The sequence below is a fragment of the Mchenga conophoros genome, linkage group LG7 (assembly GCF_057382185.1).
Source record: "Mchenga conophoros isolate Kocher_MC1m ecotype Shallow Benthic linkage group LG7, M_conophoros_male_GT1.1, whole genome shotgun sequence".
In the NCBI taxonomy this organism is placed as follows: Eukaryota; Metazoa; Chordata; class Actinopteri; order Cichliformes; family Cichlidae; genus Mchenga; species Mchenga conophoros.
Genome location: NC_140532.1, coordinates 26,533,714 through 26,605,802, shown reverse-complemented (window position 1 = coordinate 26,605,802; position 72,089 = coordinate 26,533,714). Strand labels below are relative to the sequence as shown.

At 39.0% G+C, this 72,089-nt stretch overlaps 2 protein-coding genes across 3 annotated transcripts; one reads left to right on the top strand and one right to left on the bottom strand.

Moving 5' to 3' along the window:
• Window positions 1–1,204: 1,204 nt before the first annotated feature.
• On the top strand, window positions 1,205–16,743 carry dnajc24 (DnaJ (Hsp40) homolog, subfamily C, member 24). 2 transcript variants are annotated; one of them, XM_085283154.1, is made up of 5 exons: window positions 1,205–1,823; window positions 4,152–4,287; window positions 8,631–8,699; window positions 10,991–11,197; window positions 11,667–16,743. In XM_085283154.1, exons 1-5 carry the CDS (start codon window positions 1,722–1,724, stop codon window positions 11,777–11,779), a joined length of 627 nt encoding a protein of 208 aa, XP_085139280.1. In that variant the 5' UTR covers window positions 1,205–1,721; the 3' UTR covers window positions 11,780–16,743. The 2 variants fall into 2 exon arrangements, 1 of the variants encoding a protein (XP_085139280.1); XR_014893449.1 differs by having other exon boundaries at window positions 1,210–1,823; window positions 10,991–13,128; window positions 13,228–16,743.
• An 18,001-nt stretch (window positions 16,744–34,744) lies between these two features.
• On the bottom strand, window positions 34,745–64,764 carry LOC146570239 (paired box protein Pax-6-like). Its single transcript, XM_085283153.1, has 11 exons — window positions 64,502–64,764; window positions 60,445–60,498; window positions 54,763–54,893; window positions 54,350–54,565; window positions 51,687–51,849; window positions 48,025–48,177; window positions 41,020–41,102; window positions 40,224–40,374; window positions 39,573–39,682; window positions 37,041–37,179; window positions 34,745–35,759 (listed from the first exon to the last, which is right to left on the bottom strand). Exons 1-11 carry the CDS (start codon window positions 64,512–64,514, stop codon window positions 35,677–35,679), a joined length of 1,296 nt encoding a protein of 431 aa, XP_085139279.1. The 5' UTR covers window positions 64,515–64,764; the 3' UTR covers window positions 34,745–35,676.
• Window positions 64,765–72,089: the final 7,325 nt, after the last annotated feature.

The following is a 72,089-nucleotide window of genomic DNA, read 5'->3' as shown; positions in this document are numbered from 1 at the left end:
GACAGACAGGAAATCAGATCATAAAGGTGTCATCATGTCACCTCATCACTTCTGTTCCCATTTCAATTAACAGATCACTTCTGGTCTGTATTTTCAGGACAGATTTCCCAGCATGTGGTCCTGCGCTGCTCTTTGCTGGATGATTGCTCAGACATTTGGCAATGGAATTCAACACTTTATATTGGTTGTTGCGATACTTTAAAGTAAAATATCTTATCTATTTGCACCACAGTTTGAAACAATCACTAACACTTGTTTCACTTCCATGATATTTTCAGAGTTCAACTATTCAACAACTTTCTCTATTTACATAGCAACCATATTGTCCTTATTTTGCCCCTAATCATGTTCTGCAATAATTACTGTTGTTCTCTGGATAAAGGGAATTAGCTGTTGTTCACACTTGTTTTCCCAAGAAAATTCTCCAAATGCTCCAAGTTAATCAGAATTTGGTTGGTATCCTCATCCTATGGTAGCTGGGATGGTTTCCAGATTATCTATCTACTTCACAATATAATATAATAAAAAAAGTCTTTCTATACACATCAGTATCAAATCATACACTATGGTATTAGTTTTTTTTACCTGAGCCTTTTCCCTTTTGTTGACATATCTGTAGACAAAGACGTGTTTGACACTCTCTCACACTGCCTACAGGATTGTGTTGTACAGGGGACTGACAAATTAAAGAAATAACTAAAACGTTTTTCATCTTGTAAGTTTCAGATGTCATTGAGTAAGGGGCTTTGGCACACGATGTAGGACCCATTATTCTAAGTTTATTCATTTCAAGCTAAATCAGGAGCGAGCGTAAATTTGTTTGTTTATTTTATCTTGTGCTTTTTGTTTTTAAAATGTTCTTCGTCGTTATTGTTCTATTAATGTAAAAATAAAATAAAATGTAAATTTTATTTCCTGATAAAGTTCGTTAACCAAATACGTTGCTACGGAGAAGGATTAGAGCCACTGGGTGGGCACGTTTTTTTTTCATCTGGAAATGAAAAAAAGACGTGCCCACTTTTTTCCCCAGTGGCCCCAATCCTCTTCCGTATGTTTATTACATCTTGTACAAAAGTAGTTTTATTTTAATGGGTGCCACTAGCACTGTTGTGCACTAGTCTGAGTACAAAACGGTACTCGAAGTGTTCTGTATTTCATTTTCCTAGCGGAACTCAAGCAGGCGGACCATAAATACACGGGCTGTTTTTAAGGGGACTCATAACAGCGTAGAACGCTATGTTGTCTCGTGTGTTAGAGGTATGTTCAGTCCTTTAAATGTAGGTCTCTGGGAAATATAGAAAATGTGAAACCATAAGCGCCTTCGTCGACCACATTTCGTCTGTTAAACTTATCTAAGCGTTACTTTGTCGTGAAGCTCGCGTCTTTCTTGACCCCGGCACACCTCTGAGCCCGCAGGTTCACACTGAATAACTGCCTGTCATGTGTGTACCACACTGTGTTTGTGCAAGTTAACCGAGATTACCCACTGTAATTACTAATAATTTCAAACGAAGAGCTCTCGTTTTGTTGCAGTTCGTCCTGCGGCAGTGTGGAATAACTGTAACCCGTTCAAAGGTTGCGGTTTGATTTGACATTTCTAAGTGAGCACATTTTACTGAGCTGACTGCTAAAGGTCCTAAAAACAGTTCACATATTTGCAAAAGACTCTCCTTATGATGGTGAATGCAATTGTCTGATGTCAGCATCGCACTTACGCAAGAATGAACCAAACAATAGAGAAGGATCTGTATGCTGTCCTGGGAGCAAACCCCTCAGACTCGGTTCAGCAGCTCAGACACAGGTACCAGCAGCTGGCCTTACAGGTAAATCCATTCTCTATTTGTTCCATCTGTCTATAGACCCATACTACCTATATGCATGCAAAAGCGGTCTACCCTCATGTATTTCCATTTTGTTGTCCACATTGTGTGCCTTTTCCCTCATTTCAGTCCCTGGAGCTGACCAGATTTTTTTTTTTTTTTTGGCTTAGGCAACTTACCTGTGTATTTTTTAAGCATAAAAAGGCTCTTAACTCAGTGATGAACCAGTGTTATGTCTATACATAAACAATTTGGGAACAAATCCACTTTAGATGTTATCTTTACACACTTTGTTACTAGCAGCCAGTTCCTTTTGTTTGAAAACAGAAAGGTCGTCCTGTTTTGAGCCACCACCTCATACCATTTGGAAAGCATCTGATCATTGCATTGTCATCATGATAAGATTGTATTAAATGTGGCGTTTGTATTCATTCTCACCACTGCATTTACACCTGATAAGTAATGCAGTGGAAGCATATGCAGTTTTTTTCTAATGACATATCTTAAGAGGAGGTGGATAAGGGATCAGCCCCAGCACATGTGGAACTCCATGACTGTCATTTGTGCATGGAAGGATTTTGTTTGCATGAAGAGAAGCTAGCAATAAAATGCTGTCATCAGTTTTGTTAAATGGCGCACAGATATTTAGCTGGAGGATAGCTATTAGCGACAAGTGTGTAAAGCTATTAAAAAATTGTTGGCCAAGACTTTTAAGCCAACTGACCCACATTTGACTGCCTTAGGTGCCAAAAGGTGCCCAGATGAGACTGTGCTGTCTAACTAATTTCTGTGTATTTCTCTGTTACATACATTCTAATGGATGTATCTAGTATCAATAATAAGCTGTAGCTCGGGTGGTAGAGCAGACATCGACCTATCACAAGGTAGTTTGATTCGCAGCCCTGCTCGGGAGCAGGTTTACTTTATGTAAACAGGATTAGATCGCGGCCACTCAGGTATTTCCGCTTCATGTATACGAAAGCAACAGCGATATTTTACCACTGTTTCACCATAAATAAATAACATCAATGCAACTAAAGATAATGCAGCACTTGATCCTTTTATTGATGTCACACAGATACATACAGGTCATTTCCTAAAAAAGGGAAATGTACTATTAACATTCTATTACATGTGATTATTACAGATGTAATTCAGATTTCAGAGTAGCAATTGCAATTTACTTCGTGTAATCAAGATGAGAGACCACGGCTATAAAAGCGAAGGTGGATTTGGGAAGCCTGTTGCAGCCATGTCCTGTCCGTATACGCGAGCCACCCATTGCGGAAGGTGCAAGATTGATAAGGAGAGTCCTCAGAATTCAGCGTATATTGCGGGACAGACAGGATCCTTTAGCTCAGCGCGACAGTGTGCTCATAGAGAGATATCGATTTTCCCGTGAGGGTATTATTCACTTAACCAACTTGTTGACGAGGGGGTGCAGGACCACCACCTGTCTTTTTTTGCGCTGCCCCTTTTCTTGGTTGCTGTTATAAACAAACAAACAGATTATTTCAGGGTCTCTGTCCAAGAGACGACAAGCAATATAAGTGATAAATATTACCATTCTATCGAATATTCTTATATTTCACTTTTACTTGTTCCCATGTTCTAGTGGGTCCTGTTGTGGCTCTAATGTGAAAGGGGATATAATATAACATAATGTAATATAATATAATGTAATATAATATTGGATAATATAGTGTGATATGATAAATCTACCCTACCACCTACTGGTGTTGGCCAGAGGGGCCGATGGCGCGATATGGCAGCCTGGCTTCTGTCCCAGGGCAGCTGTGACAGCTACCAGTGTGTGAATGTGAGAGTGACTGAATAGTGGCATTGTAAAACGCTTTGGGTGCCTTGAAGAGCGCTATATAGATCCACTCCATTATTATTGTTATTATTAAATTACTTACGAGTTTAATTTGTCAGCAACTTTCTGCCAGCCCTCTCTCCTTGCTTTTGCAGCCTTTGCAGTGTTCCCTTGCGTTTTAATTAGACTCTGAAACTCCTGAAATCCCTCACTCAAGAGTTCTTGCTCTGCTGCCGAAGAATACCGAGCGCGCTCCTTCGACATTTTCGCCGACCAATCAAAGGGTTGCCGATCAATGTTTCTACTATCGATGCGTAGCCCCTGTTGGGCCACCCAGTGATCTCACATTACTTCATCCAGCTATACTAATCGTCAACAACAGGTGTGTTCGGGGAACCGGAATAGCGAGCTCAGAGTTAGCGCGATGATTTGATCTTGGATGTAGTAAGCGACGTACGAAGAACGGGCCCCAGGTGTCTGAATATACGTTTGTTTGTGTGTGCACAAATCTGCAGTACCACCCAGACCGTCTTGGAGGGGATTGTTCTTCCGAAGCAGAGTCTGGTGTGAAGAAGTTTCTAGAAGTTGACGCTGCATGGAGGGTCCTTAGTGACCAAACCACTAGGACACAATATGACTTGCAAAGAAGAGGTGGGACTTTAAATTGTGCTTCATTTACTTTATTTACTGATAAGGTTCGTGATGGTTTTCTTTGACGGGAAAAAATGTTTTGTATTACTTATGTTGATGTAGTTTTATTTTTCACTGACCAAGACTGGCACAAAAACGTGAAAATGCATATCTTCTCTTTACATCTCGTGTTGTTGTTTGATGGGAAAACACAGTTTTCCTATGTTTTTTTTGCTTTGTTTTGTTTTTTTTAAAGAAATGTAAAACTTTAATCTTGAAAATTCAGACTTTTTTCCCTGGTTTTCGCCCCAACTTTCCGAACTCAATCATCTTTTTTAAAATTTGAACCTGAATGTTCAGCATGAATGCAGTATATCAGCGAAATGCTACAGCTCACCAGACATTATTAATAACCTGGGTTTATTTACCAGCAGCAGAGTACAGTGAATGCACAGTCCACCAAAATTTGCTCTAACCTCAGTCCTGGAGCAGAAAAGGAATCTCTTTCAGCAGGCTGGATATGTTTGACAAATATTATGGATGGAATAAAGTACCAGTACTTCAAAATATACAATATTTATACACAAGTACCAAATATGAATACTGTCATTTAAATATGCTGGCTCTGAAAGTAATGATGTATGAAGTAGGGCTGCCACGATTAGTCGACTAGTCACGATTACGTCGACTATCAAAATTATCGACACGTCGTTTGAAGCTTTGTAAGATCCCAAAAGATGCAGGAATAAGTAGTAGGATTTCCGAGTGTAATAACGGACTGAAACAGAAGATGGCAGCACTGCATGTACAAGGATGCCAGCTGCCATTAAACTACGAAGAAGAAGAAGCTGTGTCCGGTATCGTAGCTGTGTCCAAATTCAGGGGCCGCATCGTCCTGTGGCCACATTTGTAGGCCGATTACGTTACAGCGACACCATGAAGACTGTCCAAATTCAAAGACTCCGACAAATGCGCCCTTCATTTCCCCAGATTTGAAGGATGGGTCGGGTGCATACTTCATGGCCCAACCTATCCCAGAATTCATAGCGCGGCCCAGCTCAGTTTCCTTTTTTTTTTTTTTTTTTTAATTTATTTTGCGCCTGTCCCGTTTGGCTCTTTTGCCATCAGAATTGTTGTCTAAAGGCAAAGAAAGATGCCCAACGGATTTACTTTACCAAACTGACCATCCCAGCCTTGCCGTAATGGTCCATTTGATTCACCTTTTATTGTTTATTTTATTTTCACTTACTGAATACGGGACAGACTTGACTGGGGGAAAGAAGGGGAGAAAGAAAGAGGGAAAGAGAAACAGCTGAGAAGAGGGACGGGGGAGAAGGGCAAAAAACAAAAACCAACAGAATGGGCAGAAAAAAAAAATGCATATATCGATCACCTGGATCACCTGCTGAGAAAGAAAAAAGAAAACAAGCAGAAGAGAACAAGAGTAATAGAATAAACAACATCACAATGATATATGGGAATATGACAGTAAATACTAAATATTAAACATTATTGTGCAGCACATAAGATCAACAGAACACAGTGTGCTTTGAGGTAGGAGCCAAAAAGGGTGTAGTTTGTGGGTGTGATCACCCGTGTGTACACCTGTGAGCATGGACGCGCTTGTTTTTTTTTTTTTTTTTTTTTTAAAAGGTTCCTTCATGTAATGATCTGCTAGAGGGTGTGGGGGGGCCACAGCCCCGTCCTCCAGGGCATGAAGCAGGTATGGAGGAGATCAAAACTCCAGACATCCAGAGGCCCCCAGAACACAAGAGACCAAGGAAGACCAACAGAGGGGCAGCTGCGCCACTGTCCCGGAAAGAGCTGAGGAGAGTCCCAGATGAGGGCTCACTCAGCAGCCACGGAGCAGAAGCCAGGGGGAGTTGCAGTGACGCGCCCGTGAGCTCCGCCGGCAGCCAGCCGTGCCTGAGTGACCGAGCCCCAGGCCGAGAGGCCGGGGGCACCCCACCTCCGAAGTGGCCCGAGTCTCCTCTGTACCCTGGTGACATACCCCTACTCCAAGGTCCTGCATGTGTGGGTGGTTGTGGTGGAGCGGGAAGAGGGAGGCAGCTGGAGATGGGGAGGGAAGGAAGGGAGGGGCAAGTGACCAGCTCAGTTTCCAACAATGGCAGCAGCTAGCTAGTTTTAATGTTACTCTTATTATTCTTTCTGGGTCACAAAATAAACGTTTAACATATTTTCAGGCAAGAATTTATCTGTGTAAACTTCAAATATCTGCTCAGTTTATCAGGACACCACATATTTTCAAAAGCGCGCCGACGTTTTCTGAGACGTCTGTTACCCACCAGCTCGATAGCTAGCCGGGGGCAAGGCTCACTAGAGCCGTGAGAACACCGGACTCCTGGCAAATCGTTTTCAAACCCACCGCCGTCTTTCGCTACTTAGGTTAAACATGATATATAAGTCACTTAGATAACTTAAAAATGTTATTGTTTGGCTTTTTTCAGTATTTTATTTGTTCCTGAGTAAATCAGTTTGGCTGAGATCAAAGTTATAGTTTTTACACAGCTGAATAAACATCAAGCAGACAGCTGATTATCATAAGTGTGAGATGCTCGAGAATATACTCCGGTGTCCTGTTATATTTTAGATAGCAAGGAGCAGACGGCTGAGTTTATTAAACTCCACCGAAACAATCTGCAGATTTCATTAAAATTTAATAAACTGTCATCTTGTCTTTATTTTTAGTTAGCACATACCTTAAACATACCAGCTGTAAGCTAATGATAGTTATATAAGAGCAGATGCTGCTGGTGCAATAAGCTGTTCGTTTTACGTCCAATGGATGATGATCTGATTAGTCGACTAATCGCAAAAATAATCGGTGACTAGTCGACTATCAAAATAATCGTTTGTGGCAGCCCTAGTTATGAAGTGTCCAGTGACATTGGGATTTATGGGTTGGCTGTAGCTCAGGACGTAGAACAGGTCATCTCCTAATCAGTAGGTTGGTGCTTCTGTGTGTGGCTACTCCAGCCTACAATCCAAATATCCCTGGGAATTAGACAAGTTGCTCTCTGATGCATCCATCAGACTGTTAATGTGTATGTTAGACAGAAAGCACATCATACAAGTGGTAAACTGAATGGGTTTATGACACAAGGACCCAATGCACATAACGTTATGGGATGCCTGAATGTTTATGTATAATAGTTTTTGTCCTTTTGACAAGTTCAATTCAGTTTTATTTATATTGTGCCAAATCACAACAACAGTCACCTCAAGGCACTTTGTATTGTAGGGGGAAAGACTCTACAATAATACAGAAAGTCAGAGAAAACCCCAACAATCATATGAGCAAGCGCTTTGGAGGCAGTGGGAAGGAAAAACTCCCTTTAACAGGAAGAAACCTCCAGCAGAACCAGGCTCAGGGAGGGGCGGCCATCTAACACGACCAATTTGGGGTGAGAGAAGGACGACGGGATAAAGACGCTGTGGATGAAGCTCTGGGCAGCTTTTCACCTGCCACACACAAGCTCACACCACACAGCTCCATCAAGTTCTCCACCTCTGCTTTGGGCCCCGGAAGCTACTCAAATAGGGAACCCATGATTAGACGTAATTTTCACTTAAGTGATTTTATTTTAAAATAAGTCGTATCAGTCTGGCTATAGCTTAGCCAAGGTGTTAACTTACTCACGTGGTGAGTATGGATTCACTGCCATCTGCAGTCACTGTGTGGCAAAGGTTTGTTAAAAATAAAATATCCATAGATGGTTTCAAAACTGTAAGAAATAAGATATTTGTTTACCTCTGGTGTGTTTTATGCGTATGTTCCTGAAAGCACTCGTCTCTCCTTCATTCTTTATCCTATTTTAAATTCGGACTAGTATAGCAGCAATTATTCTTCACACAGTATTACGCTAATTAAAAGCTAATCAAAGTTTAGCACTAATTATGCATGGTTCAGAGTCATTATCACTGTCAAACTGCATAACTTGATAATGACTGTTTTCTCAGTGAATTGTAAAAACAAAGAAAAAGTAAGTGTGAACATCTATCTTTTCACCCGTCTGTCCATCCTTCCATTATCAGTATGTCACTCAGTTCATTTATCCACCCTACAGTCATTTGCACTATTGTAGTGTTTACTATCGTCTATCCCAATGCACTTGACTTGTAAAAACCCTATATAAGATGTTATCTGAATGAATACAACTTTTCTGGGGGTTAAGTAGGAAAAAAGACTGTAAAGTTCAGAATGATTTACATTTTTAGTACATTTTGATTTACATTTTGAGAGCAGACTCTGACACAATAACTTTAACAGCAAATGTTAAATAATATTGCTTGTTTTTTCTATAACTGCAGCTACTAATAATGATGCATTGTCACTTCTGCAGCATGGACACTGAAACAGGATTGGCCAATAGATTCTACAGTCTATGTGGATGACATGACCTGGGATGATGGTAATGACACATTATGTACACTAAACATTCCCCCGGAAACCATATTTAGAGTGGCAGGTGCAAGTAAAGCTCTTTGAGTGCTCATGTAGCGTAGAAATGCTCTATACAAAAATCTGTCCATTTAAAGTAAATTGTGTGTTTACCTTTATGAACCACCATAGTGCAAAAATACTATCTTATGCCTGTGAAACTGTGTCATCTTTGGCCTTTTTTAACTAGATTCTACTAAAGAAACTGGAAAGAAAATAATGTTTTGTTTTCTTTTTTTACAAGCTGCTGGTAACAAAGTGCCTAAAGCTGCAATTTAAAATTAAGTTTTTGCTAAATTGTTTGTTGTCTGTATCGACACAAGGCGTTCTCATCACTTGAGTTGGGTGGGTTTTTTTTTTTTGACTTATTCATAGATTAGTGGTAAATGACAACTGTTACACCCCACTTAAAAACAAAGTATTATCTGGGGTGGGGGTAATTATTAACTGCCACAAAGTCGACGTCGTTAAAACACTGTTTATTTCACAATTCCAAACGAACCAATTAGGCCCAAATAAAACACAGGGAAGCTCTGTGTCAGGTAGGGGTGCAACGATACACAAAATTCACAGTTTGGTTTGGTTCAATACTTTGGTGTCACGGTTTGATATTTTTTCGATACAAAAAAATGTTCATGCCTTTTTAATTTGTCATTTATTAAAATTATAAATATATATTTTAACTCAAAAGTACAGTTTTTAAATGTAATGTTGCTGAAAAAACAAAGTAATAAAAAAATATCTGATCGAGAAATCACTCATCTTTGGAAAAGAGAGAAATGTCTCTTTCCAAAATAAAAGCTATACTATCCGCTTCTTCTGGGCTATATTCTCAGCAGCATATTAAACATATCAGGTCCCCATAAGGAGAATCATGTGCTAACGGCTGTCTAAATGACTCGGATAAAGTTTGTAGCATGCGTGCTTGTTGTTTTTGTCTTTGCACTAGGATGATGTCGGAGTAAATGTGCAGTCATATTCGTTGTGTTCCCACTAGTGCTGTCAGCGTTAATCTTGTTCAAATGACGTTAACGCCATAACGTGGTAAATCTCCGTTAACGAGTTACCGCGGATCGCCCCGTGCGTGGGGCTGGACAGCCAACACGTTAGCGAGCAAACTGCGCTAACGCACTAGTTCCCACCAATGTAATTGAGCATTGCGTGGCACATCCGACATACTTTTTTACTTTAGTCCATGACGCGCTTACCTTCAGGGTCATACGTCACATGAAGACCAAAATAGTTCCAAACGCCAGATCTGAATGAGGGTGGGGGAGGTCCATGTTGCCATGTTGCAATGAGCTTAGCTTCTGTCTTGCTAGCTTGCGCTGCGCTCAGTGGATCTGCACTCGACAGTGCAGCCTAGGCAAAGTAGTCAAATGCAGATCCACTGAGCGCTCAACACAGACAGCATCGTCAGAAGAAAAGTTGATAAAATAAATTAAAAATTTTGTATTGTTCGATACATATGCGTACCGAACCGAAAGCACTGTATCGAACGGTTCAATATCGATACGAGTATTGTTGCACCCCTAGTGTCAGGGTCTCCAAGGCCAAAACGACAAACAGAACAGCCCAGTCTAGCTAAAAAACAAAGTAAGACCACTCTATCTATAAGAAAACAAAATACAATGACTGTGCTCCACGTCTTGCCACAAAACATGAGAAAAATGGTTGAAACAAAATGGCAGAAAACAACTACATGCTTTCACTGTGGTTCACAATTGTCTCTGTAAAGGGACACCTTTACTCACAAATATTAAAAACCAATGTTACACCAAGTTTCATAAATTGACACCGCTACAACCTGCTGCCCAAACCACTGCAGCTCACAGCCCAGAGAAAAGGGAAGGAAAGAAGGCGCGGCATTTTGAGATACGGTGGCTGACGAGCTGCAAAACATCTCAGCTGCTGATTATGAGGCAGACCTGGAGCATAGGAGGAGCAAAAGCTCTCTCACATGGGGAGAGCCCCTAGAGGTCAGCGACTGTAACAACAACAAAGTTCCCTGAAAATAATTAGCTACAATAAGTGGACTAAAAATGTCCAAATGAAAACTTTGAATGACCTACAGAAAGGACTCTTACTTAATACCACTTTAAAAAATTACAAGAACTCAGGCTCAGCACTATTTTTGTTTTCTCAATTTTTATTTACCATTTCATGCTCTGTCTGTATATTTTCACGAGTACTGTCCCAGATGTACTTGGTTACAGCTGGTAAATTTCTTCCATCTCTAATTTTGAAAGTATGTTCTTTCAGATCAGGGTCTATATACACACTCCTGTCGCTGTGGAGGAGTATTCAGTGTCACTGTGGAGGAACTGGAGGAGGAGCCACAGAGGAAACAGCAAGATGAAGGTGAAAAGGAAACTGAGGAAGGACGGCACAAAGGAGCAATTGTCTGCTGTGATACCTGTTCTCTCAGTGTGTATGTGACGTGGTCAACTAATGAAAAAGCTCAAAAATGTCAGTAATATTAATACTTTTTTCTTATAATTTCCAACTCTGACGCTGAGCCTTTCTTATAATCATTAGTATTGACATTTTCCTTTCAAGTGTGCACCAGTCAATTATATGATCAATACTGGCTTAAAGCTGAGACTCTCAGCTCTTAAATGTATTGCATTATCCACAAACCTTTATTTTGGAATCCCCTGTTTTTGGTATCTCAAATGTAATTGGAGAAATCGACACTAAACAATATTATACAATACTACAATATTATAGCAAGGACCACAACAATCCGAGCAGGCAGATCTTGAAGAAAGAACTCCCTTTTAATAGGAAGAGACCTCTGACAAGAGCAGGTTCAGGGTGAGTGATGGAAAGAGACGAGATAATAAAAATCACTGGTTCTTACCTTGTGGAGAAAATATTTTCTCTTAAAGTTTTCTCTTCAGGGTAGACTTTGATAAAACTATGCCTACTCCAACAGCAGGGGTGTCAAACATGCGGCCCGGGATCCAGAATCAACCCAGCAAAGACTTCAATCTGGAGCACTGGATAGCTTTGGAAAATGTGAAAGGGGGCATGGATTTTGAATTTTAACTGTATTTCCATACAGTTGAAAATCTATGGAAAATGTAATTCCATTGTGTTCTTGATAGCCAGCTTTTCCTGGTTATTATGACCTCTCTCACAGCCATTCATGCTACCACAAATTAGTTATGAAACAGATAAACAATTAAAGAAAAAACCCTGGTTTTTGTTTTGTTTGTTTGTTGTGGTGATGTATATATGTATTGCCTTAAACAGTATTTGGATTCCAAAAATGCAAGATGGAAAGATCATCTGAAATATTGTGCAGTATACAGTTGTATTTTACTTAATTGTGCTGTTTCACTGCAACGTTTTCACCCTTCAGCTGTAAAAACCTGATTGTCATCCATCCCTGGTGGCGAGGTGGGCGGTATGGCCAACCAAATTTGTGAATACAGTAACCCGAGAACAAGATTATGTAGGATTTTTTTTTAAAAATTGGTACCATTAGGTGCATACTAAAAATCTTGGATGAGTTTGAAACTTGCGAACTCGAACTCAAGGACAGAGGTTTTCTAACGATTGTGTGAATGCTATAACTCAAGAAGGAAATCACCATAGGTCACAGATGTCAAACTCCAGGCCTCGAGGGCCGGTGTTCTGCAGGTTTTAGATGTGTCTGTGATCCAACACAGCTGATTGAAATGGCTAAATTACCTCCTCAACATGTCTTGAAGTTCTCCAGAGGCCTGGCAATGAACTAATCATTTGATTCAGGTGTTTTGACCTGGGGTGATATCTAAAACCTGCAGGACACCGGCCCTCGCGGCCTGGAGTTTGACACCCCTGGCATGATGGTGCTGAGCATAACCAATTCTTTTCAAGTGCATCAGACAGCACAGAAACTAACAGACCTTTTTTGTGGTCCCATCACAAGATGTTGCTATGGTGCCACTGGTAAACAACATCTTAAATAGACTATTTAAGCAGTATATTTTAGATCAGAAGAATTACGTGCTGCACACAGTCAACAGCAACATGCCTCCTGCTTGAATTTCAGTTTAGAGCTCACCATGTTTTTCAAAACTATATCTTTTGCCACAGTGTAACTTGGTTAAGGATTCGACTGTATTCACAAGAAAGCATACAGTTGAAAAACGTAGTGTATGGCCAATGATCTTGTCCCATGTTTGTTTACGTTTGGCTCCGCCCATTAGAGTGTTATACTTCACTGAATCCCTGCTGCTGTCAACACCCAACCACTGCAATATGCATGTGTCCGTTCTGCTGCCGTTAGTAAACTATTTTTGAATCCTATACAAAATGTATATACATGTACTTACTTACACATATCTAATAATTTTGCACTCTCCCTGCATGGCGGTCTTTATCCTTTAAGCGCAGGCCTTCTACCAGAGGCCTCGGAGCTTGACGGTCCTGTGCACTATCTTTGCTGTTCCTAGGATTGTGGTCTTCTGTACAGTGATTTCACATGTTTTTCCTGAGATCTGCTCGAGTCATTCAGCAGCATCTTTTCACAGCCTGTACTGGGATTTTTCCTGGTGTGTCTCTATGGATCTTGTGCTTAAAACGTTTGCCTGTGCTGCCATGATAAGTCCCTCTGTGCTATCTTTCAGTCCAGCTCTGTCCAGCCACTGGTAGGATTTCTTGGTATCCGCCACTTCTATCCGCCAGCGGGGCATGCCATGCATGAGCCTGTTCATCCATGATGGTTCTTTTTCTTGCTTCTCTTCTTTCTGTGATTTCTGCTGCCTGAGCTGTTCACTATCAGTTGTGGCCATTTTCCCGTTTCTTGATGTACTTGGGGATCTTTGTTGTTTCATCCTGGACAGTGGTTCTTACACTCACTACTCCCCTGCCTCCTTCCTTCCTCTTAGCGTACAGTCTCAGGGTGTTGGATTTGGGGTGAAACCCTCCATGCATGGTAAGGTAAGCTTCCTTGTCTAGATGTCAGTGGTTTGTACCTCCTCCGTTGGGCAGTTGATTATCCCAGCAGGGTGTCTGACGACTGGCAGGGCTTAGGTGTTGATTGCCTGGATCTTGTTCTTCCCATTCAGCACTTGCCTCACTCTCTGCAGCTATTTGGTGGTAGCGGCTTTCCTAGCGGCCTCTTCATGGTTCCCATTTGGCTGTGGGATTCCCATGTAGCTGTCAGTTTCTGCAGTATTGCCTTCTGGAGTACAATCCCACAAGTTCTGACTACCTTCCTTCTCTTTGTTGTGATCCAACTACACTTCTTCAGTCCAAATGGCACTCCGATGTCATATATATACGTTTATGATTTAATAAAATAAGTAAATACGTACACACTCAAACAACCTTGAGTATTGTCAAAACACTGATAATATGGTTATAAAAACTATAAAAGAAAACACAGACACATGTGCACACACACACACAAGCATGCTGTGACTCAGAAAAAAATTATCCTGTGACTACATAGAGGTCCTAACCCTCCAGTTGAACCCAGTACCCTAAATGACAGAGCTATTCTCCCCTCAGCAGGGCTGCGACAGACACACAAAGGGATAACGACTGGTAATGACTCTCATATCTTTGGTCACTCAGCCTGCAAAGGTCACATCTAACAGGAGATCTGAGTGATGATCATCTTTCATCCATCCGTCCATCTTTGCATTTTTCAAAAATAGGAGTTCAAAATGAGGGGTGAGGGGCAAATAGTTGAGATTTGACAGAAAAGAAGATGAGAAGGAGTGACACATATTGTCTAAATTTTTCACTAATTATTTTCCTCTCTAGCAGTAACAGTCAAGAGTGCAGGGGAGATTATGTGGGTGGGGGAAGTGGTGTGTATATGTCTGTGTGTGTTGAGGGAGTGGGCAGGAGGAGGAGTTGACAGCTGATGTGTAATTGAGGGTTGGTAGAATATTGATGTGACAGACACAGAGACATGCTGAGATGTGCTGGGACACAAAATCCATTTCACCTGCTCACCACCTACAATTAGGCTCCTTTAGATCACTTTCTAACCATTTTCTGGACAAAAACTCATTACACCCCACCCTGTTAGGACCCCCTTTTCTCATCACACTGTAAAATCTTAAAATCCATTTAATTAAACCAAATGTAATTCAACTTATCTTTTTTAACATGTATGGAAAAAATAAATAAGGTTAGAATAAAGTTGGACTGTTTTTGGACTGTAGTTCAGAGTGAAATTATATAGACTAGATTTTGGATCTGTTTCATTATTAATTTTACTCCAATCATGTCAGTAATATTTTACAGAAAACTGACCTTAGATCAGTTTATTGATTGAGTCACAACCGATGCAGGGAAGCTAAAAGCGTCAACATGCCTCACTGAAAGTAAAATCGCTGCTACAGTGATATGAGTCTTCTGGATCATGTAAACTGAAAACACACGCAAGCCAATCAACCTGTCAAGAGAGCATGATGATTTCTAATGAAAGACCTTTTTGATGGAAGGAATGATTCACGAACAACGTGGAGCATAATAAGAATAGAACCAAGCAATAATATGATATTTTAAAAAATGTAATTTCGATTGAGTAACGTCTTTGTAAATAATTTCTGTCTTAAAATTCATTACAATCTAATTGAAAGGTTAATACATTTAAATATCAGAATGATTTAAATACAAATATTAGCAATGCTGTTCCTTTGAGAATGTGCCAATCTTGAATCCTCCTTTTGTTTATTTATTTATTTTGGGAAAAAATGGCTTAGCGGCACTGTATATGACCCTACTACTACCAAAGAAGACTATGTATACTGTATATATAGAATCCAGTGTATTTAAGTATCTTATTTTTGGAAAGTTGAAGTCATTCACATCCATGAGTTTTGGAACCATGACACGTCCACATTGCACCCATCTTTTGATGGATGTTTTCAGCAGAATAATACATGATGATGCATGATCATTAGTTCACTGTACTGAAGTGGCATCAGTCACCAGATCTGGATCCAGCTTTGGGCTGTGTTCGAACAGAAGATTTACGTCATGGATGTGCAGCCAGTTAGTGATGTTAATATGAACCAAAATCTCCGGGTTAGGAATGTTACCAGGACTTTGTTGAATCTATAGTAGAAAGAATTAAGTCTGAAGAAAAGCAAACGAAGGTCCAAATTGCTGCTTGTGCGACATACCTAATTAATTGGCTGGTATTGTATTTTGCCTACTTTAAAAAAAAAAACAAAAAACAAACAAACAAAGGGAACTTACAACAATATGACTATAACCATTTAGGAAGGGCTTGTGTGACAAAGCAAGTCACACAAGCAATAGCAAAACACAACCGACCCCTCTATGTTTTGGCATTTTTGGACTGGACATAGAGGGAAGGCTGCCTACTGAGAGGTACACAGAATAGAGGGCAGTGTTTCCTGGCTGAAGTTAAGCTGCTTCATTCCTGGTTTAGCGTGAGTAAGCTCTGATGGCTCACAAGGCCCCAAAAGGCCTCAGGCCACCACTCACTTCAGTGTGCGCTTGGCTTAGTCTGCCCTCTCTGCCTGCCCCCTGTGTCTCTACACTCACCCCCCAGAATGCTGCTGTCTTTTTATTATCAGTGAGATCTGTTGATATGTAGAATTTGAGCTCATTAAATGAAAATGTAATTATCAGTTGTACTTTATTAACAGATTACTTTCTTTTTTTAGATTAATCTCTCAAATTGTATGCTGTTTATGATATAATATAATATAAAACATGTAATATAAAGTTATTAATTTAACAGAAAATAACATTCTAAAAAGCACAGCTAAATGTGGTTGCTTTTTGTTCATTTTTTTCTTAATGCTTTAATGCTTTATGTGTTTTAATTGAATTCTTTCCACAGAAAGTGAATCAGGAAAATGTACAGGAAAAAAAATCAGTCTTATTTGGCTAAAATCTCTGGTACATGATTTTGACTACATAAAATATATTATTTGACTGTTTTGGTTTCTACTTAGTTTTATCACTGATAACATGAAAATAATGGAAAAAAACAACCTTGTATTTCAATAAAAAATGATCCCAGTGTCAAATATTCTGTAATGATTGCAGCTTAAAAGCACATATAGATTTGATAAAAGATATATGATGATATATAAACAAAATCATATTGATTATCTAATTATAAGTTAATGTGCAATCTATACTCTTCCTTCAAGAATACCCCTAATCTCTTCCTATCTACATCATGGTACAACAGTTTGAATCTACCTCTAATGCTCCTGCCCTTAATTCCCTTACATCTGATATCTACACACACACACACGCACACACACATTATTTCTACTTTCTTTCTCTCCACCACCTGTTTGGGGCTTTTCTATGTGGGACGCTACGTTCAGATGAACAGAATAAAGTTTTGGGGGTGTTTTCTGTGTGGAGTTTGCGTGTTCTCCCGTGTATAGGTGAGTTCTCTATGGGTACTTCAGCTTCCTCCTACAGTCCAAAGACATGCAGTTAGTGGTGTTAGGTTACGTCTTTGGTACAGGAACGTCGCACGACACCTTCCACAGTCAGATGGTCTGTGGGCCACTCTTGCTCTTGTTGTTGGTCTGTCAGCCGTGGAGGAGAGCGAAGTTCTAACACACAAGCTGAAAAGCATTTAATCATAACTAATGATTAAATGCAGAGTGATGTGTAAACATATGAGTGAAAAAAGATGACTGAAGAAGAAACCCATCAGCCTAGGCTTATTGTAGCATAACTACGGGGATTCAGTAAAAAAGAGGAAAGACCTATTGGATGATGTGAGAGATGCATCTGGGCCTTCAGGTGGTCCATGTGTATGCGTTTGCTGCACTGGTAGTAAAAGCATACGTGGGCAGACAAACACAATTCTAAGAGACTGAGACCTTTATTCGTCAGACTGTGCTGATGAATAAAGGTGGTCATAACAAATAATGACTTTCAAGCATGTTACAATTTTATGAACGCTGTTTTTGCCTTATATGCTATATTTAATTGTATGTTTGCACATCTTTCAATAAATCAGTGGACCCATTTCCTATTTTTGGAATATAAAAATAAAGGAGGGATGGCTCCAGTCTTTCACAGTACTCTACATGAACTTCATTCCCCTGCTAAAACCTGTACAGTGTTAAAAGAAAAGGAAGAAGACAGATAAGTGGAGAGCGGAGAGTCCATCATTACATGCTGAGCAGCTCTGTGGACAGCTGGAAGCCTCGCTTCAGCATAAGCCGAATTCTGTTCTGACATTCAAACAGTATAAAAGCGTTGACAGGAGCAGCTTTTCAAATGTGACCTGATTGCTGAGAGCAAATGTCCTGTTATTAACAGCGCTTCTGCATGTGCTGATAAATGAAGTGAAGCGCAGAGGACAGCAGACCTGTCACTTCTTGTCACTCCTTCTCTTTCTCTACAGGACAAAAAAGGATTTGAACAGAGCAGTCAAAGAAATGTCAGAGAAGAAATGTCTTTAGTTTTCTTCCATAGTGTTCAGTAGTTCAACAGTAATTAATGATAGTGATTTGGAAACAAAACAAATGAGTAAACAGTAAAATATTTCAACATAATTGCACGTTCCATTTTATACTTTACTTTAGCAAACTTATGTTTACAAAGTGTGATTTGGGAATTTGTACATCACACTCCATATTTTCCATTATGTACTTTTATAAATAGTTGTGAATTATTGTGCAGTGACTTTTACAGAAAGGCAAAAACAATGTGGCGACCACCACCACACACACATAACAAAACAGAACAGGACCAGACTAAAACATCAAGCATTGTACTGCCTGTCTTTTAACTGTTACCGAAAAACATTGACCATTTTTCTTTTATCTAACAATGGGAAGTGGTGGTATTATTTATTTATTTATTTATTTATTTATTTATTTATTTATTTATTTATGTATGTACAAAAAAACAATTAAAAACTATGAAAACACAGAACTATCAAAATTTAAAATGAATGTCCTCACATGTGAATCTCATTTTTCTGAGAAAAAAAAAAAACAGGTAAAAAAAAAATCTGGTAATTCTTTGTTTTTACATTCGTCAGGTCCCAATCAGCCCAAATAGCAAAGAGAAATTAAAAACGCATGCCATGAAAGAGGTCGGGTCTTAGAAGGTTAAGATAATCCAGTTCAGCCCAGGCACAACGCATTGCTGAGGCAGGACAGCAATGTGTTGTCGATGTGGAGTTGTCGTAGTGGAAGTACTGACCAGCACTCAGTCCCAGAAACTGGAAAAACGCTTGCTCTGGTGTAAAGCCACAGTACTCAGCCAAAAAAAATTCTTCCTCTGCTGACAGGAGGCCTTCATTTGCAGGCAATACTATGGCGGCAGTGGTAGAGAGAAGCTGGAGAGTGAGTGGCAGGTGGTAGACTGAACCTGCCCACTCTTATGTAAAGGGTTGGGTACAGGAAGAGCAGTCAAAGATGAGACTCAGTGTCTTTGAGCCCCCCTCAAGCTAGGCTCCAAAATAAAGCGACTTGCACTCAAGGGCAAACCTAAACTCCTACCACAACATTTTTTACAGGAAAGAAGGAACTGCCTCTTGCCAATCACTCAAAGCCGAGTCCACTGGGTCCATACTGGTATTAAACTTCTATCACATGTTGCTGTGCGACAGGCAGGTAGTGGACCCAAATGCAGGACTTGTGAGATAGGAAAATGAACTAAAGACGATAGCTTTAATGCTGTAAACTGGGGGGGGGGGGGGGGGGGGGGAAACAAAGACACAAATAATCCAGGAATATGTCTGGGGAACTAAAAAACACACTAAGCACACAACATGAGGAAAATTGCAACAAGAATAGAAAAGTGGATATTTAAATACACACCAGGTAATTAGGGAGATTAAAACACCAGGGAACACAGCTGAACAAAGTCAGGAAAAACAAGACAGGGGAAGCAAATCCAAACACAAACCACACGAGATGAGGAACTAAAAAAATAAAAAAGGAAGTGAGTAATATAGAGACCCAAACTAAGGCATATGAAGCTGAATTAAATTGGGACCACGGAGATAAGGCACATAGAGGCCAGACAGATACAGGGCCACAGGCAGGGGTCAAAGAAATGAAATGAATGAAAAAACCTAATAATGAACAAAACAAATCATGAATTCAAACCAGAACATGTAAAGTTGCCACAACCTACAGAAAACCAAGCCCGAGCCCAGACTTGAATGGATTGAAAATATCGGTTCCCAATATATTTTTTTTCCATAACTGGGCAAAGTCTAATCGGCCTTCCTGTTTTGGGGTGTGACCAGAGATTTGCAGCTTGTTGTAAACACTCTGTATTTGGATTTGACAAATCTACAGCCTGTCTGTGAGGCCCTACCCTGTACCCTGTGGTGCAGTCAAGCAAGCCTCCACATTATTTTGCATTATGCATATATACTCTGCATTGCAGTAAGATAAAGTAAGATCTTTTTTTAACCGATCTTCAAGTTAATGTGGTTTTAGCATTAACAAACACATCAAATTTTTCACTAACACTAAACAAAACAAATAATGTAATATGCAACAATGCGGAAACTGAAATATTGAAACATGATAAACTTACTAAAACCTGTGTGAAACTAGAATTTATATTTATATAATTACAGCAATGTGCAGCATAAAAGAAAAAAGTTTTAGTTTATATCGATTCAGTTTGATTTTCAAAATAAAAGCCCTTCACAATTGGTTATTTAAATCAAGTGTGATAACCAAAACAAAACCAGTATATACTAACTGTGAGAGAGTATACTTTAGAGCTACAGTGACACTAGCTTGTGGAAATAGGACATTTCCTTTTAAAAGTAGTTTGAAAAAAAGAGTTTTCAGTTTGAATCAGTGAATACTGCAAGAGTAGAATTCAGCTGTCTTGCTTGCCTGTAATAACATGTGATCTCGGTTCCAGATCAAATGTTTCTTAAAAAAAAAAAAAAATTACACATAACATATAATGTAATTGCAATGAGGTATTTCTGTAGTCTATTGATACTAGATAGTGGAAAAGGGGTGGGATTAAATAAGCTTATGCTTCTTCCTGCTCCTTTTTGAACATGAACGTTATTTGGAGTTGTGGTTGCTCGTTTTCCTTTTGTTTTGCTTTGTTCATTTGTCTCTTTTAATTCTATTTTGTTGTACTTTTTCAACATGTTCAAAATAAAGATAAAAAAAAAAAAGGAAAGAGTACAAAAGTGCGCAAAGGTGGTAAATATGTCCTTATTGTGAAAATATATATATTTTTTAAATATTAAATAATTACAATATTTCACATATTGTCTTTGTACTATTACAATCATAGAATTTCAATTATTGCAAATGATTGTACTGTAAATCATTCTGCCTTTGAGAGTTTTTAAACATATTTTAGCTGCATTCAAAGGAAATGAGGAAATGAAAGCAGCAGGTAAAATCTAATTTATTAAATCCCATGGTAACATTTGATTCAAGAGCTGGTCAAGCCTCCATTGACAAGATAATGGTAATGATAATGATGATTGTGTGCGTGTGTGTGCGTGTGTGTTTATGTCTGTGCATATGTGTATGTGTAGCTTTGTGACACCAATGTGGGAACTGTTATGACATGCCCGTTGCTATAGAAACCTCTGGGTGGGGCTATCTGTCAAGAATCATGTCTATTCCCTGAGGAGCACACATAAACGGTGTTGTTTTCCTCTGTGTGTGTGTGTGTGTGTGTGTGTGTTCGCGTGTGCACACAAGTTTATGTGTTTGAGCACATGCACACATATGTTTGGCTGGCTGAAACACAGCAGAGACTTTCAGGTTCCCTTTGTGTGTCATTTTAGTCCCCAGGGCCTAAAGCAAAACAACTGTAGTCACCAGCTAAACGATGACAAACACTGTTTGGGAGACTGATTGTGTGAGTTCTGTATCTGTATATGTGTAGAGGACAGAAATTGATATTAGCAACTGGAATCTGCAGCCCTAAAGAGACAATTTCTGGAAATTCCAGACTTGAAAGAAGAAAAAAGTATTTAAATGATATGTTTTAAGCTTAAATATAATTAATTAATTAAATGTAATTAAATTATACTTAGTGTGCTTATATTACTACTGCTTTGCATTGCTTGAATAAAATTGTACTCATCGTTCTGTAAGACCAGGAAAATGAGACTCTCGGCTTTTGTTAAAAGCTCAAAAGTTATTCCACAGATTACCATGAAATTTAATACAGATACAGAACCATAAAGATCACATTTTCATTTACCCTGCAGAATATCACATTTACTGTAAAGTTTCAGTATTGATTCAGTATTCTAATAGACTAATAGACTATCAGTCTTAATGATGTGACCCACTGATTTTTTCTCAGCCTTGCAAGGCTGTCATTCCTTTTTCTTTCTTTCTTTCTTTCTTTCTTTCTTTCTTTCTTTCTTTCTTTCTTTCTTTCTTTTTTTTTAATTAAATGACTACTAATTTAAAAAGCTCTGAACAGCTGAATTAATGACGGGTGCCTTGCAGGAAATACTATCTCTCTCTCTCTCCCTCTATCATTTTGTTTTATATATATATATATATATATATATATATATATATATATATATATATATATAATAAATTATCCTGATGTCATGTTTTTATCCAGTTGCTTGTATATACCCCCTTAAGGCCCAAAATATGACATTATTCCAATTTGTTAAAAATTGAGAATTTAATAAACCATCTGACAAATTTGTTGAAAAAAAATACAATTTTTTTTAATTCCATACATTTTTAATTTGCTACATGTGCTACATGTAGCTTTTTTTTCTTTCTTTTTTTTACAACAACAACAATTGCTTAAAAATGTGTTGTGCAATTTATTTAGAGGGGAAAACAATCACATCGATAACATAGAAGTCTCAAAAACTCACAAAACACTACATGTGTCAGAAGAACACACACACACACACACACACACACACACACACAGAGACCTCATTAAATGATAATTCTAGCGTCTCTCAATGACACTGTATTCAAATTGTGTAATTTATCAGTGTAAAGCTGAAGCATTGATAATGCTGATTCTGAACTACTTTTGTGTATTTGATTTAATTTAAAACACATTTTGCTCTTGATTATGCTTTGTTTTATATGTGTTCAGCAAAATTTTATTTTATTTTTGTAAATTCTCTGACATTTTTTTCACCTCCTTCTAAAAGACAAACTAATTAATGTTTTATGTTTTCCCCATGCAACCACTTATTTGTGATGTGCAAATACATTTCTGTCGTACCGATTCAGCACCAGTACTTTAGATTTCTGAGTTTTCTGAGTTGCTCAAGGGCAATTTGACATGTAAACTGGAGTGTCTGTGTCAGCTTGCTCGACCTCTTCTTCAACCCACAAAAAAGAAAAACAAAAAAAATGAACGAGAATTATTAGCATCGCCTATAAAAGCAAATGTTTTACAATTTGTTATCTATTATTCATTTATTAAATTGTATAAAACTGTCAGATTTCCAAGGCACTGAGATCTCATTAACTAACAGTCACACATGATTTGAAAGTGGTAGTGGTGCTGTGATCAGTCATTATTGAGACTCTGGATCAGCTGAAGCCCTACCACATCTTTTTGTCTGTCAGCCTTAAGTGACCGGGGTGGGCTAGATGTCTTCATCACCTCTTTGTCTATTGAACTGAGGTCTTCAGTGAAAGCCTCTTACTGGATCTCCCTCCCTTGCTTTAGCCAGTTAGGGTAAGCCCCAGTCATAGCAACATTTGTATTAGACTGCTTTATGCTCTCTAGAGTTGTTTATTGTTTGGCTTCCATACAGCTAGAGAGCAATCAAAGCCTCTTATATTGCCAAAGGAGCCAGTAAGTACTAGTACGTAATGGGTACCTGCCTTCTTTTCACATGACTCTCACACCACTGACGCCTCTTAATCAAGCTCCTGTTCAGCTTCAACTTAACTGAGTAATTGTTTGTTCATTTCTGAAAAACTGGTATCAGTGTCAGTTTATGTGAAGTGTGATTTGTTTGCAAGTCTCTCTTCTTAACCACAAAGCTTGTAAATACAGTCCATCCAGTGATCTATAATAATAACCAACAGTTATTTAAATCCATCAGGCTTCTTGACAGAAACAATAAGACCAAAATCAGTGAAGAGTCATTAAAAGCAGCTGCATAAAGCATGAACGTTTTTGTTTTTTATTTCCAAAGAGTGAGTGACTCTTATTTGAGAAGAGCTTTGAGTTCATTCCATTTGAACTGAAGTTGATTGCATATGTGGGAAAATAAGTAATTACTGGCTTATGGACTGTTTCCAGATTTAACTGAGAGAAGAGCTGCGATGTACTGTGAAATCTGGAACAGCAGAACTTCATAAATGAATACGTCGAGTCCACTGGTTGTGGGTCCCATGATAATAATGGAGAGATGTTTCTCCAGCTTTCACAGTGCAAAAAACCAAACTGATAGTGGAGTTTTGAAAGACTTAGTAAGAGTGAGGTTACAGACTAGTTAACCCAGGCAGGCATGTTGCTGCCTAGATTGTGACAAAGAAAAGAAACTCCAGATTCCTTATTCATCCCATCTAGTGATTTCCAGCACACGTGCTCTTCATCAGACACTGAAACACCAAGCAGTGTCATCAGTGTCACCTGTGAATGATCACACGACCAGTTACATCAAATCAAAAATCAGATCTTATACAGGACAAATGACAGATACGTGAAAAAAAAAAACCTGTCAGTGGTGCAAATATTAAAAAGTATACACACAATGCACAATATCAAAAACCTTTGAAATCTCTTACACTGCCATCAGGTAGTTCTGTAATCAAGTGTAAGAAAAACTCTTAAAGTGGTGCCTACATTATTAGATGCAGTAAATACACTATAACCCTCAAGTGAAAAGTCATGAATCCATGGGAAATATACAGAAAAGCTTAAACTTATATTTTATTGAAAGAGCTGCAGAAAAGGACAAATGTTCATATTTTTATTAAGACTTTTTGGGGCCAAAGTGTCCAGAGCAAAAAAAATCCAATGAAGTTCAAAAAAGGAAAAATGGAGTATTGATGTCCCCTCCTCTTTATGGAAGCTTTACATGTTCAACCCCAAATCAACTAAGACAAGGCACATTGTGATTCATTTTCTTAAAATGGTTGGCAACTGGACTTTTCTGATCATGATCTCTAATAGCACACCTATGTTTTCAGGGGCCTATATAACCTATATAACCTTTTTAAAAATCTTTGTTCTAAATCTGCTGTTTCCTCTTTAAAGTCACCATTAGAGCTACATATGCAGTGGATCTGAGACACAGTAAGGCTTTTTTTTAAAGATGTGTAACGAATGCCCATATAGAAATGAACCATGTGAACCATTTCCCATTTTTGCAGCTCTGCACTGGCCTCGTAGGATGAAGAGGATGTGCATGGATTCTTTTGTTTTTCACTGTCTGGACTGTAAAAAACCTCTCTGGCCAATGAGATTACTTAGATCTGGTAAGTGTCAAATTAGACCTTCAAGTCTCCAGAATAGTCTCGTTCAGTGAATATTTCATATTCACAAAACCTTTTTAAAGACAACACCAGTGTGCTTACTTTACTGATGATTAATACACACACTGACCTTGGCCCACTTTTCAGTTCATCCCTGCTGAAAACAACGTCATCCAGACATCCCCCGTGTAACACCAATGTTCATTTTGTTAAGCTTTTACAGGCTGTTTTTCTCTTCCCGCACATAGTTCCTACACCTCCAAAATTTCCAAGGATTTGCTGATTTTTGAATTTTTAATCTTTATTGCATATCCTCTTCTCCAGGATAAATCCGCTCCATTTTGTTAATAAAGTCTCCATCACAATAATGAAGCCGTAAGTGTAATTGTAAGTGTGTGCGGCTGTGTGTGTGTGTGTGTGTGTGTGTGTGTGTGTGTGTGTGTGTGTGTGTGTGTGCGCGCGCGCACGCACTTGCCTTGATAAAATGCAAGTTTATTTTTCTATTCAGGTGAGAAATATATTAACAAAGTTAAAAGTCACTGTTTGCTTATTATTACAAATGCATACATTTATGTGCTTTATTGACACAGTCTGGAGATCTCACTGAGCGAGCTCCTGGTTGTTGGTATGTATGTGCATGCTTTTGGAATTGTTAGTCACCTGTGTCAGCTATTTGGTTTGAACTGGTTTGGTCTGAATGCTATGAGACACAGCAGTCAGTCGTCCACACACAGACCACTACAACTTCCTTTCCATACAACTGTCAAAAATAAATGATCAAGATAATGTGGATTCATTGTCTTGGTTCATTGTCTCTTTTTGAACAGAAACGTGTTCACCACATATAGCAAGATTTTCACTTGAGAATTTACTGTTTTAATCATGAAAACATGAACACTAGCTACACTTTTAAGTTATGTTTCATTCCACCTGCTCAAATTATGTGTGTGCAGAAAAAACAGCTCAGCTTGTCAGCACAACTAATCTGATGACAATGGGGGTATAATTATTGAATTCTTCATTATTAACAGCTCCCCATCTCTTACTGTATAAAAACCAATAGCCTGGCCTATGAAGAAAAATGACTATGAAATAATAACAAAACTAAGAGCTACTTAGATATAAACATAAATACTTTACATTCTTCTTATTTTTACCATTTATGATTTCCTTGGATATCAGAGCTCCACATAAATCTAGCTGCAGGTCAGTGCTGCATAACATATCTGCCTTTTTTCCAACTGGTATTCAGTCTGTATCGCTACAGCTCCATAAAGCAAGCACACCAAATTTTACTATTATTGAACTCAAAACAAAAGAAGAGATTTATGTTCTCTGCAACAAATGTGTTTTTACCATTCATTGGCTTAAACATTTGATATTTTATAATAAGTCTTTATCTGGGCTTTTAATTTAAATCTTTCCATTAGTAAAAGAGTATGCCATCCATCCATCCATCCATCCATCCATCCATTTTCTTCCACTTGTATTATACTAATTGCAAAATGTAAACAAGTACTTTTGCTTTAAATGCGTTTCACCTCATAGTTACAAGCTTAGTCAAAATGTTTATTCTTCTATTCAAAGCTCGTGAGAGGACAGTAAACATTGGCACACTCTATTTGGGGTAACTGCTGATCCACGGATGGTGTCAGGCATTCTTAGGATGTCCACAGCCAGCCAAAATACTTCAGTTAGCAGCACTGACAACCATTCAGTTTGTTAAGTCAGCGTTAAGCTCCCATCATTATGGGTCAAGCTGAACTCTTGACTGATCATCCCAACTGGAATTCTTTCCATTCTATCATTAATTCATCCACAGCAACAACAAACTGAGCCCAAAATGTGGGTTTCAGGTAGTGAATCTCAGCAGCTCAATGGCCTCATAGACCTGCACCGAGGGTGTATTTAGATCTTCTGCAGCCATATTGAGATGTACTGAGCCGTATTAAGACGTAGGGATGGAGTACTGAAGCTGCATTGAGGAGCACTGAGCTTGAATTGAGATGTTTTGAGCCATATTTAAATTGTACTGAAGCCATATTATAGGTGTATTGAGATGTATCAGAGCAAAGCTAATTGAAGCTGAGCAGCAGAGAATGTCGTGCTTTGTAGCTGGACAGGATTGTCCATGCTGCTGCAGCAAGGCATTGTGGTATAAAGGGATCCTCCTTGCTATTGTGGCGTAAGGAGATTGTCCATAGCAGATGGCAAGAAAAGGGAAAGCCCATGAAGAGAAGGAACACTGTTCCTGTGTAAGTCTGTTCGGCTGTGTGTTGGCTGTCTGAGCTATCTGTCCCAATAGGAGAGCCAGGCTCAGATTAAATGTGTGCAGTGTGTGGCCTAGGCCAACTGCTCTATTTGATACATGGATCAGTTTGACCTCCACATTTGATGTGCAGAAATCCCCGACCCTTCTTTTGTCCTAAAGAAAAGCTTCTAATACTGAGAGCAAAGGCCTTCAGAAGATTCCACTCAGGAGTTAGTGTGACACATGAAAACTGCTTAATATTCACACTGTGTAGTCCAACCTCTCATTAGGTGTAGAACTCTGTATAAGTATTGTGCAGTGTACAGTTAACGTTTTCCAAACGGGTGGGTTTGCTGAAATTACCAAAAGACACATCACTCAGTTTATCCAGTTTCTATCCATGCAGGTAGTTGTGTATGTCCACAGAGAGTGTAGACGAATAAAACATTTGATTTGGTGCTGAAAATTTTAAAAAGTGAGAATTTAAAAAAATAAAAAAGCAGTGACAAATATAAATATTAGTTTTAGGCAGACTAGATTTTCTTTAGGTTTTGAAAACTTACATTTCAGTTAATTAAATACGTTTTAATATTAGACAAAGATGTCTTCATCTCTTCAATCCCAACCAGTCGCAGCAGATGACTGCCCCTCCCTGAGACTGGCTCTGCCGGAGGTTTGAAGTTTAAAGATTTTCCTTCCCACTGTTGCCAAGTACTTGGTTGTAGGGTCATCTGATTATTGGTGAAGCTCAAGCACACTTAGGATGTCAAGTTTGGACTTGATATGAGATTGAGATGTTTTGATATTACCTTCAACAGGCCACTCGTGCTTCGAAACCTTTAAATGTGGCTGATTTAAAACTATTCCATAAAAAAGAGCTGAGAAAAATGTGTGACGATAATGCCAAAAAATACTTTACAATGGCTTTCTATATAACTGTGGTAAAGCTTTTTATGTATAACCTGAGAAACAGTTTTTTTGTTGGTTGAAATTTTACATTCAAATTGATTTTATTTATATAGCACTAAAGCACAACAACAGTTGCCTTAAGGTGCTTTATATTGTAAGGTAATGACCCTAAAAAAAACACCGTAATAACAGAAAACCTCAACTATCAGACGATAGTAGCAGGTACTTTGGCGACAGTGTGAAAGTAATACTCCCTTTTAACAGGAAGAAACCTCAGACAGAACCGGGCAAAGGGAGGTTTGGCCATCTGCTGCAGCCTGTTGGGAGTGAAGGGAGGGAGACAGGAAAAAGACATGCTGTGGAAGAGAGCCAGAAATTCATAATAACCAATAATTAAATGCAGAGAGGTGTATAAACACATAGTGAGTGAAAAAAATGTGAGTGAAGAACAAACACTCAATGCATCATAGGAATCCCCTAGCAGCCCATTGCAGCACTACTAAGGGAGGATTCAGGGTCACCTGGTCCAGCCCTAACTATATGCTTTTGCAAAAAGGAAAGTTTTAAGCCTAATCTTAAAAGTAAAGATAGTGTCTCTCTCCCTAATGTAAACTGGAAGCTGGTTCCACAGAAGAGGAGCCTGAAAGCTGAAGGCTCTGCCCCCCATTCTACTTTTAAATACTCTAGGAACAACAAGTCAGCCTGCAGTCTGAGAGCAAAGTGCTCTAATAGGGTGATATGGTACTACAAGGTCATTAAGATAAGATGGGGCCTGATTATTTAAGACCTTGTATGTGAGGAGCAGGATTTTAAATTGGATTCTGGATTTATTATGGAGCCAATGTAGATGGCAGTATAGGAGAAATATGCTCTCTCTTTCCCTGTCAGTACTCTCACTGCAGCAGTTTGGATCATATGAAGCCTTTCACATTAGTAAAGTAGCACAGAACCCTGTGAAACCCCATAATTAACCTTAGTATGTAAACAGGACTCTCTATTTACTTGAACAAAGTGAAAGCTATTGGATAGATATGATTCAAAACAATGGCTGATGTAGGTACCTTTAATACCTACACAATGCTCTAATCACTGTAATAAAATATTATGGTCAACTGAGACAGGACTCTTCCAGACACTAAACCAAGGAACAATGTACATTTCAAATTCCTTTAATTTTAAATATGTTTATATTGTCTATCCTGTAAAATAGTCAGATGTCTATTCTTATTAATGTACAGAATTCACCTGCTTGCTGCTACTACTGCACATTCACCCAATGTACATACTATATATATATATATATATATATATATATATATATATATATATATATATATATATATATATGTATATAATGTTCTTCCTCTACACCCCCTAACACTGTGTGTTATGCTTGTATAACTATGCATGTGACAAATAAAGAACCTTGAACCTTGAACCTTGAACAGTGTCAAACACTGCACTGAGGTCCAGCAGGTCAAGCACGGAGATGAATTTCTGTACTGTGATGAGCTCTGAAGCCTGACTGCAGGTCTTCAAATAAACCATTCCTCTGCAGAACATCTGTTACATGTTTTACAACTACTTCTTCAAGAATTGAGATAAAAGAACGCTTGGAGACTGGCCTACACTTAGCTAAGACAGCACGGTCAAGTGATGGTTTTTTAAGTGATTTAGAATGAGAGCCATAAGTGAAAAACAGCTTTTTAAAAATTCTGCACAAATCCACACTGTGGCCATTTGTGTATCATCGTGTACAACCCCTTTCTTATAATATATGTTAAAATGCAACTACTAAACTGAAGTGTTTTGAAATGAGCATAATTCCTTTACACTTGCTTTTTTGTCAGCACTACGTTGGTTATTCTGAATGTCTCTGCAAAACCATCACTCTGAGATGTCTACTCTTTTTTCTTCCATAAACATGAAATGTTTTTTCCCCACTTCATTCACTGCTTATTCACTGCAGTTGTCATATACATCTTCATTATTTATGATTATTATTATTTAAAACAGGTCAAAAACAATGTCTAAAGCTGGACTGAAACCATGTCACCTTGCAGGAGGGCCTATAAGGAAATGATGCCTAATAATGGCACGACCAAACCGTTCCCATTGAACTGACGTCTGCACGTGACTTAAAAAGAGCTGAAAAATGAGATTGTAGCTATTTAACAGGATGAATTCTACAAGTGTCTGTGAAATGATTAAGCGAAAAGATTTCATTTATTTCACTGTGTGGAGGGAGATTGAATGAGTGAATAATTGATTTGATAGGATTTGTCCTTTGATGAAACAATTCTTCACTAATAGTTGACAAGCATTCATTGTGGTCACAACCTCCAGGTCTTTTATTTAGTTGTTATCAGAGGGCACAGGATTGTAGAGCTCATCACCATAGAGTTTATTTATTAAGGCCTGTTTGTACAGAGGCCTCTGGGGGAAAAGAATCTCTCCCTGGCTGGAATAAAGATGTCAAAGCGAATCAGATGGCGAGCTGATTCCCATCTGCTCTGTGCGGCTGCATTTGAGTTTGCCGTCATTTCTCTGCCTGTACCCTCAGTCTGTCCATCTCTTTATTTGTCTGTGAATAGGTAGAATGCTTCCCTGTCACAATTCCATCCTGGTGTGATTACCATGTAAATGTATTTCATTAGGATGTAAATGATCAACATAATGATGATTTTTAATTAAAATGTAAATGATGATTATTTGTATGAAGATATCAGCAGCTGTGAGAGAGAACTGTGACAGCGAGCTGTTGTCTCTGACTGACTGAGTGAATGGATGGATGGTTGCTCTTTCATTTATATAACAATATTCTCTCCTTCTCTTCTCTTTCGCTTGTCTCTGTTTCTTTTTGTTGTTGTTGTTCTTGCGTCTGGACTAACAGAGCATACACACAGAGTACATCTCTTTCTTCGCTGGACACAAGCAACAGCACTTGCACTTCCAATTAAGCTTAATAGGCGAAAACTGTCCTTAGATAGGAAGTCTTCTGCCTTATGAATGCTGTGCTGGGACAATACGACACACTGGGAAATCAGACAGAAACAATGCAGAAACATTAGTATTATTCATTTCTCTGACTAATGAGAGTCTATTTCTTACTTCAGGGCTGCAGTATTGTAATTCCTTAATATCAGATTGATACAAAAATGTGATCCAAAACATTGTAATTAGAGTCCTGGCAGACTTTTTTCAAATGACTATACATGAAAAAGAGTTCCACAGCCTCTTTACCTACAATGTAGCTGTTATCTACTATTATTTTGTAGATTAGCTTAGCTTAGCTACTTTCCACTGCTCCCTTACCAAAGTGGTTTCCACAGCAGGTACTAAGGAAAGACTGTGGCTCCCCAACTTGATTTGGCTCAATTTTACAACATATGCCCTCTCTGAACAACCAGAAAGACAGTTTTCATGTTCAGATGGAATTCAACCAGCAACTTTTTACTCGCTAAGCAAATGTGTAAACCAATGCACCAAAAACTTAACTTATTAGACGAGTGCTAGCCTCAGAAATCCTGTTACGACCAAAATAACCCAACGATCTTTTCATAACTCTTGTTTCAGTGAAGGACGGCAGGAAGCAATCATTGATCACTCTTCAAATCCTCTTTGATGATTGGAGTTCCTATAATGGTGTTTGAGGCGGGCAATAATTGATAGGTGCTGACATGATGTGGATTGTGAGAGATGTAATGGAATTAAACTTTTCATCAGGAGGCTGCAGGTCATCTATCTTGCAAGCCCTCTCTCTTTTCTCTGAGACAGCTCTTCTTTCTCTCTTTCTTTTTTCCAGCCTTTTGTTAGGTAAATGAGGAGAGGTTGACCCCATTCTCATTTAGCAGCCACCCGCTGGCCGATAGAAGACAGAAAGCAATGACGAGCTGAATGAGTGAATGAAACAAAGGGAGAGATTTTTTTTTTCCTTTTCACCAGTGGCTCACTGCCGAATTTGCAGTGTATGCAATTTGTGTATACCTTGTAAATTAGTTCCTAGCCTCTTGGATAGGATGGTAGAGACTAGCAGGAAAGTGGGTAGAGAGAAAGAGGGAATGAATTATTAATTATTAATTTAATAATTAAAAAGTATTGTAAACGTGTTAACAATGCTGTACTAACTGGAAGCTGATTGTGCTTTGCAAAACTGGATTTTGATGAAAAGAAATTAATATAATTAGATCTAAAGGATTTCCCTAAATCAACAATTTTCCCAACTTACTGCTTTGATTAAAATAGTTTATTCCTTTTTTTAAAGTAAAGAAAAGTTATAGTTGTTGACAAATTTCCTTCAGAATTATTTGCTACTGCAAGGCAGGCGGCATTCGGTCATGTGGTTTCCACACGGTGACAACACACTGTAACCATTTGCTTGCAATGTGTATTTTCTTTGGTTTTATAACTAGACATAAACACTACTTTAAACATTCAAGCAAACCATTTTTTCCAACCAACAGTTGATTGCACTGCACCAATTAACACTACAATTATTAAATATTTATATATAATGTCATTTTATTTGTGCATGTAGTGAATGGCATATTTGAACTTAAACCGTGATACTGAAAAAGGATTTAGTTCATTTTTACTGATCAGTTGAACTATTATCTGGTTGATGTAAACGCTCAATGAGAGAACCACCACAGACTAGAAAGAGAAATCACATTGCTCCCATATTAGCTTCACTTCAGTGGCTCTTTAAGTTCAGAAGTGAATTCATGGTCAGTACCAATAATAACTTGAAAACCTTATAGTACCACATTGTCCCAGTTCAGCACTCTGATCCAATCATAGCAGATACCTTTAAAAGGGAGTTCTTCTTGTCCTTTCTTCTGGGGGGTTGTCTGGTTATTGTGGTTCTCTCGGTAATGTTGTAGGGTCTTGACCGTCCAATATAAACTGCCTGAAGACGACTGCTGTTGTGAACTGGTGCTATAAAAACTGAACTGTATTAATCCTAGCCCTTTTTTGTTATTAAAGTGAAGTGCAAATGAAAAGGAAATTACAAAACGCAAAGTTCTCAAACGGGACTTGAACCACAGTCTCTTGCTTTATCATCTTATGACTTATGGCACTACCACTTCTGTGAAGAGAAGTAGAAAGCAGACAGGTTTGTTTATTATCATGAAATTTCTTCACAGCAGGCTGGAGTTGGCTAACATTGGCATTTATGTCCTGCATGGGTTTAATTGTACCCGAAGATCTGTCAGGCTTCCTGCATGCACCATAAAAATGGTGATAAAGAAATTCAAAGACACTGTCAACACGTCAGGTTAGATGAGAAAATTTTCCACAATTCAGCACAGAAGCTGAAAAGTGCGCCAGATACAGATGAACCCGTTTAAAAAATAACAGCAGTATTAACATTTGTCTAGAGTTTTCATCAGCCTTTTAATGTCATCATTTCTGGCGTTGAGTTTAAATAAATTAATTAATCAATTCATATTAGAGTTTGACATGTTGATGTACGTTCAATAATCCAGGTAATTAAATACCAGAACACTGATTCAGTTCATCTGGACACGATGTTTTCAGTTCTGTGTCCAGTTATACGCAGGACAGAGAGGATGGACAGGAGCAACAAAGAGAGAGACAGAAGATGCAAAATTAATGGCTCTCAGAGTGACAACTGCATCTTCATGGCAAGTACCATGCTGGCAGTCGGGAAAACACCAAGATCAGTGTAGTCATTCTGTGAAGAGAAAAGGACTGTGTTTTGGTTTCTTTGTGTAGCAGTCATGCTGACCTCTGCATTACAAGTTTACTGCTCATCATACCAGCAAAACATGGAGATTTACCAGCCCAAATCTGCTGCTGCATACATACATTGTACCTTTTCAGTCCTTTCCTAAACAGTGTAAATTCTTTCCAAGTGTAATAACTTCAAAATAGGTTTTGTTTTCATCTTAATGTGGGTTTTTTTTTTTTGTTACTAACAGTTAATGATTAGAGAATAAAATATCTTTTTGGACAATAATGGATTAATATAATCACTACTACAAATCCTGAGTTTGAATTTAAAAAGAAAAATTATAAAAGTGCCTGTGATGGCGCTCAGAGCTCCTGAACCTGAGCACAGCAGCTGTGTGTACCAAATGACATCTGTCTCATTAATAACGTCTTGCAGACAGCTTGTACCTCCATCAGTGCAAACACAGAAACTGTATTCTGGGCTAACACTGGTGCTGAAATGCAGGAAGAGGCTGTCTTCGTGCTATGTGCACCTCTTGTTTAGCCTAGAAGCTAGAAACTACATACAAAGATACACTAGCTTTACATTATGTATGAAAATCAGATTTCTTTCCTCTTAAACTGAATGATCTTCCACAGTATTCTATGATATGCACAAGTCGTCTTCACTGGTCTGTACATATTAGTACATGACGAATCACCACCCTCATGAATCTTCTATTGATTTGTCCTTGTTAAAAGATACAATTTAAAAACACATTTAATTGAAATAACTTTATTTTGGAAAACCTCCCAAATAACTTGAGAAGACAAATACTTTACACTTTGAAATTAGAAACAGGTTTATATCCCAGACTGAATCCAATGTTCACTCTTTTATTTTATTTTTTTAAGTGTTTTTACCTTCAGGCTTTGTAAATTAATGAGTTTCTGGACATTAGACCTTTAGAACTGGAACAATCTTTCCCCAACAAAGACATAATTTTTCAGTTTAAGATCAGAGTCCATGCCTGTGTTGGGACTTCTACAATACAAAACACATATCACCAGAATTCCCATTCTGAAATTCTATACACATTCCAGGCCAAGGCTTTTGGAATCTGCTTATGAAAACAATCACAGCAGACAGCTTCAAGTTTCATTAAATTCTTCCCTTTACATTTCAGTTAACATCCTTGGGTTTGTACAAACACGCCAGTATGATAAAAATGACCAACTTAAAGTAGAGGTAATGTGTCTTCCCACAAACTCTCCCAGTGGACTCTCAGGAGTTTATTTCTGTCTGGAGGTTATAATCACCAGGGTAAGGATCCACTTTCCTGAGCTTCCTCAGTACCACTCAGGTAACAGCTTGCATTCTGGACAAAGCATCCACACCATCCAGACTCTGAACGGTAGCCGATAAACATGAGGTCCCAAAAACCTTTGATCCACTTACAGTCGAACTTGTACTGTTTTGCAGCAACATTAAAATCCTTCTAGTTCTGAAAACCATTTAAAATCCTTGCATCCTGTTTCTTCACAAGCATTAATAAGAGTAATTTATATTTCATACGTATTTGCTGAAGTCCTTTTTTTACATTCAAACTGGAGCAAGAAGGAATAGTTTCCATTTTGATGAGACCCCAACCGTCCTGTGGTTGAATTCACTGTTGATGATCACAGCAGGCATGAATAATTGCCTTTCATCACTACAGGCGTGGCCAGTACTGTGACATGTCTGTTTCATTTCCTGGAACTTGAACTGGAACTGAGACACCAGGGGAAATCAAACCTGGTAAAAGAGAGAACAAAAGCTTTCAGTGGTGAGCCATTAAAAGCGCCACATGTCGTATAACAGGTGTGTTAGAATGACTGCAAAGGGGCAGGTGCAAATATGTTTAACACAAAGTCATGACCAGGTGAAAGTCTTTCTGTTCTATACTGATGAGAATCTACACTGTGTGTCTACACAGACATTTGGTGCTGATGTTCTTGAACACGGAGGTCAAAGAAAGCCTGTCTGAGGTCCTAATGTTGTTAGTTAGTGTGAATTTATAGAAAGAAAACACTGAACCTCGTTTCAGCATTCGGAGTAAGTCAGGACAGTAAATATATGAATTTATCTTATATGCTTATGTATAAGGAAAACTCTGAGAATGTTGGGACATATAAAATGTCAATCAGATCAATCAGTTTGTTGATGCTGCATATACCAGTAATAATCTGTCACAGCAGATAGCTGTCTCCCCGAGCCCTATTCTGCCCAGCTAGCTCTCATGCCAGTGCATTGTATAATGTTGTTTTGGCATATACCATTTGCATTCAAGGTGTCCTGTGGATCAGGGATATATTGGCTATAAACAGTTAGGCATGTCACATACACTTTTACTTTCACTCACTGCTTATGTTTAAGCACCAAAACTTACTTAATTGGGTTTGCACAGTAAAATAAGTTATTTAGGTTCAGGTAAAGCTCATTGTGAAGAGTGTAAGTAAAGCCCTTCAGAAGTGTAACAGTACACATTTAAAAATGATGGTTAGATGCCGTGAGCATGAATGATTTAATTCAATTTAATTTATTGAACTGAATTAAATATGAGCACACACCAACAACAAAACACCATTACTGGACACCATGATGTTGACAACAGGGTGTTCTCTCCATGCTCTTACTGTCTCTCCACTATGTCGAAGTACTTTCTCCTAAAGAACTCTTTCTAATATTGTTAGGTCGTTACTTTGCAGCATAAACTTGCGATGGGTGTTGGTGTATGTTGCTGATATGTAAATAAAATGTAACTAAATTGAATGAATTTGAATTGAATTTAGATTAACTTAATTGAAATTGAAATTGAACAAAAATCAACAAAAAGCACTTTGAGCGCTCAAGTAAAGTAGAAAAGAACCGGTTCATTTATTATTTAACTACGTTGTTATGGTCAGTCAAATAATTCAAACCCAGACTGACAGACATGACAGGCACAAAATGTTTGTATGTTTGAATGTCTGAAACCTGTAAGATCAGAAGGGATGACATAAAGTGCCATAAAGGCGCAGCTTCATAACTTCCTACCTGCTGACGACGTTGCAGACGATGTCATTGATTGGTTGATGTGTGGCTGCATGTGTGGAGGAGTATATGTCTCATAACTTCTTCCATTTACAGTGGGGCTGGTGGGCAGCATGCAGGAATAAGAGGTCTGGTTGGATGTCTGAAAACATAAATTAAAACCCCTTAAAAAGCAGTTTCATATTCCAATGTAATCAACTTTTTCTGGTATGTGCCAGTAACCACAGATGCAACTGAGATGACACGTGAAAATACTATTTTTCTTATTTTATATAATAACTCTTTATGATGCTTTTATTGTTACCCCAACTGCAGAAACAAAAGAATTTTCCAAATATGACATAAATATTGTATTTCTTATTCTTATTTGTTGTTATTCCTAACTCTATTGGGTTTTTTTGTTGTAATGTGAGGAATTACACCAGGACTTCAGTTCATTTCCTTGACAATGTCACTTTTATATCTTAACGCTGGTCTAGGGTAATGAGACACTGATCCTACAGGTTACTGCAGAATGGTTGCCTGGTTTGCTCTGAGCAGATGGAAATGGTGTTTACATAGTGCTTTGTTATCTTACTGATCACTCAAAGTGCTTTAGATTTGACCATTGAGCACTTTATTCTATGCGCTTGTTGCACTCTAGCTGCCTTACATGCATAGCGAGCACAAGACACATGTCTTCAGACGGAGGGACTATTCAGTTAAATCCAGAGGAAACCAAAGCAGGCACAGGAAAAACAACCACCACAGAGAAACCCTTTAGCCTACATTATAAATTATAACCCGATAACACAATTGCAACATTGTGCACTTTACTTTCCTAGCTCGGCAATCTAAATTTGTTTTCAATCAGTCATTCTACTTTATAAAGTTACTTTTGAAGGAAGAAGAAGGTGTACTTTATTGATCCCCGTAGGGAAATTCCTCTCTGCATTTAACCCATTCACTCAGTGAAGCAGTGGGCAGCCATTGGGCGCCCGGGGAGCAGTGTGTAGGGTATGGTACCTTGCTCAGGGGTACCTCAGGGTAGCTGTTCAGGGGAATTGAACCCCTGACCTTCCGATCATGGGGCCACCACTCTACCTACTGAGCTATCCCTGCCTTTTGCCAGCAAGAAATCCGGCAAAGACCACAACCTTCAAACGCTGCAAGATGTACAAAGCATCCCGCCAGAGGGTGAAGGTGCAGCATTTTCACAGCTCTATTGTGGTGGACAGAAACTGAGCCTAAATGTGAAGCTTTCCATTTACTGGTCGATCTGTGTTCCTAACATCTGTCAGTCAAGCAAGGCAAGCAGTGTGTGCCCAATAAGACAATGTAAAAGCAGACATGAAGTAAAACCTACCAAAACAAGAAGAAACTTTTAGTCACTTCTTGTGTACATTCACTATGGAAGCCTTGGTAGTAAAGCTTCAAAAATGAAGAGTGGACTATCAACTGATGTTGGGTAACGTTTGACAAAACATGCAAAAGTGACAGGCTCCAATACATATTTGTGAATTAGCACATTGATGGGACAAACTAATCTACCATGCTAAGTGCTTTTAAATCTCCCTGAAGATATTGACAGGTAACCATGCCACATATGGTTAATTCAACTGTAATCTTTTGGTTATTATCTTAATAGGGTTTAATATCTGTTTTTGAATAAAGGTGTAGACCTGTTTTCTGAGCTCATTAAAATTAATTAAAGAAGACAGACTAAAAAGATACTTTTATAGAATAGTGTAGTGAGGGTTTTTTCCTATGATGGTTTTAGTATTTAGTATTTTAGTATTTATTTATTTATTGTCATTGTCAAGAACAATGAAATTGCGTTTGGGGCTTCCATACAACCCCAAAAAAAGAAGAAAATAATAAATACCCCTTAAAACCCAAGTGTACATATTTAACCCAGTGTGACTCCAATGCAATAAGACAATCCTTAGCAATAATGTTCGTAGAAATTCAGACAAAGACCTGAGAAACATGACAAAATACAACAATGCAACCCATTCAATATTATTGTACTGTGAGATATGATATCAGATATGATAGTTATCTATTTAAGAAAGAGGGGGGGGGGCAGGAGGGGGAAGAGAATAAAGATATGATGCACCAATGCAGACCAGTTCATTGCTATTAAGAAGTTGGATATGGTTATTGTCCGTGAGAGGGGGGCAGAGAGTTCAGGAGCCTCACAGCCTGTGGATACAGGCTGTTGGCCAGTCTGGATGTTCTGGCCTGTATAGACCTGTACCTTCTCCCTGAGGGCAGCAGATGGAAAAGGTGGCGCGCAGGGTGATGTTGGTCCCGCAGGATACTGTGCACCCTCCTCAGACAGCGAGTGGGGAAGATATTACTGATCTCTGGCAGACTTGTTCCAATAATTCTGCCAGCTTCTTTGGTCTGTCTTGCTGGTGTGTATGCATGATGCATATGACTGAGATCTGCTCTATGCTATTGGGTTGGCAAAAAAGAGCCCTAGGTTTTCCAGCGCCTTTATGCAAACTGTTGACTATTTGTATATTGTTCTATCCTGTAATTTAATCTTACTTGCATAGGCAGGCTGGCAGCCATACTGAAGCTGGGCATTGCTGGGAGGCTATAGCTGTTGGACAGAACTGGATCTGACCTTCCCAGCATGGATCCTGATGAAAAGGACACTAGATAGACAAAAATGGAAATATGGATAGAGCAACAATGTGAAATTTTAACAATACTGGAGGACATCACAAGCAAACCATTTATGCAATCAACAATCACTGTCCAAAGTATCCAAGTATCCAAGCATAGTGGGGCTGGACAGCACATACCCAATATGATGGGAAAAGTAACTGCATAATAAATGTAACTGGACTGCTAGTGTCTGACATTACAGGCCCAGATGAGTTTCCTTTAAACAATATTAAAAAATACTAGTGTGAGAGAGAAAATATACATTTCATCTAAAATATGTTCACAATATAATTCATTGACAAACTACTATTGTTCTTCTCTGCTCCCTTGTTGTATGTCTTATAGTACTACCAACTGCTCATGAGTGGAATATCCTGAAATCACTGGTGGCACTGTGTATATGATCATGTGCATGTATCTACAAACAAAAGAAAAAAAAATAGAAACAAATTCATAAAAGACATCCACACATGAAAAAGGCCCAGATGGACTTTGTGTGAAGTATTTCTTGAGTATCTTTGTCAGTACCTGGTGTAGTAGGCTGTGGTAGAGGCTGGTAAACACTGGTGTTAAAGCTGCTACTGATTGGAATATGGTTTGAAGGGTTGGACACCTGACGACGTTGATTTCTCAGCTTTTCCTCTCTTCTCCATTTTGCTCGTCTGTTGGAAAACCAAACCTGCATGTAGCATGAGATATAAGAAAAATAAATCACTGATCATAAAAAAGACAAAAGATTGTAATCACAACATTTCAGTAGGGTTTAAAGGTTATCCTCTAATTTCTTTTTTGTTAGTCATTTCTTGTTTCCATAAGTATACTTTTGCAAGTGTGCTTATGGGAACATCAAAGAAAGAAAGTCTGTTTCTATTTAAACTTTTGGGAAGACTGCTTCAAATGATCTTCAAAAATTCTCCAGCATGATACAGAATCTATTTAGTATTTAGTTGTTTGAAAACCTTTCCATCTGCAGATGATTTTCCTTACTGCTGAATCCTTTATTTTAAGTGATTGAGAGATTTGCTTCTTTTAACTGAATTCCTTTGAGTCTTCTTTCAATCTTATGGGCTGACACTATACACAGACAAGATGCTCCACTTCTAATCTTGAAGCCCTGATTCAAATTATATAAGACGTGTATATATGTCAGTATAATGATTTAACCCATTTATTTAAATGTCATTTGTAAATACTCGTTTGTTTCAAGAAGGTCAAATGCTCACACGGTAAAAAAGGCAAACATTTCCATGTGACATAATTTTTCATCTTACTGTACACACGTTCTTTGTAAACCTAAAAAAAACCCCCTAAACATCAAGCATACCTGTATTCTTGCCTCTGGAAGGTCTATTTTGTTGGCGAGGCGTTCTCGGGCAAACACATCTGGATAGTGTGTCCTTTCAAATTCTAGAACAAAATAATTTACACATTATGTTGAATGATTGTACTATTCAGAGGTGTGGACTCGAGTCACATGACTTGGACTCGAGTCAGACTCGAGTCATTAATTTTATGACTTTAGACTTGACTTGAAAAAATGTTCTAAGACTTGTGACTTGACTTGGACTTTTACACCAATGACCTGGGACTTGAATTGGACTTGAACCGGTTTACTTGAAAAGACTTGATATTTTACCCCAAATATAAAATTTAACATGCATATTATATAGAGATTGAAAATGTGACGTCATTCACGGGTAGAACCGCAAAGGATTCTGGGAACTCGTGGCAAGCGGTACTAGCGCACGCAGGCTTTCAATTGAAATCAGTTACACAGCGATAAAAAGAAACACAAAAATGTCAAGAAGCTGTTGTATTATTAACTGCAATAGCCGGTCACATGACAGCCACGGGAAGCCGACGGGTAAAGAGATCGGTTGTTATCGGATTACGTCGTTGAAGAGAAATTGTTCGAGCCATGTTTCCGAAGTAACAAAGAGGCGACTGGATTGCAGCCATTCAAAGACCAAATATAACATCCCAGAACACTCCAGCTCACAGGTTAGTCTGCTCCAAGCATTTACACGAAGGTCAGTGTTTTTTAGTAGTTAATACCTCATTTTCATAAAATAATTGGTGATATAGGTTACAAGCAAGTCTGGCGCTGAACAGAAATTGTCGCGCTATGCTCCTTTATTTATTGTGCATAAATAGTGAATTGTCCTGACACAATATTGCGTTTCGCTTCTGTTATTATGGTACATTGACAAAAACACATACTTTTATTCACAGGATAAAACAGTTGTTTTTGTATCACTAATTGTCCAGTACGATTACAGCATACAGTATTATTGTCACTGCTACATTTCTGTGATGCTACCAGAAATTATTTCCACTGCTAATTAATTACCATTGAGCTCAAAGGTCCTATTAATAAACGGTTAACGAATGTGTATTTATGACGACGATTTGTGAGACTGGTAAACTTATGATACGATGGTCTTTACTTTCTACACGGTGCGTTTCAAGGTCCTGCACCCATCCGTCGGTAAACTGTACCTGGGCTTGTTGCAGTGACCTGAAGTTACTAAACTTCATGAGTGTGTGCACTCACTCCAAGAACCGTATAATTATAAATATGCATATAAATATGCTACGATGAGATAGCTGACTTCATCTAACTAGCAAATGTTTTCCAGGCTACGTTGGTGATGCAGTTTTTTTTTTATATGTATGATATTTTTGTCATGCGATTTTAAAGCCGGTCCTATAAGCGCATCCAAGAACAACATGCAGCTTATCTCAGAACTGTCGGTGAAAATTATTCTTGGAGCTAGGTTTAACTGAGCTGCATTTTAAAGAGGTGCAATTTCACAATTTGTGTATATTTTCTAAGTTAACTATTTTGTCATGTGTTGAGAAAAACACAGATTTTAAAATTACATGGTCTAATATTTACATTTAGCATATAACTGCAACATGCTTTTCTCTCTTTTTTTTTTTTAAAGACTCAAAAGGACTTGAAATTCAAAGTTTCAGACTTGTGACTTTACTTGGACTTTTACACCAGTGACTTGAGACTCGACTCTGACTTGCCTGACATTACTTGAGACTTGACTTGAGACTTGAGGATAAAGACTTGAGACTTACTTGAGACTTGCAAAACAATGACTTGGTCCCACCTCTGGTACTATTACACATTAATTACACAATACAGTATCTGTTTTGGGAGGGCCCCTGCTTCAAATAGACCGAAAACATTTGAAAAAGCTATTGCACAGGCCTTTTTAAAATCTTATTGACCCCTTAAAGCACCTTTGCACTACATTTACCACACATACAGAACACTTTGCAAATCAGTAGATGTGAGGTGAGTGGGAGTAGTTAATAACACAGGTCCAGCTCATTTGTGATCTGACAAGCAAAACAAAAAAAAAACAGTTTAAGCACAGGTTTAACACTTTACAAATGTTGCTCTTTGGAAACCTCATGGCAACACAGACCAAGGAGCAGCAGCAAGAAAAATAATATGTTCTGATACAAGGGTGAAGGCTTCAGACGGACACTGAGAACGACTGTTCTCTGAACTGTGACAGGTCAACCACAGATGTGCCTCTTTGTTGGAAACCATTCTGCCATAACAACACAACTGTAGACCTTTGTGAAAAAATACACATTTAGCCCAATTTACAGATTTGATTTAAATAAGATTATTGCAGCTGTGCTATGTTCATAAATGCACACATACCCGTCTGTTGCTCTCTCATTAAGTCTAATATTTCAGCAGAAATTACCTCCTGAAAGATATTTTCCCCAAATCTACAGGGAGTGCAGAATTATTAGGCAAGTTGTATTTTTGAGGGATAATTTTATTATTGAACAACAACCATGTTCTCAATGAACCCAAAAAACTCATTAATATCAAAGCTGAATGTTTTTGGAAGTAGTTTTTAGTTTGTTTTTAGTTTTAGCTATTTTAGGGGAATATCTGTGTGTGCAGGTAACTATTACTGTGCATAATTATTAGGCAACTTAACAAAAAACAAATATATACCCATTTCAATTATTTATTTTTACCAGTGAAACCAATATAACATCTCCACATTCACAAATATACATTTCTGACATTCAAAAACAAAACAAAAACAAATCAGCGACCAATATAGCCACCTTTCTTTGCAAGGACACTCAAAAGCCTGCCATCCATGGATTCTGTCAGTGTTTTGATCTGTTCACCATCAACATTGCGTGCAGCAGCAACCACAGCCTCCCAGACACTGTTCAGAGAGGTGTACTGTTTTCCCTCCTTGTAAATCTCACATTTGATGATGGACCACAGGTTCTCAATGGGGTTCAGATCAGGTGAACAAGGTGGCCATGTCATTAGTTTTTCTTCTTTTATACCCTTTCTTGCCAGCCACGCTGTGGAGTACTTGGACGCGTGTGATGGAGCATTGTCCTGCATGAAAATCATGTTTTTCTTGAAGGATGCAGACTTCTTCCTGTACCACTGCTTGAAGAAGGTGTCTTCCAGAAACTGGCAGTAGGACTGGGAGTTGAGCTTGACTCCATCCTCAACCCGAAAAGGCCCCACAAGCTCATCTTTGATGATACCAACCCAAACCAGTACTCCACCTCCACCTTGCTGGCGTCTGAGTCGGACTGGAGCTCTCTGCCCTTTACCAATCCAGCCACGGGCCCATCCATCTGGCCCATCAAGACTCACTCTCATTTCATCAGTCCATAAAACCTTAGAAAAATCAGTCTTGAGATATTTCTTGGCCCAGTCTTGACGTTTCAGCTTGTGTGTCTTGTTCAGTGGTGGTCGTCTTTCAGCCTTTCTTACCTTGGCCATGTCTCTGAGTATTGCACAGCTTGTGCTTTTGGGCACTCCAGTGATGTTGCAGCTCTGAAATATGGCCAAACTGGTGGCAAGTGGCATCTTGGCAGCTGCACGCTTGACTTTTCTCAGTTCATGGGCAGTTATTTTGCACCTTGGTTTTTCCACACGCTTCTTGCGACCCTGTTGACTATTTTGAATGAAACGCTTGATTGTTCGATGATCACGCTTCAGAAGCTTTGCAATTTTGAGACTGCTGCATCCCTCTGCAAGATATCTCACTATTTTTGACTTTTCTGAGCCTGTCAAGTCCTTCTTTTGACCCATTTTGCCAAAGGAAAGGACGTTGCCTAATAATTATGCACACCTGATATAGGGTGTTGATGTCATTAGACCACACCCCTTCTCATTACAGAGATGCACATCACCTAATATGCTTAATTGGTAGTAGGCTTTCGAGCCTATACAGCTTGGAGTAAGACAACATGCATGAAGAGGATGATGTGGACAAAATACTCATTTGCCTAATAATTCTGCACTCCCTGTATACAACTATCTGAAATGCTTTTCAGCAACAGTTATATAGTATTTTCAGTATATCAGTATTTTCAATAGTATTTTTGCAGACATACATGTTATAAAAAGAAAATCACTCCTCTTCACCACAGGAAATTCCTGATTGGATAAATCCAAAACTTCCTGAGCTGTCATCAGTTCAATCCACTTCAATGTTATTTATATTTATACAGCTCCAAATCACAATAACTGTTGCTACGAAGTGCTTTTCATTGTGAGGTATAGGCCCGACAATGTTAGAGAGAAATCCCAACAATCACACAACACCGCATTAGCAAGCACATGTCAACATGGACTGGTTCTTATAAAGAGCTTTTCTACTCTACCTGACCACTCAAAGCCTTTTATACAACATGCCTCATTTACCCATTCACATGCATACACCTTTTTTTCTGTGCTTATGTGCTTTCTAACATTCACACATGTTCATATTTTGATGGATGCATCGGAGAGCAACTTGGGGTTTATATCTTGCTCACTGATATTTGGCTTGCAGACTGGAGCAGCCAGGGAGCAAACCACAAAACTTTCGATTAGTAGGTAACCTGCTCTACCCCGTGAACTACAGCCCAGTGATAAGGATCCAGCCCTAACTATATACTTTATCAAAAAGGAAAGTTTAAAACCTAATCTTAAAAGTAGAGAATGTGCCTCTCTTCAATATCCAAACTGTGAGCAGATTCTCCAAAAGAAGGGGTCTGACAGATGAAGGCTCTGCCTCCGATTCTACTGTTAAACACTCTGGAAACCACAACTAAAGATGCAATCAGAGAGTGAAAAGCTCTATTAGGACAGTATTATGTTATGGGGGTTCAGATATGATGATGGATTTTAATCTCAATTCTGGATTTAACAACCAGCCAACAACGAGAAGCTGATATGAAAGAAAAATACTTCCTCTTTCTTGTTCCTGTTATAATTTTTGCTGCAGCATTCTGGATCAAATGAAGGCTTTCTAGGAAATTTAGGGAACAACGTGATAATAATGAATCACTGGTTTTTGAACTAAGTTTAAGCATCACTCTGAGATAGAATGGTTCTAATTTTAGAGATATTGCCCAAATACAGGTTTTATCCACACCACAGTTTTATCTGAATTTAGAAGCAGGAAGTTAGAGGTCATCATAACCCTTATGTCTTTAAGACATTCCTGCAGTTTAACGAATTAGTATCTGTCATCTGGCTTAATTGATAGATAAAGGTAGGTGTCATCTGCATAGCAGTGAAAATGTATCAGAATCAGAATGAGCATACTTTATTAATCCCTAAGGAAATTATGTATGCTATGCCTTTTAATGATAATCCCTGAGGGAAGCATTTATAATGTAAACAAAATTGGTCTATTACAGAACCCAGTGGACCTCCATAATTAATCTTGGTATTTGAATCTAATTCAATTCACTTTTAGTTATAAAGAGCCCAATCACAACAACAGTCAAGGCATAAAGAGGTTATTGTACTCAGCCCTGAAAATCTTAGAAATATGGTGTCTAACCAGATTCTTACTCTGGACGGCATTACCTTGGCCTCCAGTAACACTGTGAGGAACCGTGGAGTCTTTTTTGACCAGAATAGGTCCTTCAATGCACATATTAAACAAATATGTGAAACTGCTTTTTTCCATTTGCACAACATCTCTAAAATTAGAAACATCCTGTCTCAGAGCGATGCTGAAAAACTAGTTCATGCATTTATTACTTCCAGGCTGGACTCCTGTAATTCATTATTATCAGGATGTCCAAAAACTCCCTGAAAAGCCTTCAGTTGATCCAAAATGCTGCAGCAAGAGTCCTGACAGGAAAGAGACAGCAGATTTCTCCTGTATTGGTTTCTCTTCATTGGCTTCCTGTTAAATCAAGAATTGAATTCAAAATCCTGCTTCTCACATACAAACATACAAGGTCTTAAATAATCAGGCCCCATCTTATCTTAATGAACTTATATTAACATATCACCCCGTTAGAGCACTCCGCTCTCAGACTGCAGGCTTACTTGTTGTTCCTTTAAAAGTAGAATGGCAGGCAGAGCCTACAGATTTCAGGCCCCTCTTCTGTGGAACCAGCTTCCAGTTTGGATTCAGGAGACAGACACTATCTCTACTTTTAAGATTAGGCTTAAAACTTTCCTTTTTGCTAAAGCATATAGTTAGGGCAATAGGTGTATGCTGGTGGGGGACTCCCATAAATCATTCAGTTCTTCTTCTTTAGTCAGCTTTCTCACTCACTATGTCTTAACAGACCTCTCTGCATTGAATCATATTTGCCATTAATCTCTGCTTGTGTTCCACAGCGTGTCTTTTGTTCTGTTTTCCTCCCCTCAGCCTAACCTGTTACGGCAGATGCCCGCCCCTTCGTGTTGGTGAGCCTGTTTCTTCCTGTTAAAAGGGAGTTTTTCCTTCCTACTGTCGGGGAAGTCCCACTGCGCTTGCTCGTATGGGCTCATATGAATGTTCAGTTTTTCTCTGTATGTATTATTGTAGGGTCTACCTTACAATATAATGCGCCTTGAGGTGACTGTTGTTGTGATTTAACACTATATAAAGAATTGAATTGAACTGAAGAAGACTCTCCATTTACATGATCAAACTGGAGTCTAGTTGATAGATATGATTCAAAAGTCAGGCTTATAAAATAATTAAAAGGAAAAAAAGGGAAAATCAGGATACTTGGAGAGGGTCTTTATCTAAGCGCTTAAATGCAGACTGCAGCCTTCTTTCTTTTCTTTTGTTTGTGTTGTTTATGGTATCAGCAGAAAAGTGTTCATTATCCATTTTCATGCAAAGATGGATAAAAAAATATTAAACTAGTTTGTAATGCATGCATTACAAAAAATGTAACTAATGGAATTCATTTTAACACATTTCACAAAGGACAGAGTTTCCAGGAAGAGTTCCAGTTTTGGCAAAATCAGCAGGCACATATAGGAGGTTGTATTGTGTAGCTTTATGATGTTATGGTGAATGCCAGAAATTACCTTTTTCTAGTGCTTCTATTTGGTCCTGTGTAAAAGATGTTCTATTTCTCTGGAGCTTCCTCTTCAGCTGTAGTCTCATCTGAGTCTCTTCTGAGTCCTCACCATTGGTACAAACTGATACTGCGTTCTCCCCTCCCTCTGCCTGTGGACACTCTGCACCAAAGAAGAAAACAAGAAAACACACACCAAATGTCGTGACATTACTCCAGTGTTTCATTTTTTTATTTTTTTTTTTAAATCTTACTATGTTATGTTGTCAGACTTTGGAATTTCAGCACAGATTACCAGATGATATTGCATCTTGGTACTATACTGTATTCAGAAGAAATTTATGTTACTATTAACTAATTTGAACCAGATTTAAGAAGCCAGTAGAAGACATCAATACTGTGTTGCTCCAACCAAACCTTGTATGTAGGGATGTCTTTATTGTAGAAAGGTCCTTACCCATGCACTATGTCCTTACCATGAATTTTAGAGTAGAGCCCCCAAAACTGAAGTGAACTTGTGGAGTGCTGCAGGAAGTGGGAGTGGTATCATGTACTGGGGTATGTCTTAGATACACACTTGTGTCAATAACATGAAATGTATTAATTTTTTCATGTAACTAGCTGATAACCTGATATTTCTGACATCTCTAAATTAAACCAATTGAGTTTAAAAGCACATCAGGTAGGAGATCTACAATTTGGTCTTTGAGCATACAGGAGCTCCAGCTCCCTGTGGAATGCATGTTATTTGTGGTGCTAGCCTAATTATTCATTATCCCCAACAGACAAGCGCTGCACAACAGAATGAAGCTATTGCTCAGTGTCATAGTCAGTCAGGCAGAAAGAGATGGAAATGAGAGCAGACTCCCCCATTCCCTCTGGCACACATACACACACAGGCACAAACATGCTGTAGATGGATAGGAAGGCAGCAGCCGTGGTAGTATAGCATGACTTTGTTTCACTGTTGTACTCCCAGGGTGCTGCAGGAGGGGCAGCAGCATATGAGCCTACTCCATACAACAAATGGGGCCCTCATCCACACAAATTGAAGGAAAAGAAAAGCAAGTTGCAGATATCGACGCTATAAAATGTAAACATTTTTGCATGTGGACAATCTATTTAAACACACTGCCATTGAACAAAACACTGGGGGAAATAACTTTTTTGTAATTTGATAAAATGTTCAAATCTTGTCACGTTGCCACCACCACTAAATGTAATAACACAAGGAAAAGCATGACCTATAGGGCACCTAATGTGAAGTAGGGCAGACTCTTTACTTTGAAAGCAAACAGTTGCAAAATTATACAAAATTTCAAAATTACGTCTAAAACATATTTTGTAATAGTTGTTTGGCTTGTCCTGTTATGAAAACAATTATGAAAAACAAATGTAATTAGCACATCATTTCTTACAGTGGTTTGCTGCTGTTGGATGTCACTCATATTGTACTCGTACAAAACACTTTCTAGCAGCAAATGCTGGTTTATAAATCCAGTGACACAGCCCATTTAAAATGACCAACTAACCTACTAAGCATATTATCTGAACTGTTGTAAAGCAGTATAGCACAGCACTGTGGCAGCACATTGGGTCAAAGTTGATAACTTCTTTGTGTGTTTGGATAAAACATAAAATGGGGAACTGCATGAATTTACAATGAAGTAAAATGCCCAGAAAGCATTTCAGCACTTTTAGTGTAGTTTAAATAGTGACATTGAAATAACACAAAAAAGGAAACCCGTATTAGAGTAAATACACCAGTTAATAAATCGGGGCGATATGCTGTCATTGGATGAGAAATGATTTCTTCGGTGAGCATTTTGAATGAAATTTGTTGACATTAAGGAATCTGTGTCTAGATAGATGGATAGAATATTATGTAGAAAGTGTGCACCATTAATTCAATTCATTCATTCATTTATTCAAACCACACTCCGTACGTATGTGTGCGTGAGCTGTAGCACAGCCAATCTAATTAACCAGATTTTTTTTTAAGAAGAAAAAAAAACGCTCAAAAATGCTGCAAGGAGTTATTTTTTTCAGGTACATAAACTATGAAGTAGTCAACAAACAAACGAAATGCAATATGCAAAACATCCAAGAAGAGAATCACAGACAGAGATGGAACAACTTCCAACTTTGTCCAACAGTTGAAGTTCCATAAAGAAAGGTAGGTGGTGCTTCTCTTTTGCTACGATGAGATAGCTGACTTCATCTAACTTTGTGATGTCAACTAACTTTAATGTGATATTTTTGTCATGCTATTTTAAAGCCGGTCCTACGAGCGCATCCAAGAATAACATGCAGCTTATCTCAGAACTGTCGTTGAAAATTATTCTTGGAGCTAGGTTTAATTGAGCTGCATTTTATAGAGGTGCAATTTCACAATTTGTGTATATTTTCTAAGTTTACTATTTCGTCATGTGTTGAGAAAAACACAGATTTTAAAACGACATGGTCTAATATTTACATTTAGCATAACTGCAACATGCTTTCCCCCCCTTTTTTTTAAAGACTCGAAAGGACTTGAAATTCAAAGTTTCAGACTTGTGACTTTACTTGGACTTTTACACAAGTGACTTGAGACTTGAGTTGAGGATAAAGACTTGAGACTTACTTGAGACTTGCAAAACAATGACTTGGTCCCACCTCTGGTTAGAACTATTACTATAAAAACTACTGTAATCTCAAAAAATAATAACATACATTTCATTGTGTTTGAGACTCTACATGTTGCTTATTCATATGAGCAGATGGTTTGAGATATATCTTCATTCTGTAATGCCAAAGATGTTGATCTGTTTCATGAAGCCGTCTACTCTCTTTGCAAAATGTTTTGCAGTTTCTTGGAGAACTGAGAGAGCAAACAAACAGCCCTGTAATTTCTAAAATGGTGTCTTTTACCTGCTTTATATGAAGATATTACATTGAAAATGTGTGAAGAGAAGAAGAGACAATATTGAATGCAAGATAACAGCTATAAGCTAAATGACTGACAGCATGAATGGATGGTGGAAATGTGAAGTATGAAAACAGTAAGAAAATAATTCACAGCACATGAGTTAGAACAATTCATTTCAAATTGAAGCCCTCATAACCTTTGGAGCATACTGCTAATCACAATTGAGTTTGCTCAGTTGTGATTGCATAATGTAGGTGTGGAACCTTGGTTATTGATATTTCAATATTACTCGCGCTTTTGGGAACTGTTGATTTTGTTGTCCTTCTACTATTAGTATACATTTCCAGGTCACTTTATTGCTTCATTGCTGTTCTGAGTTTTCCGAAACCTCTACTTTATTAGGATGTCCCACACAACCATCTGTAGACAGCAGACAACAGTTCATGGAGTGAAAATGCTTATTGATGCCAGAGGTCAACAGAGAATGGCCAGACAAACAGTAACTCAGATAACCAGTCCTTTTAACCAATATATGCAGTAGCGCATCTCCTAACTCACAACTTGAAACTCACAGCTTGAATCAAATGGGCTAAAGCAGCAGAAGACCGCACTGGTCACATGTCAGATATGGCTACAATTCACATGAGCCCACCAAAATTTAACACCAATTCAAAACATTTGGTTTTTGTAAAATTAGAAATCGTCTCTTCTGTGAACGAATTAGTGAAGAAGAATCGCAGTGTTACTTTGAGTTAATGTCTCACCAGTGGCAGAGAGTGCTGTCCCAGGATACCATCCTGAGCGTCCTCCCCAGCTGCTTTGTGCATTGAGCATCTTGAGTTTGTCAAACATCCCTTCAGCTCCCACTGTGCCCATTGGTTGCTTGTCACTAGCCAAATTCCTAAGCACTCGATTTATTGATGAAACCTGGTGACAAACACAACAACATAATTACATAAGACACACTTTAGTTGTATATTGTTGTCATTGGTGGGTTGAGGATGTAGCACTTGTGCAGGGCCAGAAGTAATGATTCCTCCTTGCTTGATAATAAAGAAGTGTTTGTGTAATTAAAATCTCCTCTCTCTGTGGTTATTGAGGTACGCTGCTAGACTGCAAACAGTAGGAGAAATGTTGGAATCACAGCTAGTGCAGCAAGCAGCTGATATGGCACAGATGCTGGCAGAGGAGTTGGCTGTGCACTTCCTACTTGCTTCAGGGCGGCTGTGACTCAGGAGGTAACGTGAGATCAGTCTGCTATTCAGAAGGCGGGTGGTTTGATCCAACCTGCAGTTCAAAAACATCCTTGTGAAAGATACTGAACCCTGATCTTGTCCAAGATGCATCCATCTAAGTTTGAGTGTATGATCATTAAAAGTACTTAGGATTAGAAAAAAGCACTGTATGAATGTATGTGTAAATGAGGCTTGTCATAAGAAAAGCACTTTGAGTGCTCAAATTGTATGGAAATTGGGTTCCAGTCATCTGGAAAGTGAACTGAACTGGCCCCCCAAAGATCATCACTGCCAGTTGAGAGGCACTGCAGTGGGGACTGTTCATTCCTCATTCATTTACACACAGGAGCTGAAAAACACAGCCACATGGTGGTTGTAACTGAGAGATGCAACTAGAGACCAGCAGCTGTGGGAAATGGTGGTCTTGGAGCAGTTTGTGGATGGACTGTCAATAGAAACAGCAGACTGGGTGAAGAGGATAAGTCACTAGGAAGCTTGAAGGCAGCGGTCACAGATGAATCCATGCGGGGGACCACGCAGCAGCAGGCTGTGGGCAGAAGGCTACATATCCGATTCCAGCACCATGGAGGAAATCCCTTCCGTCTCAAGCACAACACAGCACCTCTCTGCCAGGTCACATTAATCTCATACAGCATCATGGTGAGACTTCCCTGGGAATGATGGTTCAGTCACTACTCTGTAGGTTGTCAGAACAGAGATGAAAAGTAGTTCTAAAAGAATTGAAAGACATGCTGGAGATGGAGGGGAGAACCAGATTCTCGATGGACTAAGGTGATATCTAATCCCATGCCCTGGCTGAGTGAGCTCCTGGACTGGTTAGGCACTCGGAATTTAACACTACTGGCAGATTCCCTTATCTCCAGAGACCAAGCGAATAATGCCTTCTCCACTGTGCACCAATTTGTCATACTCGCTTTTGTTTGCTTGTTTGGTGCTCCAGCCATCTTCCAATGCCTTCTGGTTGGGTGCCTCCCATGTTGGATATGTTGCCTCCTACCTGGATGACATGATCATACACTGCAACACCTGGGTTGAGCATATGCAGCAGGTAGCTGCAGTGCTGGAGTCCTTGTTGCAGTTTGGAGTCACTACCAACCCAAAGAAGTGTGCAGAGAGAGGTGTAGTATCTGGATTACCACTTTTGCAGCAGGCAAGTGCACATTACAACCTGCCCACAGATGAAGATCAAAGAGAGGTACATCAGTTTTTGGGGTTAGCTGTTTACTATGGGGAGGTTTATCCCAAACTTCGCAGGCCCCTCTGACCCACCCAGAAAGGTGTCTCACATCTGGTCCAATGGGCGGACTGGTTCCAGATGGCATTTGAGAGGGTGAAACACCCCAACCTTCTTTCTCCCTGTTATCTTGCAGACCAGTGCTTCAAACTAAGGCCTAGTGGGCATTTATGTCTCATTGGGTGTGTGGGGTCGACTGCCCACTGCTCCATATTCAGTCTATTGATTTATCTGTTTACATCAGCAGGAAAATGTCAGAATGTGAACCCACTATAGCAGGGTACAAAATAAATGCTTGTGAGTCTGGTGCACTGTTGATTGTAAATGTGCTACAGTGTAGTAAATAGTGGTGGTGGTGGTGGTGGTGGGGGGGGGGGGGGGGGTGTAAGTTAAGTGGGTTAAGTCAGGTGGTGGGGTATGAGGCTCGGCTGCAAGAGGGAGAGGTGGAGCAGGATGGGGAGAGTGGCACATCTGGTGTGCATTTGATAATCATTCTCTCTCTCCATACTGTAGGCATGGGGCTGGAGGATGAACAGAGTGGTTACTGGGAGAATTTGCTACAGCCTCCTATAGTTTTCTGTTGGACTGTTAACAATATGACTTAACAATGAGTAAATACAGTGGCTGTCCACAGTCAGATCAGGTTTATTATTTGAGTGAAGTGTTGTTTTAAAGACACTTTTAAAGACAATAATGCTTCTATATGTAGCAACCCCACTTGCAGCATGTCACCGCAATAGATATCGTCTCATAAAACAACTCACAAGCACCCTGCGACAATTATTTTTGTCATTTGTTTCTATACAAATAAAAGTAAACTCAAAATTTACATGAAATATCTAATTAAATATGGTGAAGGGGGTTTTAATGATTAGTCTACCTTGTCATGGAAAGATTTTTAATTACATGACTTTGCTGAAAAACAGAAGGGTCTTACACTGGGTATATTGTCGTTGGTGCAGACTCCCTCTGCAAGCAGTCGGTCTCTGATCTCCCAGGCAAAAATGGATGGACACTCTCTCTTGTACTGAGCAATTCTTCCCACCACCTCTGGAGTGGCCACTCTGGGTTTACTCCCACCTATGGCCCGTGGACGGATTGAACCTGTCTCATAATACCGGCCTAAGATCTTACTCACACAGCCATTAGACACCTGGGCAACATAATAACACACATCTTTGTTAGACAATCTTTGGAACAATTATATATTGCCAGTAAAAAAAGAAAAGAAAAGAAAAGAAAAAAATACTTCTCTATTTTTTATTTGTTCACAATGTCTAGCAAGAATTTGCATTTTTCTGTATGACATGTGATGGATATTTTTGTGGTGTTGTAACCACCTTGCAATACCTGCAGTATTCTGGATATGTCACATGGTCGAGCACCGCTGTGTGCCAGCTCCACTATCTTCTGCCTGGTAGAGTCAGGTAAAGGTCTCCCATTCACAAACACACCTCCCAGCTGGTTTACTCCACTGTGGCCTACACAGATATACCCACATACCCACCATACCCACATGCACGTGCACACACACACACACACACACACACACACACACACACACACACACACACAAAGGTTTTCAGCAACTTATTTACTGTATTATTTACTCTTATTTTACTCTATAACAGCAGAGGCCCAAAGTAATAAAAAAAAGCAGCACTAATGAAACAAGTGGATGAAAAGGGCAGGAAAACCAACCCGAAACATGAGAACATAAATAGAAAGATTTCCTCCGACACTGTGTTTTTTGCGGTATCCTTATATATTTTAGTTATTGCATGTACAGCATATAGTAATGTCTAGCATTTCCAAATGTTATCTGTCTTTTTTCTGTCATCAGTTAAATAAACAACTATGTTCTGATGTTCTTCCATGCGTTAAACATGTTTCGTTTTAGCCTTCTTTGACCCAGGCCTTTTGTTGCTGCACTTCTTCTTTAAAATGATTGAAAGCTCTTTTTTCAGTCAAGTTATAATAAAATAGAATAGCCCTTTATTGTCATTGTACATGTACAATGAAATTATGTTTTTTTTTGTTTTGTTTTTGTTTTTTGTTTTTTTCATAATGTTTCCATGTATTCGAATGTTTGGGATCATTGATGTGACATTAAATTCACCACCTTTTCAAATTCCTCCAGACTGGGGGCCACATTTTCATTCAATATTGGGTTAAACAAAATTGAAATTATAGTGCATAATTTTGCATTAGATACAAGAAAGCTGTGGTGGTCACAGGTTTGTCATTACACTTTTCATCCAGTTACAGTTACCTGGAAATTGTATGCTTAATTACTTTTGTTTTAGTGAACAAAGGAGTACTTTATTTGTACACAGATAATAACTACAGCATTTGCTAAAGTACTGAAGTTTCCTTCAGGATTACCACGATGAAACAAGCATACACACATAAAGACTCACAGGTGAAAACAACACACATCTGCTGTTGCACTTTTTGAGTATTACTCTGTATCTATTTCTGATGTGCTCACATTCATTGATCTATAGCAATAGCTGTATGTGATCATCCTTATTATTCCTGAACTGCAGCAGCTTAGGTTGGAGTCCAACCTCCAGTCTCCTTTGTAAAGTAAGTTTGAATGAAGCAGAAAACACTTTTAACATGTTGCAGGTCTGAAATGTTTCAGCGGCGGGAGCTGACACATGCTGTGCCGTGACACTCTTGGGGTTAAGTAGAGATTTATGCTGATTCAATTGTCTATTGTGTATTAATGGCTGTGAGGGGGGAAGCATATTGCAGATTTTTTTTAAATCCTCATGGATTAATAAATCAGACAACCATCCAATACACAAAGACACACACACAAACAAAGATAAAGCAAGGTTGTTGTTTTTTTGCAGAAGTCATTTAGATGCACAAACATATACTCTGTTAGAGTTTTGTTTCTTTATTACTAATGTCATCCCTCTATCTATCCGTCCATCCAGCCAGCAGCATATAGCAGCGGTAGGGACATGTAGGCCTGCAGGGTGGAGATGGGTGAGGGGGATCCCACCTTCCTCACCTGCCAAATCACACCCAGTGTATAAAAGAAAGAAAAAAAATTACCTCAGCTATTCTCTATGTGAGAAGTCAGACATCCTGTTTCTATATATTTCATATATACCAATGAAAAGTAATGATGGGTGGCTGCAGTAGCTGTTGCAGTAACCTGCAACCAGCAAATGCTACTCTGGTCTCTGCATGTCTCTGCATTTGTCTTTAAATAATGATTAATAAAATAATCAGCTGTGCAATTCAAAAAGCTGTCTGTTCATTTAGTTGCATGCAGACAACAGAGAAGACCCCAGTCTTCTCCTCTATTGCAGGAGAGCTTCTCAGCTAGAAAAACAAGTGGATCAAGTGGATCACAAAAGGTTTGTGCTCCACAAAACCTCGCACTGTCAAAGCTTTGGCTTTGAACAGCTCTTCTGCTTAATTAAATTATAGAAAGAGTCACGGCCTCCACAGAGGTTACTGCTGACTTTAGGTGTGAGACTGCATTATTTCTAATTGTCCTTCATGCTGCCTCACATCATGTTCACTTTGTGTTTTGGGGTTGATAGTTTCACTGAAAAATGTTAATCACAGTCCCACTTCCCCAGGGAAAACACTCAGGCCTTCCTCTCTTGACACACAATTAATAGACAGACATATGGAGTCAATTTGGACCTCTCTCTCTCTCTCTCTCACACACACACACACACACACACACACACACACACACACACACACACACACACACACACACACACACACAAAACAAGAGCAGGTGGGCTCTTGGGAAGAGATCAGCAGCTTTCACATTAAATCAGCTCTTTCACACTGAACCTGACTTCAATTAACTTTCACTTTAACAGTGTAGTGCTTTCATTGACAAAGATCTTCAAATAAAACAAGAATATGGTTCATTCAAACCTTCCGTTGTTCAGTGTCTACACAGCACAGCTGTTTCCCATCAAACATTCTAGTAACAGGAAAAATATTGTTTGTTGTTGCCTTTAAACATAAATGTTTGATGTTGTAACAGCAGCGCGGTTAAGATTTAGTTTCTCTTACAAAAGAAACGGCTTGATAAAGCTGTGTAATGCATCTATTTTTTCCTACTTATCCAGTTATGGCTCACAGGTGCCTATCCTAGCTGTCTTACGGCTAGAGTTCAAACACACGCTGGACTGTCACAGGGCTGACAGACACAACAAATGACACTCACAGTTTAGAATAAGCAGATAACCCATACATATTTTTATACTGCCCAGAGAAAAGCCATGCAAGTGCCAGTAAAACCTAACACAAAGGCCCCAGCCTAGGCTTGAACTAAGGAGCTTCCTAAAGTCAATGTTTGAGGCAACAGCACTAATCACCACACCACTAAACTGCTAGTTTGTATTATTGTGTACTTTGCTAAGATCACTCAAGGCTCATCTACGTAGTTACACTTTCCAGCGATGGTAACTGTGACAAAGCTAGCTAGGTTTTAGCTTCTCATGACCAGTGTTTTGGAAAATCGATTATCTAAAACCTCCAAACCACACAGCAACAGCGGTAGAGCAGGTCTGCCAATAGGAAGGTCAGTGTTACAGTTCCAGATGAGTGGCAGGGTACTGAAGTGTGTGCATGATAGATAAAAAACACTTAAAGGTATCCAGGGGAACATACTGAGCTGCTTTCAAGGTTTGGCCTCTTCTCACTTGTACTTGCTCTTAGTTTTATATTGGGCCAAACGCAAACTGTCTCCTGAAGTGTGCACATTTGCACCTTTTACCACAGAGAACAAGTGGGAGAAACAGAGATTTTTTTATAGTGCAGCAATATATCTATGGACCGCCTATACAGTTAGAGGTGATATATGAAAAGTGCCAAACAAATGCAAACTGTTAACATTTATAGACAAACCAGAAGACAACATTCATATGACATCAAGACAATGTAAGGTGTGAAGGGAGGGGATGCAGGTCAGACTACGCAAAGCTGATGTAAAGAATGAGGCTGTCTCAGCCATGTCTCAGTCCAGCATCTCGAGTGAAAGGCTGGAGGAATGACAAGCCAATGAGCCACAAAAGGGCAAATGTTACAGTAAAAATTCTATTCAGTTGACATAAGTTCAAATATTGAACATTTCATTCCTTGATGATTTGGTAACACCTGTAACTGTGGTAACAGCAACTTATTTAAACTTATTTTAAGTTGTTCTAATAACACATCCAACATAATTCTGTAGAGGAGCAAAACTGTCAGTTGTCATCTTCATAAAGAAACTGACTTATAACTGGCCTCTTCCCGTGCACATAACATGAATCTAGTTACAGCAACAGCATGATTCTGCAGCTTATTACCTGAATCCCACATCTTATGGCTGTTTTTTTTTTTCATTCCTTTATTACTTATACACTATTAAACAAATATTCATTATCAGAGTTCATAAGTGCTATGGCTGTTGTTAAGTGTGCTGCACGTAAAAGTCTTTTAATGCTTTGTTTTTCTTAGTGAAACAAACGATGAAAGGTTAAGTTTCACCGAAAGGATATGTTGCCCTGTAACTGAAATTAGCATTCGAATTAATAACACAGTGAATAACGAATGTACGTAGTTAGCTTTCCTGAGCTAGAAGCTCAGATTCACACTCTTGCCCAAATATCATCATCATGTTCAATTTTAAAATCCAGAATTTGTCTGAGACTTCAGAAACACACGACTGATCCCACAATTAATAAGTGAACAATTCATTTTTATATGCAGTTTTATACAGCAATCTTTGCAATTACCACTGTATAGTGATAATCTTTGTTCTCAATTGTGACTTTTTTGTCTTTCACTTGTTTCCTATTTAGTTTCAAGTTTAAAGAATTCTGTTTAGAAGTAACTCTTAGACCTAATAAATCAAAGTCGTCTTCCGTTTGGATTTTTTATTTTTAATGAGTTGTCGGGTTCAGACGTGTGTTCATAGGTCATACTGCACACTCACTGAATTATGTTGACTACTGTATGCTAATCAGTCATCAATAAATCTTAAGGCATTAATGATCTAAGCAAATAAATATTAGTCATTTTAAGGATCTAATAATAAAAGCAACCATTCAGACATTTAGGAATAATATTCTGTTTTTAAATGTTTTTAATTTCTGTCATTTGCTTTTATCTGACTGTTTTTAATCTTACCGTCGTCCATTCATGACCTTCCAAACCTGTCATTAAATATTTCTTTTTTGATCACTTGGAAAATAAAGTTAAAGAAAAGTAAGCTTAAAAAATAAAATAGAAGAAAAAACTTAATTAGATGATGAACTAAGAGTAGCTGAAACCACATTTGCGCAGCAGGTCTGGTAGATAATCTCTTCACTACATCACGTATACAGACTTTCAAATATTAAGCTATTTTATTTTGAAAATGTTTTCCTTTATATTTGGTGTGTGTGGGAATGTGCATTTCATGAGGCAGCTTTGCTATTTACATGTCCGGCACGCGTGCCGATGACATTATGAATTATTTGGAGTCAGATTTCTGACCACTTAGTGAATGTGAGGCTAACATTCATTCAGATCTGACTCTGTTTCTGTCTGCTCTTTCACGATGGACAGATATAGTCGTTTTTAAAGTTTTCTGCCAGAAAAAGCTGATTACAAGAAAAACAATAAGCTGAAAGTCACTATAAGGACTCATAAAGCTGTTCCACATCAACGATCAACTTTTTTTCATACTGTTGCCAGGTACACTGATGCTATAGAAAAACCACAAAGCAATAAACCAGAATTGTCATTTAATGTGATCAAACTGTTTTACAACATAAGTTATTATTACAACATAAGTTATTATTACAACATAAGTTATTATTACAACATAAGCATTTCCAGTGTGACAGAATTACAGTCAGTGACTTAAACATTTTAAATGATTGTAGAGGTTAGAGATTTCTACATGTATGTATAGCGCTATAACCCTTGATAACACCAGACCTGATTTTTTTTTTTTTTTTTGATAAAGTAACATTAAAAATGAATAAGAACAACATATACTTTTGAGAAGAAACTTACTGTTTTGCATCATGGAGGCCACACCACTCTCCCAGCTTGTTTGACTTCTGTAATCTGCACAAACAGAGAAGATGTGAGAAACAGCGTACTACACATGCCTCTACCTGGATAGTGAATTGCAAGAAAGAATAACCTGAATCTCTAAAGATCAGATTTGCATCATTAACTTTATGCAACAATATAGAAGATTACTGACTATGTTGTTTTTAAGATCTTTATAGGGGTGAAGATTAGATAAAACTGAAAAAAAGACCTTGTCTGGATGGTGGACTAGCTATGGTTGGTAGTAATGCACATATGAGCGCTCAAACTCAAGATTTATGGAATGACATGATTTAAAATGTACAAAGAATCCTTCTCTATACTTCTTTTTTTAATTACCTGACTGACCATTTATTATATTTTCTTGCATACATGTTTTAAAACTAGTAAGAAAAACTATATGGCTCCAAAGAAATAGGTCTAGTCATGTAGAAAGTAGGAGTGAGAAGTAGTTGTACCACAGACAAGGATCAAGCAAAAACACCCAATAATATCTTTTTCTCAAGTTTCTTTTTTTGTTTTTAAGAAAATATCTCCAGCAATACTATAAATTTACAGGACGAAAATATTTCTTTTGGGGGAAAATGTGACTATTTAATTAAATACAGAAAATAGCCTAGCTAGCCAAATAGCCTAACCACTGAGCTGTCTAAGTGACAAACTATTTTTTCAGCTTTGTTTCATATTTTATTCTTCATTATTGGAATTACATGTGGATCATAATAAAATAATAGTCAAAATATATAAATAATAATCTAAAAATAAATTATAGAAAAATGTCAATTCAGACTTGTGTTACAACTAAATGAGATCATAGTATTCTGTCACAAGATACAAAGTTTTGCACAAAAATCCTTTATTTTGTGCCGTTTCAACATAATTTCGAGTAATTTCGTCCTGCTGAAATATATATAGATATGAATTGTTTTCATCTTTAGTAGAGAGCCCCTCATCAATCATTCAATAAATAAGTCACCATTATGAAAGCATGATTAGGCAGAGCAATAGGAGCAGTTTTTTGTGATTCACGTGTAGAGAAACACATGACACCCCTGTTCTCAAAATCACAGCCCTATTAGGTTAAGTTGAGAAAAACCTAACCAAGAAAGGCTTCAAAGCAGCTTTCTCTTAAGCGCTTGTCATTAACAACCTGCATAATGAACATTAAGCAGCTCCACACAAGAACAAACGCATACACATGCCGACTGTGGCACCTTGTTCCCGCTATAACTCGGGCTTTTCTCCCAGTGAAAGAAGACAAAGAGCCGGAGGAGCGGAGCGGCGGCTCAGCTCGGTAAATACCCGCCGGGCTTTGTGTGTCCGCGGGGTTTTAGTGTCGTCGCCTCGTTAGCTGCGGCTCGTTAAAAAACTCGCGACACAAAAACGCAGCGGGGAGCCCAATTTGACCAGTACAACTGACATAAAAGAGTTCTGTTGGACGCAGTGATGACAATATAAAAGTTTCATTCAGCTGCATTCACTGCGTGGATATGAGAGACAGACGGGGAGAGAGAGACAGAGAAGCATTTCAATTTGAAAATTTGAAATCAGGAGTGTGTGTGTGTGTGTGTGTGTGTGTGTGTGTGTGTGTGTGTGTGTGTGTGTGTGTGTGTGTGTGTGTGTGTGTGTATTTTATTATATATACAGCGTTTCCATATAGCTCTTGACCGGTACGACTTAAAGCTTTAGGCCACATCAGTTACAAGAGACCACAGAAATAACTTTTTACTGGAATCTGTTCCCACTTCATTTAGCAAAGTATCAAGAGGCTGGACTTTTTGGTAGCTCGTAATTAAGCAGTGTGTTCACGATCAAGGTCTTTTAGGTCACCAGGGAACACATACACTGTCATACTGTGGATCTATACTTTGTACTTTGTACATCTGAATATAATTTGGTATTTAGTGCTGGTAGTTTGGTTGTTATTTGGTTAGTTTTGTATTATTGTAGGGTCTTTGAGGCAACTGTTGTTGTGATTTGGAGCTATATAAATTGAATTGAATTGAATTGAATTGGGTAGATGAGTAGCCTGTGTGTTACACATATATATAACTAACTGACGGTATTCGGTTAGCTTCTAATTGAAAATATTAACGTGGAACATGAAATGTAAAAAGAACGCCTTCTATTCTAGTTTTTCATCATAAAGACGGAGGCATTTTCTCGCTTCCGTCAAATGAACAAAGTATCAGATGTGACTCAGGTGCACAGAGCAGACACGTGTCTTAATCCTCCTGTCCCCAGTACAACATATGGCAGCAGCCCCACTTCGCTCTCATTCTTTAGACACACACACAAAAATAATATGTTCTGAATTCGCACGCTGGATGAATTTATTCCGGCCTGATTAATCATGCGTTTAATTGGCTTCAATTTGATTAAGATGTTCATTAACGACTGACTTAATTAGATCATCAATTAAGAAAATATTTATCGTAAACTGCCTGTGGATTTCAAAATCATCTCAGTCAAAACAGCATGAGAGTACAATGACAGCAAACGGTAGACTTTGAAATAATTTCTGAGGTGACGTATTTTTAAATGTGCTCCGTTTTCCAAACAGGGATTTTGAGTCAAGGCCTAAAAAGAAAAAAAACATTCAAATAAAAAGCAAAGGTCTTCTCCCACAGTGTGATCGTGGATAGGTTTAAATAAACTGACGAGAGTAACTTTAATGGTTAGTGTCCACATTCTGTCGTTTTAGGGTTTGGGGGATTTTATTTGTTTGTTTTTCGTTTGTTTGTTTAAAAATGCTAAAGGAAGGATACCTCCTGCATATTTTAGATGCCGTCTTTACAGACAACAAGTGGCTACAAATGGTGATGAAGTTCGTGTGTTTTATTTTGACCCTTCAGTACTGTTTAAATACAATCGTTTTAGCAAGATGGCAATTATTACCATTATCACTATGATCGCGATGATGATATGATTGTTATAATATAATGAAACATCGCCAGTCTAGTGTCAAACAACGCCCAGGCTCGGTAGAAACGCGGGGAGTGCGTAAAAGTGTTAGAAAGCGGTGTTCACCACTGTTCATTTGTCCTTATAAGTCTGATATTTAATAACTGTTCAATAGAGGATGCGCAACAATCTCTGGGTGGTAGAAATTGTATGGTAAATATATTCCTATATGTAACCCATTTGTTATGGGTTTAAACAGAATATCCAGCATACCCATAATATCCGACAACTTTGTTGCTGGATTGTTTAATTCCAATCGCAATGAAGGAAAAGGCGGGATTAAGTTTATTAGTTAAATTAGAGTTTAAGGCTCCTGCTTTTTTAAAAAAACACTCTCGTTACTTTCTGCGGTAAAGTTCGGGGAAACCTTGTCCTGCGTGAAGGCAGCAGCGGCTCAGTCCACAGCGGCCGGGATCACCTGTCGCTCACCGCACCGCACAACTATGAAAAGGAGTTTTTTTTGTTTGTTTTCTCTTTTCTTCCTGACCCGGCTGTTTTAGTCTGAAAGAACATAACCCTGAACAAAGCACAGCAATCCGGCCCTGTGCAGAGGCCATTGGCCCGCGATCACACACACATCAATGTCTTTGGAGTTTAAACCTAAAACCAATCAATGAATAAAAATCGTAAAAATTTAAATCAATTAAATCGCACACTTAAAACAACACTTCTCTCTGTCTATAATGACGTTTTTTTACAGTAAAAGAGGGGAAGGGCTTGTTTGGAAAAGTTGGTCACCGTTACATGTTCCGTCTTTCTTCTCTTTTTCTCGTTCTTCTGTTTTTTGGTAATTTAATTATTTTTAATTAAAAGGGGGACCGAGTACAATTAGAAGATAAATGTTGCCATTTCACGCATTGTACCAGTTAGCGTAACGCTTCTGATAATTTTCTCTTTCTTCCAACAACAACAATAGCAAAGAAACAAACCTAACGAGCTAAAATGCTTTTACATCAGCACTTGGTTCTCACCCTTCAACCTTATCCGTTATAGCGCGATAACTTTTCAACTCCATCCTTGACTAAGAGAGAGAGAGAGTGAGCAAGCTTACCTTTCTGTGGCATGTTGCAGAATCAAAGTTTTGGTTTGTTTAGTTTTCCAACAACCTCTTTCTTCTATTCTTTCCTTCACTTAGTTTCTTCTTGACTGAAGAGACAAGTGCACAGAGATAGAGACACAGAGCTGGTCCTCTGAGAAGGAGGAGAGAGAGAGGAGGACAAGTGGGAGGGCTGTGCCAGTGAGAGAGAAAATGGGGACCAAGAGTGGAAAAGATGGGGAGGAGGGTTTGAACGGTATGGGCTAAGTTTGCATGTGTTACTCTGATTTATTGGGTAAAATTGGCAAACATTTAAAGAGATAGTGCTTTAAATTGTTACAACTGCATGCACATGCTTTGGACAGGCGGGTTTTGACCTGGATTGCTTCAGTGGTTCGTGCAGCGGATTTGAAAAGGTAAAAAAAGCTTGGACTGTTAAACATGATTAAACCTGTTGTCACTGCCTCCCCGAGTTTCGTGTGCCTTTTGTGTTTCTTTAGGTCTCTTCACTAAAAAGTCATGAGGGGTGACGAATTTGGCAATATGAACTACATATGTTCTGTGTTACTAATTTATATTTCTCATCTAAGCATGTCTTAGTTTTGTACTTTACTATTTGGCCTTGAAGCACTTTTAGTCATTTAATCATGTTGAAATGAGGGGAAAGTTATATTTTTCACTTCAACTACACCCTCTGGCCATGGAGTAAAAAAGTTCGTACGGTCTTCCATTGTGTGCTCCAGTTTGAAGAAAAATGATAAAGTACTATTGAAAAAAAACGCACACCCTTTAAAGTTAAAACTGAAATATTTTATTTATTAACTGACTACAACAAGCTTGTGTCACTGAATTGCATTTAAGTAGTATTGACTTAACAGTAAATGCAAAAGACTGTATTCACTGTTGATGTGGCTGCTCTGTTGGAAGTGTGTGAGCTGTAATGTTACACGTAAAATTCTCTGCAAACAGGGAAGGAAGTGGGAGGAATACCAGGGTCTCAGGGAAGGTGAGTAGGCAGGAAGTATCACAGGCAAAAGTAAGTCCAAATCCAGAAAGTGTTTAATTCAGCCAGAGGATTCATCAGTCACATGTACTGTAGAGGATAAGACAAGAATCCAAGCACAGCTCAAAAAAGAAGGTAGACAGTGAATAAAATACCGCTACTGGAGTGCTGTGATCTGTCAGAGGATGGTGAAGCACACAGGTCCTTAAATCCACTGGAGGTAATGAAGAAAAAGAGAAAAGGTTTAGCAGCTAACCCTCAGCAGCAGCTGATGATGCCACGCCTCCTGGTGGAGCTTCCAGGGGCTTACAGAACGAGAGAGAGAGCAGTTTCAGTGTGTTACACACACACACACACACACACACACACACACACACACACACAAATTCTGCTTTTAAATAGCCCAGGAACCACGAGTAAGCCAGCAGTCCGTAAACAAAACAATCTGCTGGAGTCAAATGTTACTATATTGTGATGGATTTCAAATTATGTTCTTTTGCCTCTTTTTTTCCCAATTCTTGATTCAACAGAGACACTAATATGGACCAAATTATTTAAGATCTCTGAATTTAGAGGCAGGAAATTAGAGGTCATCTGTGCCTTTTTGTTTTTAAGACAGTTCCACAGTTGAACTAATCGTTGTCTCATTTATAGCTGTAGCTGCACATAGTGACATGTCTGTGGAAAGGTTTTCAGAAATTTTTCTATCATGGTTAAAATTTTATTTGTAAATAAATTCTTGAAGTCATAACTAGTTAAAGGAAGGTTTGGCTCAACAGAGCTCTCACTCTTTGTTAGACTGGCCACGGTACCGAAAATAAACCTGGGGTTGTTCTTATGTTCATCAATCACTGATAAATAATGAGAGGTCCTAGATTTACACAAGTTTTGCTAATTTCTTTGTTTTGTTTTTAATACAGCAAGAAGGTTTTTCCTGGGCTAATCGAAGGAAAGATTTTCTTTTGTTTGTTTTAAGATGCATGTTTATTATACCAGGGAGTCAAACACTTCTGATTTGACACTTTCTTTTTAGAGTATAGAAGGTGGTATGCAGTGAGGGTATAATGCTGTTAATGAGATAATCGAACTCTGTTGGAATAGAGTTTAGGTAGCTTCTCTGCATGGTGTTGGCCCATGGCATTGAACAAAACTGGAATTACTTCCTTAAACTTGGTTACAGCACTTTCAGAAAGACATCTACTGTAATGAAATTTATTCTCCACTGCTGTGTAATAACATTTCAATTTATAGTATGAATTAAGAAATTAGTGAAAAGAAGATTTTCAGGGAATCTCGTTAAGTTTTCTGTCAGGTTTACAGAAAACCAGGATCAAACGCAGGACTTCCTGATTTGAGAGAGTGAGTGAGAACAAACAATCAAAACTGTGCAAATAGTCCAAAGAACATGGTTTCCTCCATGGCAATTTCCTGACTCCCGTGCGGTGAATCACTCACGAGGTGTCATAATATGTACAAATCTTTCAACAATATTTACAAATGTGCTCAGCTCCCTCCACACTCTCCCTTCAGGTCTCCTGACCTCACCGATGATGGACAAAGACAGATTCACCTGTGCAAGCTGGTGTTTACTGACCGTGTCCCTCAACAAGCCAGCGTTGACTGAAGCTCAGCCACTCAGTTAAGTAGTGAGAGAGTGACGAGGCTCATCAGCAGCAGGTGAGTATGATTACTGGCAGGTGTAGCTGGCTTCAGCTCAGGAAAACACCGTCACACACACAAACACAAAGACAGAGAGGGAAATGAGGGACAGCAAACCCAAAACAAAACAGACGTGGCAGGTTGACCGGCGGGGACTGGTGGTCCGTGACATTTTCAGTTGTTATGTCATATATCAGAGCAAGATCCAGAGTATGATTAAATTGGTCAGTGGGCTCATTTACATTTTGAGAGAAGCCAAATGAGTATAATAATAGATTAAATACAGTGTTGAGGCTATCATTTTCAGCGTCTACATGAATGTTAAAAACACCCACTGTAATTATTTTATCTGAGCACTACATAAGATGAAATGTGAGACTTCAAATAGAATCTCGGAGTGAGGACCAGGTTAAACGACAAAATAAATTTATCAGAACAGAGATGCCAATAACCGGAGCTTTTGGCTGAGTTGGTAAAAATGATTTAAACATTTCATATTACATCTTCCATTCTGAAGTTGCCCTGCTGGGTTTCCTCTGGGCTCTGCCGCAGTCCAAAGATTTAAGTGAGGTCGTGTTAATTGGTGATTCTAAACTGGCTGTTGGTGTGAATGTGAGTGTGAATGATTGTCTGCTTGTCCGTGTTGGCCCTGAGACAGACTGGCAACCTGTCCAGAGTATACAATGACTCTTTGGCAGCTGGGATAGGCATCAGCACCACATTATCCTGAAGTGCAAAGAGGAAGAAGAAAGAAGGAAGGATGGATGATAACACAAGTGAAAATCAACTTTATTAAAACTTAAGTTCTAAATCTTATGAATTCATGCAGCTTCATACAGCAGGGTACCCCTAGCGCCGGACTGAAACCGAAGCATGTTATTTTCATACCAGCTCGGTCAGCGCCCAGGTTAACAATGACTGCCTCTAGTTTTTTTGACTTACAGGGTTCCAGTGACCAGGAGGTTTGGGGTAGGTATGGTGTTAAGGAAAGAAATGTGAAAGGACAGACGGTAGTAAAATTGAATTGAATTAAATCGTATTCTGAATTGAGTGAAGGCAGAGGCAAGAATTAAATGGTTCCATTTAATTCAGTTGCTCATTTGCTTAGACAGCAGTTGTCGTTCTTCTCTCCTGGATCACCTGGAGCTTTCTTTAGGTGCCTTCCCAGCTTTGACAAATGCCCAGCTGGGACAACCATATTTACTCAGGGCCTTTTTGATATGATGTTCTTCTGCTTCACTGCTGAGGTATCTGTGGTGATGGTGTTCGCTCTGTGTTGGAGCGTCCTAATGACAACCAGTTTGTGCTCCAGTGGATGATGAGAGTCAAACCTTAAATACTGATTCTTATGTGTTGGTTTACGGTACACATCAACTTATAAATGTCCCTCATTACTGATGGAAATCTCACAGTCTAAGAAGGCTAACCTGCCACTTTTCATATCCTTCCTGGTGAATTTGATTTGTTGGTCCACCGAGTTAATGTGATCCGTGAATTGTGGTATGTCCTGAGATCTGATTTTCACCCAGGTGTCATCCACATACCTGAACCATCAACACACCTGTCATTCTCACCTGTTTGTGATCTGGGATATTCAGCCAGCAGTATTTAAGAGCAGCGCACGCAACTTTTCTTTGCCAGTTCGTCTGCTAACCCACATTAGTATTAGGCCATCTTTTGCTTCTTGTGATTAATCGTGGGTTTGTTACCTCCTTCTCCATTCTACAGCAAACTAAGCCATAAAAAACCATCTGCTACATCTGTCCCATCTCCTTACCACAGTCCCACTCCTAACCTCTCTCTCCCCCTGTTTCAGAGACCCTTGTTCAAGTTTCACGCACCATGCATATTTCCCTTGTGTACAGCATTCACTTGTGTTTATAAATGAAGTAACCCTGATTCCTGCAATCCTGTCTGAGTCGGCATTTAGGATCACATTCACGTAGCCCACCTTCACAAGTGCAATAGATTTGCAAAGGTCTGTATGGGCTAGCAACTAATTGTGAAATGAACGTAAACTCTCCTTGTTCTTCAGTAGACTAGAACACAGCACCTTCTTCCTGTCTTTACTTTTGTTGATCTCGTCCCAGACACATCTGGCCAATGAGCAGACTGAACATTCTCACGTTGTTCGTACGGATGCATTTTGGTTCGCTTGGATTTTCTCTTTGTGAAAACAAACCAAACCACAGGAAACTACAAGTTTACAAACTCATCAACTGATTTGCACATGCTTTGCCACAGTGACACCTGGGAATGGTTGGTGATATTAAAGTCCTGTTTGTGGCACATTAGTATATGTGAGGGGGCAAACTCCTCAAGATGGGTGGTGACCATGGTGGCCATTTAGAAGTCGGCCATCTTGGATACAACTTTTGTTTTTTCAATAGGAAGAGGGCCATGTGACACATCAAACATATTGGTAATGTCACAAGAAAAACAATGGTGTTCTTGGTTTCAACGTAACTTTATTCTTTCATGAGTTATTTACAAGTTTCTGACCACTTATAAAATGTGTTCAATGTGCTGCCCATTGTGTTGGATTGTCAATGCAACCCTCTTCTCCCACTCTTCACACACTGATAGCAACACCACAGGAGAAATGCCAGCACAGGCATCCAGTGTCCGTAGTTTCAGGTGCTGCACATCTCGTATCTTCACACCATAGACAATTGCCTTCAGATGACCCCAAAGATAAAAGTCTAAGGGGGTCAGTTCGGGAGACCTTGGGGGCCATTCAACTGGCCCACGACGACCAATCCACTTTCCAGGAAACTGTTCATCTAGGAATGCTCGGACCTGGCACCCATAATGTGGTGGTGCACCATCTTGCTGGAAAAACGCTGAAAGGATGTTCGACTAATGCCCCTCTCCAGTGACATGCGGCGAGCGCTACACTGTGGGCTCTTGCTGAATGAAGCTAGGACAGCCACTGATGTTTCTTCATTAGTGACAGTTTGCTGTCTGAACCAGTTTCACGAAACTTAGCAAGCAGTTTGCTAACTGTAGCGTGGGAGATGGGTGGTCTCGTAGGGTGTCTTGCATTGAAATCTGCTGCAATGACCCGGTTACTGCGTTCACCAGATATCAACACAATTTCGATCCGCTCCTCACGTGTTAACCTCTTCGACATGTCAATGGCTGTGAACAAAGAGAAACTTGTAAATAACTCGTGAAAGAATAAAGTTACGTTGAAACCAAGCACACCATTGTTTTTCTTGTGACATTACCAATAAGTTTGATGTGTCACATGGCCCTCTTCCTATTGAAAAAACAAAAGTTGTATCCAAGATGGCCACCATGGTCACCACCCATCTTGAGGAGTTTGCCCCCTCACATATACTAATGTGCCACAAACAGGACTTTCATATCACCAACCATTCCCATTTTATTATGGTGTATCCATATAAATGGCCCGCCCTGTATGCTGTCCTTTATTCTCTGCCAGAATCAGCAATTATCAGGAGAAAGTTATTATTGGCATTCCATTTTTAAACTTGTTACTAATTTAACCAGTTGGGGTCTAAGTTGTCACTTCAGAATCAGAATCAGAATCAGAATCAGAATACTTTATTGATCCCTGGGGGAAATTATTTTTTGTTACAGTGCTCCATTTTAAACCAACATTAAGACAAGACAGACAATACGCTAACTAAGAATAGTACAATATATACATATATATACATACACACATACATAAGTCACTCATAAATAAATAGTTGGAAAAGAAACATGTGTAGTTGTAGCAGCAAACAGTGTGTTAAGTGGATGCGTTGTACAGGGAGATGGCCACAGGCAGGAATGATTTCCTGTGTCGTTCAGTGGTGCTTTTCGGTAATCTCAGTCTCTCACTGAACGAGCTCCTGTGACTGACCAACATGTCATGGAGTGGGTGGGAGGTGTTATCCAACATTGTCTTTTACTTGGACAGCATCCGCCTCTCCGACACCACCTTGAGGGAGTCCAGCTCCATCCCCACAACATTGCTGGCCTTACGGATTAGTTTATTAAGTCTGTTGGCATCTGCGACCCTCAGCCTGCTCCCCCAGCATGCAACAGCATAGAGGATCGCACTGGCCACCACAGACTCATAGAAAATCCTGAGCATTTTCTGGCAGATGTTGAAGGACCTCAGTCGCCTCAAAAAATAGAGACGACTCTGGCCCTTCCTGTAAAGCGCTGTGGTGTTTTTAGCCCAGTCCAGTTTATTGTCAATGTGTACTCCAAGGTATTTATAGTCCTCCACAATGTCAACACTGACCCCCTGGATTGAAACAGGGGTCAAGTGTTTCCTGGTCTTCCTGAAGTCCACGATCAGTTCCTTGGTCTTTGCCACGTTGAGCTGCAGATGATTCTGCTCACACCACGTGACAAAGGAGTCGACCACAGCCCGGTACTCTGTCTCATCATCCCTGCTGATGCATCCAACCACCGCAGAGTCATCAGAAAACTTCTGAAGATGGCAGGTCTCTGTGCAGTGGCTGAAGTCTGTGGTGTAGAGGGTGAAGAGGAAGGGGGAGAGGACAGTCCCCTGTGGTGCCCCTGTGTTGCTAATCACCTTGTCAGACACACACTGTGGGAGACGTACATATTGTGGTCTTCCTGTCAGGTAATCAACAATCCAGGACACCAGAGAAGCATCCACCTGCATCGCTGCTAACTTATCACCCAGGAGGGTCGGCCTGATGGTGTTGAAAGCACTGGAAAAGTCAAAAAACATGACCCTCACAGTGCTCGCCGGCTGGTCCAGATGGGTGTAGACACGATTGAGCAGGTAGATGATGGCGTCCTCAGTTCCGAGACGAGGCTGATAAGCGAACTGAAGGGGATCCAGATGTGGTCTTACTATGGGTCGCAGCTGGTCCAGGATGAGCCTTTCCAGGGTCTTCATGATGTGGGAGGTCAATGCCACGGGCCTGTAATCCTGGGGGCCACTGGGAC

What these genes read in the sequence shown, in the direction of transcription:
- LOC146570239 (XM_085283153.1), bottom strand. An exon ending in GGCCTCCATGATGCAAAACA is followed by an intron (nt 54,894 to 60,444) that starts GTAAGTTTCTTC and finishes ATATCTGTGTAG; the next exon opens with GCCACAGTGGAGTAAACCAG. An exon ending in GACAGCACTCTCTGCCACTG is followed by an intron (nt 48,178 to 51,686) that starts GTGAGACATTAA and finishes TCTTTGGTGCAG; the next exon opens with AGTGTCCACAGGCAGAGGGA.
- dnajc24 (XM_085283154.1), top strand. Translation starts at nt 1,722, where the DNA reads ATGAACCAAACAATAGAGAAGGATCTGTATGCTGTCCTGGGAGCAAAC. An exon ending in ATATGACTTGCAAAGAAGAG is followed by an intron (nt 4,288 to 8,630) that starts GTGGGACTTTAA and finishes TCACTTCTGCAG; the next exon opens with CATGGACACTGAAACAGGAT. An exon ending in TAATGAAAAAGCTCAAAAAT is followed by an intron (nt 11,198 to 11,666) that starts GTCAGTAATATT and finishes CTACTCCAACAG; the next exon opens with CAGGGGTGTCAAACATGCGG.